Source organism: Castor canadensis, chromosome 1 (assembly GCF_047511655.1).
Source record: "Castor canadensis chromosome 1, mCasCan1.hap1v2, whole genome shotgun sequence".
In the NCBI taxonomy this organism is placed as follows: Eukaryota; Metazoa; Chordata; class Mammalia; order Rodentia; family Castoridae; genus Castor; species Castor canadensis.
The window spans coordinates 142,224,032-142,288,865 of NC_133386.1; the positions used below are offsets into that span (position 1 = coordinate 142,224,032).

General features: G+C 36.5%; 1 protein-coding gene and 2 pseudogenes across 1 annotated transcript; 2 read left to right on the forward strand and 1 right to left on the reverse strand.

The window, feature by feature from the left end:
- Positions 1–12,546: 12,546 nt before the first annotated feature.
- Positions 12,547–13,460, reverse strand: LOC141424983 (olfactory receptor 51B2-like; annotated as a pseudogene).
- Positions 13,461–38,968: 25,508 nt separating this feature from the next.
- On the forward strand, positions 38,969–42,756 carry LOC109675016 (olfactory receptor 51B6-like; annotated as a pseudogene).
- An 8,917-nt stretch (positions 42,757–51,673) lies between these two features.
- LOC109675015 (olfactory receptor 51B6-like) lies at positions 51,674–60,267 on the forward strand. Its single transcript, XM_020151857.2, is given in 3 exon segments — positions 51,674–51,713; positions 59,326–60,022; positions 60,024–60,267. Coding segments are annotated over 3 exon segments (981 nt in total).
- The last annotated feature ends 4,567 nt before the right edge of the window (positions 60,268–64,834 follow it).

Below are 64,834 nucleotides of genomic sequence, written 5' to 3' on the forward strand. Positions count from 1 at the left end.
TGGAGTCTCTCTCACCTAAAGTAAAACTGTAGAAGAGGAATTCTATTCCTAAAATTTAGTTATTTTAGAAGGATATATTCTCAAACTATCTCATAACCTCCACAGGAGCCGTGGATTTCTGAGTGTCTATTCTGCAAATATGACTTGCAAAGTCAGACTTTTCTCAGCACCAGCACCTCTGCACCAAGGGCAGTAAATCAAAGAGTGAATGGTCTGTATTGGAATTTTCTAGTTATATACAAACACTGTGGGTACATAATGAGAAACATAATATGAATTCAGAAGAAAACCAGACTTTAGAATTTTGGCTTAAAGTCAACACCAACAACTTAAGCATTAGCGCTCTATGAAATTTGGAGAGGGGATCATTCAGTTTTAGAATTAAATCAGTCTGGAAGAGTTTTAGTACTTGGGTACACAAAAAATTTCCCCAGACCTTATTCTTCAAGCATTGTGTAGATCAGATTCCATTTCTCTTCATAGCATCCTGTCTCCCTAATATGATGCTTTATATAGAGAAGGTTAGAACAAATATTTATTGCAAAGAAATTATCAGTTGAAATCTTACTCCTTGGAGATGTATGTATAAAAGTTGGATCTTACTTTTTATTTCAGAAATGATTGCTTGTTCATGTGTTTGTTTCCCCATTACATCATCTCTTGTCAATTGAAAATGTATCTACATTATCTGAGCTGAAAATTTTCTTCCTAAAGGAAGCTTGTCTAGTGTTTTGGGTCTTTTTTTAATTCAAAGGGTCATCTTGGGAAACAGATTAGATTATTCATAGTAGCAAGAGGTATAAAAATGTGTTTAAGTAGACTCTTGCCATATAGATGAAAGGCATCAATAATTTGATAACTAATTTAAGAAACCATTTATCTATGAGGGATTTAGGACTTTATTAGAAAAATATGATATGCATACTAGGAGTACAAGGACTCTCCATACTCATACTGGGGAGAAATTTAAAGAACATTTGCACAGACTGGTTTAAAATAATTCAATGAACATTTATTTGTCTAGAGAAGTATGCAAATGACTAAGCATACAAAAAAGTGTTTAACATCCTTAGTTATTAGAAAAAAGTGAATTAAAATCACTATATGATACCACAACATACCTACAAAGAATGACTATAAACAAAAATAACAGAAGAATGTTAAGTGTTGGTGGGAATGTGCCTAAATTAGAGCTACTTAACATAACTGGTAGAAATGCAAGATAGAGCAACTCCTGGGGAAAACAACATGGATGTTTCTCAAAAAAGCTAACATCAAATTACTGTCTGACCAAGAAATTCTATTTCTAAATACATATCCAAGAAATGAAGACACTTCTCTGCCAATATTCATTGAATCATTATTCACAGTAGCCAAAAGATGGAAGCAATCATTGCCTATCAACAGATGAACAGATTAACAAAAAAGTAACAAAAAGCAGAATATTATTCAGCCATCAAAAGAATGAAGTTCTGATATATGCTACTACAAAAGTGAACCTTTAAAACTATCCTGAGATAAGCCAGACACAAAGGAGAGTTCATCTATGAGTTCATCTATATGAAAAATTGTATGATCTACTTTTTAGAGACCAAAAACAGATTAAAAGTTTTCCAGGGTGCCCTGGTGCATTACCTGGTGCACAGTTTGTGCCTGTAATCCTAAGTACACAGGAGACTGAGATCAGGAAGATCACAGTTCAAAAGCAGCCCAGACAAAAGTTAGTGAGACCCTCATCTCAGCTGAAAAGTTGGGCATAATAGTACAAGCTTATGGTTCAAACTATAAGGAAGACTATAGGTAGAAGGATCATGGTATGAGGCCTACCATGGGCCAAAAAAAAAAAAAACAAAAAAAGTATGAACCTACTTAAAAAACACCAAAAGCCAAAAAAGGGATAGGGGCCTGACTCAAGTGATAAAGCACCTGGCTAGTGGATAAGGCCTGAGTTAAACCCAAGTACTGTGGCCCAGGCCTGGGAGGAAGTAGAATAGGGAGCTTTTGATTAATAGATAGCAAAACTCTGTTTGGTGTAATGAAATTAATGGAAAAGTTTTAGAAATGTCACACATTGCAGATGTCATTGAATTACATAGTTTTTAAAAAGTGACATAGTTGCCAGACACTGGTATCTCATGCCTATAATATTAGTTACTTCAGAGGCTGAGATGAAGAGGATCACAGTTTGAGAACATACCAGCCAGAGAGTCTGTGAGACCCCATCACAACCAATAAATAACTAGGAACAATGGAGCCTGTCTTCCCAAGCTACTGGGGAGGCTGAGATCGGGAAAATCATAGTTCAAGCTAACCCTGGCACAATAGTGTGTATGATCCCATCTCAATGGAAAAAAACTGGACATGGTAGTGGACACCTGTCTTTCAAGTCATATCAAAATTAGTTTGACAGACTTATTCTACTCCATTAAACTTATTAATAACCATTAAAGTTTGATATTAAAAATATTTGTAGGGTTAAGTATTGAAAGATTTATCCCACATATGTATATATGCCCTGATAAGTGCATAGTAAATGTGTACATATACAAAGACTCTTAGATCTTAAAGATGATTTACTTATTTTATTTTTACAAATTGAATAAGATGGTGTGCTCAACATGTTGAAAGAAACAATAAAGTAGAGTTTTTCTCAATTCCATGTAATTCTCCCCAAAGATCTGTATACGCTTAATGAATTCAGATCCTAGTTATAGCTCATATCCAAACATTATCTTCTATCTCTACTCTCATGAACTGAGTTACTCTTATCTTTTTCTCACACCCCTTGGATATTCTTTTATGGTTTTTCTGCTTTTCTCTGGCCTCCCTAGATCAATTTTATGCACAACATTGAAGTGATTTTAACACCCCAGTGAAATTGTGTTCATCCCTTCAGTATCTTTTCTTTTTCTCATATTTTATTATTATACTGGAGGTATATTGTGACATTTTCAAAAGTTCTTACAATATATCATAGTTGAATCCACCTTCTCCACCATTCTCCTTTATCCTCCCTCCCCCATACCTGGAATAGTTTCAACAAGTCTCATTTTCTTTTTTAAATACATAGTATTTCCATCATATTCATCCTCTGATGCCCTTTCCTTCTATCCTGCCCCCAACCCTGGGCACGATCTGTTTTACCTTCTTGTTCTCTGTTTTTCAAAAAGGACATTTTTGTTTTTTAAGCTAGCTACACAGAAATGAAAAAAATAAAATGCTATGAGAAAAATAAAAGATAGCTATATAGTGCTTCATTATGACATTTCTTTGTATATTCAGTAACTTTCCGTGGAAATTCCAGAATCTGTCCCTACTGAGGCTTCTACATTCCCTGCCTTCCTCTCAGAATACTCTTGCCCCTGTTTTCACTGGTTAGTTCTTCGTCCATTTGCACATTTCAGTTGAAGGAAGTTTTCCTAAAAGACCTGACCCTTACCTCAAGCCAAAATGTGGTCTCTTTTGAAATCCAGTTTCAAAGCAGTTTGCTATGATAAATCACAATATTTATTTTAAATTTTGATTTAGTTGATGTTTTGACTCCTCAAGTATTTGAAAACTTCCAAAGGGAAAGGCTTTTGTCCATTTTGGCTCTTGTAGGGTTTTTGCTCAACAAAGTACCTGTCTCGGAGGATTCCAAGATGGCAGCTAGAGGTAGGAAGCAGAAAGTGAAACTCCTATAGTGAAATCTTGGAGAGACGCTGGAGACACACTTTGCAGGCATAATCACTGAGAAAAGGCATAACTTTGACCCCTCCACATCTCCAGCCGGTGCAGAGAATCTCCACCTCACGTTAAACGGAGAAACGAGGAGGGCCCCCGGGGCCGCCAGTGGCCGGCGCCCATACGGCTTGGGAAGACGCGGACCAGGTGAGCTTCGCGGTACCACGGTACCCCCACAGACAAGCCTGGGCCAGAGCAGCATAGCCCCCTGGACAGATTGACCTCCACCTGGGGAAAGAAAGAGAAACTGAGTAATAAGCAATAAGAACAGTTAAGACACGCTGAAAAGAGGGTGGGGCGCCCTGAGCGCTGAAGATTGGGGGAAGGGAATCCTTCCCGGGACTGTAAATAAACAAGCTGGGCGGGCAGGAGAGGCTCTGGCGGGAGCAGGGCGCGCACCCAGCAATCAGGAGTGGGGAAGCTTGTGAGAGTGGCTGAGGGAGGAAAACTCCACAGGAGAGGAGGGAAGACCCACTTCCCATGTGAACTGTAAATAAACATGGTGGCCGGCAGGAGCAGCAGCACCGCCCAGTAAGCAGGAGCAGGAAAGCTTCTGAAAGTGGCAGTGGGAGGAAAACTGCACAGGAGAGGGGGGAAGACCCACCTTCCACATGAACTGTAAATAAACATGCAGGCCTGACAACGTGGGGGCAGTGCTTGGAAAGGGGAAAGCCTGTAGCAGAGGCCCCCGCACAGGAGAACTCTGAGCAAACAAAGCCTGTGGGACCAGGTGAGTGCTAGCTCACCCCAGAGATCTGCATAAATAACGCCACCAGCTACAGGCTGACAGCAGCAGGCAGGCAAGCCACAGTTGCAGATACCATTCTCAGAACTGTCTCCAGATGCTTTTTTTTCTTTTTCTCCCTACCTTTGATGAGAGAACAACCGAATTACACCTGCAAGCCAAAAAACTTACTGAAACTGTATTACATTTGAACTTGGGACACTTGGTGGGGCTTTTGTGTGTGTGTGTGTGTGTGTGTGTGTGTGTGTGTGTGTGTGTGTGAAAGTGTGTAGTTTTGTTCCACTTTATGCATCCCCTTTGATGAGACAACTACAGAACAACATCTGAGGCACCAACTCCAGGACTGGAGATTGAGACGGACACCCAAATTATTAAGAATGAAACTGCATTGCATATAAACTTGGAAGTTTTTTGGTTTTTTTTTTTTAATTTTCTATTTTCCATTTTATTTTAATTCATTTTTATATATAGATATCACTTTCATATACTTATTTTTATTTTTTTATCTTTGATTTTCAATCCTCTCTCTGTCTCTCTATTGTCTGTTCAGCTTACTGTCGATTAGTACACTAACACTCCCTGTTTATACCTTTGAAACTCTCTTGTCTGATACCTTGTTCTGCTTTCTCCCTCTTGTCTGTATATTTGTTTTCCCCTTTTCTTTAACTTCTTGCTTTCCATCTCAGCTCACTCTTCCATTCTCAATATTACCATTGTTATTATTACAAGCTAGAAAATACTTAATTACACACAGTACAGGGACAGTAACAACACCAAGGACAATGACAGGAAGACAGAAAAAACAAGGAAACCAGTTTCCCCACAGCAAAAAATTAGTACAGGAACCAGAGGGGAATGAAGAGAACAGAAACTCAGATCCAGACTCCAACAAAATGAAGATAAACTATGCCAAAGGACCCAATGAAGCCCACAAGAATAATTTAAAAGAAGACATACTACAAGTACTCAATGAGAATTTTATAGAGATGATACTGGATAGGGTCAACCAAAATGTACAGGAGACACTCAAGAAATTCCAAGACAATAAAAATAGAGAATTTGAAAAAGCAAAAGAAGAAATAAAGGAAACCATAGAAGCACTGTATAAACACCAAAGTGAAAGAGAGAACACAATGAATAAATGGATAAATGAACTCAGGACAAAAATAGACAACAATAAAGAAGAAAACAGCCAGGATATGCAAAACAAAACGGAAGGCCAATCAAGCAGAATAGAACAAACAGAAGACAGAATCTCAGAACGTGAAGATGAAATGGTAATTAAAGGAAAAACCGAAGAACTATTAATTAAACAACTCAAGACCTGTGAAAAGAAAATGCAAGAACTCACTGACTCCATCAAAAGACCAAACTTGACAATCATGGGCATCGAAGAAGGAGAAGAGGTGCAAGCGAAGGGAATGCGTAATATATTCAACAAAATAATAATGGAAAATTTCCCAAATCTAGAGAAAGATATTCCCATACAAATGCAAGAGGCCTCCAGGACACCAAACAGACCAGATCAAAATAGAACTACTCCACGACATATCATCATTAAAACAACAAGTTCAGAAACTAAAGAAAGAATATTGAAGGATGTAAGAGAGAAAAAACAAGTAACATACAAAGGTAAACCCATCAAAATCACAGCAGACTTCTCAACAGAAACATTAAAAGCAAGAAGAGCGTGGGGTGAGATCTTCCGGGCACTGAATGAAAATAACTTCAACCCCAGGATACTCTACCCAGCAAAGCTATCATTCAAAAAAAAAGTCTTCCATGATAAGCAGAAACTAAAACAATATGTGACCACAAAGCCACCATTACAAAAGATTCTGCAAGGGATCCTGCACACAGAAAGTGACACCCAACTTAACCATGAAAAGGCAGGCAGCACCAAACCACAGGATAAGAAAAAGCAAGACAGTAGAGAGTAACATCAAGTTAGGTACACACAATCAAACCTTCAAACTACTAAGACAACTAAATGGCAGTGTGTGTGTTGACACCATTTGACAAAATGGATTAAAAAAGAAGATCCAACAATTTGTTGCTTACAGGAGACTCATCTCACTGACAGAAATAAGCATATGCTTAGGATGAAAGGCTGGAAGAAGATTTACCAAGCCAATGGCCCCCGAAAACAGGCAGGAGTAGCAATACTTATCTCTGACAAAGTAGACTTCAAACCTACCTTGATCAAACGAGATAAAGAAGGACATTCCATACTAATAAAAGGGGAAATAGACCAAAAGGAAATAATAATCATTAATCTGTACGCACCCAATGTCAACGCACCCAATTTCATCAAACATACCCTGAAAGACCTAAAAGCATATATAAACGCCAACACAGTGGTTCTGGGAGACTTTCACACCCCATTATCATCAATAGATAGGTCATCCAAACAAAAACTCAATAAAGAAATCCAAGATCTAAAATATGCAATAGATCAAATGGACCTAGTAGATGTCTACAGAACATTTCATCCAACCTCTACACAATATACATTCTTCTCAGCAGCCCGTGGAACCTTCTCCAAAATAGATCATATCCTAGGGCACAAAGCAAGCCTCAGCAAATATAAGAAAATAGAAATAATACCGTGCATACTATCTGACCACAATGCAGTAAAAGTAGAACTCAACAACAAAGGTAAAGACAAAAAACATGCAAACAGCTGGAAACTAAATAACTCATTACTTAATGAAGAATGGATCATCGATGCAATAAAAGAGGAAATTAAAAAGTTCCTGGAAGTCAATGAAAATGAAAACACAACCTACCGGAACCTATGAGACACAGCTAAGGCAATCTTGAGTGGAAAGTTTATAGCCATGAGTGCATATATTAAAAAGATTGAAAGATCCCAAATCAATGACCTAATGATACATCTCAAACTCCTAGAAAAACAAGAACAAGCAAATCCCAAAACAAATAGAAGGAGAGAAATAATAAAAATAAGAGCTGAAATAAACGAAATAGAAACCAAAAAAACATATAAAGAATTAATGAAACAAAAAGTTGGTTCTTTGAAAAAATAAACAAGATCGGTAGACCCCTGGCAAACCTGACTAAAATGAGGAGAGAAAAAACCAAAATTAGTAGAATTAGGAATGCAAAATGGGAGATAACAACAAACACCATGGAAGTCCAGGAAATCATCAGAGACTACTTTGAGAACCTATATTCAAATAAATTTGAAAATCTAAAAGAAATGGACAGATTTCTAGATACATGTGATCATCCAAAACTGAACCAAGAGGAAATTAATCACCTGAATAGACCTATAACACAAATTGAAATTGAAGCAGCAATCAAGAGTCTCCCCAAGAAGAAAAGTCCAGGACCTGATGGATTCTCTGCTGAATTCTATCAGACCTTTAAAGAAGAACTGATACCAACCCTCCTTAAACTGTTCCACGAAATAGAAAGGGAAGGAAAACTGCCAAACACATTTTATGAAGCCAGTATTACACTTATCCCAAAACCAGGCAAAGACACCTCCAAAAAGAGAACTATAGGCCAATCTCCTTAATGAACATTGATGCAAAAATCCTCAACAAAATAATGGCAAACCGAATTCAGCAACACATCAAAAAGATTATTCACCACGACCAAGTAGGCTTCATCCCAGGGATGCAGGGGTGGTTCAACATATGTAAATCAATAAACGTAATAAACCACATTAACAGAAGCAAAGACAAAAACCACTTGATCATCTCAATAGATGCAGAAAAAGCCTTTGATAAGATCCAACATCATTTCATGATAAAAGCTCTAAGAAAACTAGGAACAGAAGGAAAGTTCCTCAACATTATAAAAACTATATATGACAAACCTACAGCCAGCATTATACTTAACAGAGATAAAGTAAAACCATTCCCTCTAAAATCAGGAACCAGACAAGGATGCCCACTATCTCCACTCCTATTCAACATAGTACTGGAATTCCTAGCCAGAGCAATTAGGCAAGAAGAACGAATAAAAGGAATACAAATAGGTAAAGAAACTGTTAAAATATCCCTATTTGCAGACGACATGATCCTATACCTTAAAGACCCAAAAAACTCTATTCAGAAGCTTCTAGACATCATCAATAGCTATAGCAAGGTAGCAGGATATAAAATCAACATAAAAAATTCATTAGCATTTCTATACACTAACAATGAGCAAACTGAAAAAGAATGTATGAAAACAATTCCATTTACAATAGCCTCAAACAAAATCAAATACCTAGGTGTAAACCTAACAAAAGATGTGAAAGACCTCTACAAGGAAAACTATACACTTCTGAAGAAAGAGATTGAGGAAGACTATAGAAAGTGGAGAGATCTCCCATGCTTATGGATTGGTAGAATCAACATAGTAAAAATGTCTATACTCCCAAAAGTAATCTACATGTTTAATGCAATTCCCATCAAAATTCCAATGACATTCATTAATGAGATTGAAAAATCTACTGTGAAATTTATATGGAAACACAAGAGGCCACAAATAGCCAAGGCAATACTCAGTCAAAAGAACAATGCAGGAGGTATCACAATACCTGACTTCAAACTATATTACAAAGCAATAACAATAAAAACAGCATGGTACTGGCACAAAAACAGACATGAAGACCAGTGGAACAGAATAGAGGACCCAGATATGAAGCCACACAACTGTAACCAACTTGTCTTTGACAAAGGAGCTAAAAATATACAATGGAGAAATAGCAGCCTCTTCAACAAAAACTGCTGGGAAAAATGGTTAGCAGTCTGCAAAAAACTGAAACTAGATCCATGTATATCACCCTATAACAATATTAACTCAAAATGGATCAAAGATCTTAATATCAGACACAAACTCTGAAGTTGATACAGGAAAGAGCAGGAAATACTCTGGAGTTAGTAGGTATAGGTAAGAACTTTCTCAATGAAACCCCAGCAGCAAAGCAACTAAGAAATAGCATAGATAAATGGGACCTCATAAAACTAAAAAGCTCTGCTCACCAAAAGAAATGGTGTCTAAACTGAAGAGACCACCCACAGAGTGGGAGAAAATATTTGTCAACTATGCATCAGACAAAGGACTGATAACCAGAATATATAGGGAACTTAAAAAACTAAATTCTCCTCAAACCAATGAACCAATAAAGAAATGGGCAAGTGAACTAAACAGAACTTTCTCAAAAGAAGAAATTCAAATGGACAAAAAACACATGAAAAAATGCTCACCATCTCTAGCAATAAAGGAAATGCAAATTAAAATCACACTAAGATTCCACCTCACCCCTGTTAGAATAGCCATCATCAGCAACACCACCACCAACAGGTGTTGGCGAGGATGCGGTAAGAAAGGAACCCTCTTACACTGTTGGTGGGAATGTAAACTAGTACAACCACTCTGGAAAAAAATTTGGAGGCTACTTAAAAAGCTGGACATCGATCTACCATTTGATCCAGCAATACCACTCTTGGGGACATACCCAAAACACTGTGACACAGGTTACTCCAGAGGCACCTGCACATCCATGTTTATTGTGGCACTATTCACAATAGCCAAGTTATGGAAACAGCCAAGATGCCCCAGCACTGACGAATGGATTAAGAAAATGTGGTATCTATACACAATGGAATTCTATGCAGCCATGAAGAAGAACGAAATGTTGTCATCGCTGGTAAATGGATGGAATTGGAGAACATCATTCTGAGTGAGGTTAGCCTGGCCCAAAAGACCAAAAATCGTATGTTCTCCCTCATATGTGGACATGAGATCAAGGGCAAACACAACAATGGGATTGGACTTTGAGCACATGATAAAAGCAAGAGCACACAAGGGAGGTATGAGGATAGGTAAGACACCTAAAAAACTAGCTAGCATTTGTTGCCCTTAATGCAGAGAAACTAAAGCAGATACCTTAAAGCAACTGAGGCCAATAGGAAAAGGGGAACAGGAACTAGAGAAAAGGTGAGATCAAAAAGAATTAACCTAGAAGGTAACACCCACGCACAGGAAATCAATGTGAGTCAATGCCCTGTATAGCTATCCTTATCTCAACCAGCAAAAACCCTTGTTCCTTCCTATTATTGCTTATACTCTCTCTACAACAAAATTAGAAATAAGGGAAAAATAGTTTCTGCTGGGTATTGAGTGGGGGGAGAAGAAGGGGGCGGAGTGGGTGGTAAGGGAGGGCGTGGCGGCAGGGGGAAGAAATGAACTAAGCCTTGTATGCACATATGAATAATAAAAGAAAAATGAAAAAAAAAAGAAAAAAAAAAACAAAGTACCTGTCTCTGATCAGTGCCTTACAAAAAATCAACCAAATAGGTACACAGGCACATGAGGACTGATTGAAGTTTCTTACCCTCCTCCAAATACAAATCTATTTAAACATAGGTATGTAAACATAAATTGTGCAAAATCATAAGGAAAGATCAAAATAAACCTAGAATCAGGAAAGGCCTTATAAACATGGCACTAATACCTCAATGGATAAATGAATAATAAAACAAAATTTTATATGTTTTTAAATTATGCACATGGAAAGATTGAGAATACTTGAAAATATTTACAATGTAAATAAAATTCTATCAATAATACAGAATGAACTCCTACAAAAAATTTGGAATAGAGTGAAATTAGCAAAAGATATGATCAAAAAATGTCTAAAATCAGACTTGCATATTCTTGCAACAAATATAAATTGTGAGAAGGTAGAGAGGAGGGAAATAGAGAGAAGTTGGTGATTGGGTACAAAAAAGCAGGAGAAATAAGTTCTGCTATTCTGTAGCACAGTAGCATGATGATAGTTTATTGCAAATTTCACAATTGCTAGAAGCAAAAATTTTGAATGATCCTGAAATAAGTAAAGGATAAATTGTCAAGATGATGGAGGTACTAATCATCCTGATTTAATCATTACAGATGGATGCATGAATTGAAATATTACACTGTCCTCCACAAATACACACAATTACTACATATCAGGTAAAAATAAATGATGAAGACAAAGTGAATACACAAAACTATAATATCAGACTACATTTCATCTACCATATATAACAAAAGTGCCTCTAATAATAATTTAGAAAGAACATGGTATGACTAGAAACAGACAAGCTTGTAAAATTAATGGCAATTAATGAATTCAGTTATTCCACTGTAAAGATTTTTTCATGGGACTAGGGTTTGAATTCAGGGACTTTTGCTTGCTAGGCAGGTAATCTACCACTAGAACCATAGTCCTAGTCTTTTTGGCTTTAGTTATCTTTCAGATACAGTCTTGTGGTTTTATCCAGGATCAGCCACAGACCACAATTCTCTTACCTCTGCCTCCCAGATAGCTGGAATTATAGATGCATACCATAATGCCTAGTCTTTTGGTTGAGTTGGAGTCTCACTAATTTTTTAAACCATTATTCTCCCAATTTTATCTCTCAAGTAGTTAAATTGCAGACATGTGGCACCAAGCCCAGCCCTATAAATCTTTATAAATGGCATTTGTATCACTTGAAAAGAAAAAGATCCTACCTTGAAATATAGTAATTTTGAAACATAGTAGAGTATCATGTCATTAAATCCAATGGTCTGATTTATCCTTATATGGTCACCAAGTCTGTCAGCATTTGTACATTTTTCCTCATATAGGATGTGATTGACTCAGACTGGTCACTTAACTTGACTTCTGAAATGGTACTTTATTTCTCATGGATACAGGATCTGAATTGCCCTATCTTCTCTATTTCTTGAAGTATTTATCTATAACTTTATCTCCAAATTCAAAGGAGTTTTACTTGGAATTCGTTTTTCCTTTTCTTTGTCTTTCCTTCTCTAGATTGATAGATAGGTAGATAGATAATAGATCAATCCATATATATTTATCTACTTAGCAAAATTTATTTATTGATTAATTGATGTAATAATTAAAGTCTAACTGATAAAAGAGACATTGGGTATAAAATCAAAGTCTCTTCCAATTATGCAAAAGGTCTAGAAAATCCAAACATTAATGTATGTGCATTAAAAAGTAAAAATATAGAACTATTGCAAAAAGACAAAAATAAATTATTTTAAGAAACAAAAGTAATGGCTCAAGCAATGTTGTACACAGAAAGCAAGCGAGGAATGCTTCTCTGAATCTGCTTGGTCTTGATGCTATAGATGATGAGGTTCATGAATGGAGGAAAGAGAAAGTAGACATAGCTCATGGTAATATGCACTACATGTGGGGCATGTTTCCCGAACCTGTGGATGAAGGTCAGGCCAATCACAGTGACATAAAATACCAGGACATAGCTAATGTGGGAGACACAAGTGTTGAGGGCTTTAGATCGCTCCTCTCCAGAGGCAATGCCCAGAACTGTCTTCACAATTAGCACATAAGAAAGAACAATGACCAGAGCATCTAGGAAGAAAGTTAAGGCAACCAGAACTGGGTATAAGTGATTAAATGGAATATTAGCACAGGCAAGTTTCATAACATCTTGGTGGAGGCAAAAGGCATGGGAACAACAATATGGGAACAAATAGAGTGGCAGAATTGGGGGTAGGAGAGATAAAAATCCCCTCAACAGTACCCTTAGTCCTATCTTCATCACCTTGGAATTGATAAGCATGGAATTGTACCTCAGAGGGTTACAGATGGCAATAAAATGGTCATAGGCCATGGCAAGCAAGACACCTGATTCTACAATGGAAAGGGAGTGAATGAAGTAGGCCTGCAGACCCCATGGCTTATCTTCCTGTGATTCACTCATAAGACCCCCATTACTGTAGTCAATGTGGTCACCATCACTGTGAAGTCTGTGCTTGCCAGCATGGCAAGGAAATAGCACATGGGTTCATGGAGCCCTGTGGCCGATCTTGATGACGTGGAGAAGTGTGCAATTGCCCTGAAGTACAGTGATATAGATGGCAAAGAAGGGAATGGAGACTCAGTGATAAACCACCTCCAAACCTGGAAAGCCAGTCAGCAGAAATGGGCATTGCTAACATTGGGCCACATAGTGTGTCCATAAGTGGCGGAAAGATTTGTGGAAACTTTGGGCCTAAGACCCATTTTTTTTCAGCTTGCACTGCCACTGCACAGAAATATTTGATGTCAGACTCAATCGCAATGTTTTTACTTATGCATAATTGCATATTTTCCTACAAAAGAGCAGAGATTTATAGACTGTACTGGGGAAAGGTATGATGATCTTTTTCCAAAGTTATGCATGATGTTCATTTAAAGATTAAAAATTTCTCAATTAAAAACATTACTTTTATAGCACCATGTCATATGGTATGTATGCTGGAATGTTTAAAGCAACAAGTCTTACAAAAAATGATTGCAAATACTTACAAATGAATAATAATTTTACTGCACTGGATTGTGCAATATTTACATATGAATTTAATTTTATATTTCATAATAATAATAGCAATATACTTTTTGTTAGAAAACTTTCCTTATTTTACTTTTGAAATTGAATGCCAATATTTTATTAAATTCCAACCAAAGTCATGAGCCATCCATGCAAAAAACTGGACAAGAACAAATAACATCACATTTAATCTAAAATCATTCACAGTTTTGCTGAAGTCCATCCACGGGTTCTGCATTAGAAACCCCTGATACGTTTGCTGAAATCAAGAAGTCTATGCTATAGGTGTTGGTCGCTACAAATGGAATACATCTCTCTGTGAAGGTCTCCAGAAAATCTTTCTATCTTCTCTTGACTGTGTCTCACATCAGAAACAAAACTCCTTCCTTATTGCTGTCCCTGGCATTCACCTGCTTCATAGACTTGTTGCTGGAATAGGACCTTTTTGCCCCAAGTGCAGATACTTCCTTTTTGGGGCCTGTTCAAGGGGCCAGGTTAAAGAGTTTATAGATTTAGAAATCTCATACCCAGAATTTCATCTTTCCAGATGCTCAGGAAACCCCTCGAAGGTCTTCCCTCTCTCTTCTGGGCCACTCAACCAATGTTGTTGGTTATTTCAGGCTTTTCCCCATGAGTGGGTGAGAAAAACTGAAAACTCAGATGCCAGCTGACATAGGGATTACAGGACTTAGTTATGAGGTCTCCAAGATCCTTATCATCAGAGTTTAGTAAATCCATATATGTGCTTACCATTGTCTTAAACAAAGTCCCAAAAAGTACCAGTTGCTCTTAGGGTCATATGTACTTTTATTGGTTCTGAAATTTATGAGTTCCCTTTGCATTTTTGTCTTTCCTGTTTCTTTGGGAAAATCAGTTATGATCCATAGGAACCTCATTGGATCTATTAAAAAACCATGTACATGTAGAGCATATTATGCTTTTATTAAAATCACTTTGTTTATATTCAGATAATTACCCATTTTGTTCCAGATTTGGGATGATGGACTTGTTCTTTACATTAACAGAACTTAAAATTTTAGTGCCTAATAGAAAGAAAATATTTATCATTAATTTAAGAGAATTAATTCATTTTAAATATCCTTTGTGATAAAGTGATGCTTGTTAGGGAGTTTAGGAATAAGTAAAAGAGCAGGAAAAGAGATTTGAGAATGATCAATAATTAGATTACATTAGATTAGACTAATTTACTGGAATCAGTTTTGAGAGCATGGGCTTTGAGCCAGACTGAGTGTGAATTGTACCTCTCTTTAGGGTTTTGTGTCTTCACACACTCAACACCCATAAAATGAGGATGACAGGTGCTGAAGGGATTGCAGTGAAAATTACATAAATATGTTGATGAAGTATTATAGGGTTTAAGTGAATTAGCTTATGTATGTTATTGAAGAGCAAAAAGACTGGCAGCAGTTTGAAGCTTAATAAATGGTAGGTTTGGTTTTTTTTTTCTATTCCAGAAGAGTGAAAGCCAAGAATGGATTGAAAATAAAGCAATGGAATACAAGATTTTGTCAATAGAGTCTCTGAAAATGCAAAGCATAAACTCCAACTATGATATGTTCCTAAATGAAACTGGGGGGAGAAGGAAACAGAATAGTTAACATACTGGAAGTCCTAATTATATAAAAAAATGTTATTTGGGGAATAACTAATGAAGAAAACTGGAAGGAGTATGATTATTTTCAAAGATTATATAAAACTCTATAATACTATTAACTATATATGTCATCACAGGATGCAACAATAGCTTAGTAAATATCTCACTCCCTGACTGTCTTTCTTCTTAACTCTGAGTAGTAACGCTTATCCACTATTCAGTTGCTCATTTTTGTTAATGATAATAACAATATTATTATTTATAATTGAATAAATGGGTACATTTATATATACAAATGACATACTCAAATCTAATGAGAAATACTCTTTCAGCTACTTTTTTGATTCCTAATTAATAAGTGAGATAACCGAGGCTCAAAAGTTAAATGACGTGTTGAAGATCACAAAGGAAGGACAAGAAGACATAAATGCAGCTGCTACTTCATAAAAATACACGTTCTCTCACTACACTGTGCAGCTTTTTGTAAAGGTAATTGATTTACTGAAGATAAATTGGTAAAATTTAAATTTCTGCATCTCAAGGAATGATGATTATCAAATTTTAGTCTTTTTAATGTACTATACTTTTGTTTCCATCATAGCATCTGCTATCTAGGAAGGCTTGGGAAATAGAATTTTACAGATAATATTCTCTAACAGAATTTTACAGATAATAATGTGATATGATAAGCTGCACTGAGTGGTAACTACAATTGCATTTATATTAATTTTTTCTCATTTCTTAGAAGTTTTGCATTATGCATTTTAATGACATCAAAAGGAAAAAATATCATAGCCACTGGCTTAGTTCTCTTTTTATATTTATACATATGAAATATGTGTTATCTTTTTCTTTTAAATTCATTTGCAGATAATATTATCTGCAAATATATGACTTGTGTGCCTGTTTGATTGTTTTTGCCTTAGCTTTACATATTTTGCCCATCTTGCATTTTTAGTTTTTTAAAGCATAAAACACATACAGAAAAGTGAATACACCATAATTGTATAGTTCAATTAATTTTTATACAGTGAACTTACCGTATGATTAGCACCCAGATCCTGCAGTAGAATGCGAATAACTTTTCCCCCACATCACTGCCACCTCCCAGAGCAACTGTCTGCCTAAATTGTAGGAGCATAGATTAGTTTGCCTATTTTCCTACTTTATATAAGGGACTTGTCATTTTGTTCTTTGCAAATGTTTGTGATTCTTTGATGTTGTAATTTATTGTTATAAAGGTAATTCACACTCATGGATGTATAATATTTATTGTGGAAGTATACCACAATTTATTATCTATTCTTCTATTGGTAGGCACTTGAGATGTTGCACTTGGGAGTCATCAATAATAGTGCTGATTTAACATCAAATACATAATTTTGTTAGTATACCAAGCACTTATTATTATAATTGGTTGTATGGTATGTTATTTAGTAGTATAGTAGATGCTGGCAAACACACACGCACAGAATGTACTTCAGTGAGAAAGGTTTGAAGTTAGCAGAGTCTGGCTCATGAGTTTAAGGAAAGAAACTTTCTCCATAACCTAAAAGCACAAGGTAAAGCACCAAGTGCTGGTGCAGAAAGTGCAGCAAGTTATGCAAAAAATATAGTTAGGCTATTTGATTCAGATGACTACATTAAACACAGGATTTTCAATGTAAGTGGAGCAGACTTGCATTGGAAGAGGGCTTTCATAGCTAGAGAAGAGAAATCAGTCTGCTTGTCTTTTGGGACAGGCTTTCTCTTCTTGGGAACTAATGCAATTTATAACCTTAGTTGACATCAATAATAATTCCAAAAATCCTAGTGTCTTGATGAATTATACTGAATCAACTCTGTCTGAGCCATAAAAATAGAACAACAAAGCCTAGATGATAGCACCTTTGTTTACAATATGGTTTATTGAATATTTTAATTCCATTTTTAAAAATTCATTAGTATATATTAATTGTACAAAAGGGTTTCATTGTGGAATTTGTATACATGCTCATATTGTATCCTGATCAAACTCACCCTATCTTTTACTCTTTTTTATCCCCCTATCCTCTCCTTTTTAATAGTTTTCAGTGGGTTTCATTATGCAATTTTTGTACATAGTTAAATATTACTCATTCTTTCCCTCTTCTCCCTCCCACTGGTTCCCAAACAGTCCTACATCTACATTAATTTTATAAATACATTATATTTTATTGATATGTTATAATAACATACAAATTATAATTAATTAAACATTAATATATATTAGGTCTAGATTTGACATACGAAAGAAAACATAATATTTGTCTTCATAAGCCTGCCTTATTTTTCTTAATTTTACTTTGAGATCCACTACTCATAGTAAAAGGATTCCTTTCAAAATACTACAGTTTATTGGCAATTCATTTGGTCACCCAAGACCTCTGATGAAGATGCAAAACCAGATTTAATTATTTCATGATTGCAAACACAACATCGGTTCTGATTCCATGAATAAAGGAGTAATTTTGACTTTTAATTCTTACTATTTAAGTAATACATTTTATAAGACTATGACTGTCATGAGTAGTGATTCTTCTTATGAACAGGGTAGAGAAAATTGAAAATATTTTGAAAAGTTGTCACCATTCTATTTGTCATTAAAAACATTCATGATTCATGGGAGGAGGTAAAAATATCAGCATAAAGATGACTTGTAAGAGGTTGGTTACAATCTCCCTGGATGGCTTTGATGGGCTTTAAAACTTCAGTGGAAAAAGTAAGTAAAGATGTGGTGGAAATACAAGAGACATAAAATTAGAAATGGAGGTTGCGAATATGACTGAATTGTTGAAATACCATGGTAATACTTTAATTGACAAGGACTTGCTTCCTCTCAATGAGCAAAGAGAATAGTTTCTTGAGATGGAATCTACTCCTGGTGAAGATGTTGTGAACATTGCTCAACTGGAAACAAAAGATACAGAATAGGACATACACTCCCCCTAGTGGCAGAATTTGAGACTTATAAGGGATAAGGAACAGCATGTCATCCAAGAAACCAGTTGATGAAGCTAGGGCCATGGGAAGGTGATGTCAATTTAGGCCACTTTCATCACATCCTGGACAGGTAGAGATGTGAGATAGGAGACCTGGGAGCAGGGGGAGTATTATGGACATAATAAGCATAAATCCACTCTTGTCAACCACCTTAGCATTAGTGAGAGGGGAGATATATCTCAGGAAATTATGAATGGAAAAAAAATTTAGAAACTATGACAAGCAAGACTAGAAACTTTGCAGGAGAGTGAGTGAATAATATATGCCTAAAAGAAAACAGGAGTTGTGGTTTATCATCCTGTGATCCAGTCACAGAGGACTAAGCCTAATATACAGTCATTGTCAAAGTCTCTCCAACATCTGTGGGTGGCAACATAGTCAGTACTTTAATTTCATTACTCACAATATCATGCTGTTTGTATACTTAATGCTTAGCCTAGTTACTAATTTAGTAGATGGCATCAATACCTTTTGTTGAATCAAGGAACATGTGAGATGAATGGCAGATCTAAAACAAATGTACAAAACTCTTATGACATAGAATATGTTCACAGTAGAGAGGAGAGGAAATGAGAAGACAGAAGAAAGATCTGGACAAAGAGTTTCAGGTGAAGCTAAGTCAGACATTTTGGAAGCTATAGCAGAGGATTCTGACTAAGACAATGAGGGAGTTGTATATATTGAATTTACAGATGGAATGAAACATTTTTATGGAATGAAAGGGGGATACAAGTTGACCACAATTCCACACAGAGACTCTGTGATTTCTTATTTTTTAAATGAGGTGACAAAAATGCTCTCTGAGCTGTGTTACCCTCTGGTTTGCTTGAGTCAGTATGATCTGTAAATGTAAACTGCATACCATATTTTTTTCTTGTAGTTTAGCAAGGATTTATTTTAGTATATCAAGATAAAATAAGAGAAGGGGGCAGGGGAGAAAAAGAAACATTTCCTGCTCCCAATGCAAGAAATGAGAGTAAAAGAATTACCATATTTTAAAGAATTTGATTAGCAAAATAAAATATCTCATTTAGAAATCATATTTTGGATATAATACAGTTAGTAAAATATTATTATAAATACTTTAACCTCTTTAATTTTTATTTTTACAGTATATATTAATTGTACAAAGGTGACTCACCATGGTATTTCACACATGCACTTATTGGACTTTGATCAGATTAACCTCCTCTATTGCTCACTCTTTTCTCTGCCTCCTTCCATCCCTATTTTTCAACAGCTTTCAGTGAGTTTCCTTATGCTATCTTCCTGCAAAGAGTCAATGCATTTGTATATTATTCATCTTCCTCTTTCCCTCTCCCATTGCCCCCTTAACTCTCAGTCTTAAATTACAATCATGTTATATATGTGTGATGAATGTATGTATATACACACATATTGCAGGTCTAGAGTCTGCATATGAGAGAAAACAAGCTACTTTGCCCTTCTGAGCCTGCTTTAACATGATGATCCCCAATTTTATCCCGTTTCCTACAAATGACATGATTTCATTATGGATGAGTAATACTCCATTGTGTACACATACCACATTTTCTTTATTCAGTCATCAGTTGAAGATATCTAGGCTGATTCCATAGTTTGGTTATTATAAATAGTGCTACTATAAACATGGGTGTGTAAGTATCCCTATTGTATCCTGACTTACATTCCTTTTATTCCTTTATGCCCAAAACAGTGGTATTGAATCATAAGGTATGTCTGTTTTAGTTTTTTTTAAGAACTTCCATATTGATCTATATTAACTGCATTAATTTACCTTCTCACCAACAGTGTATAAAAGGTCCTTCCCCTCACTCCCATCCTTGCTAGCATTTGTCATTTTTGTTATTGATGATAGTCATTCTGACTGGGGTGAGATGAAATCTCAGTGTAGTTTGGATTTGCATTTCCTTTATGGCCTGGGATGATGTACATTTCTTTATGTATATTTTGACTAATATGCATCGTACTTCTAAGAATTGTCTGCTCAACTCACTTGCCCATTTACTAATGGGGTTATTGATTTTTTTTGGAGCTTAGCTTTTTTAGCTCCTTATTTATTCTGGGTTATTAATCCCTTACCAGACTAGCCAAAGCAATCCTGCCTTCAAACTACATTATAGAGCTATAGTAACAATAACAGCATGATGCACAAAAGCAGTAGTCCCTAAAAGTGGACTAGAAGAACCAGAAATAAGCCTACACAGTGAAAGCCAGCTGATTTTTGGTAAAGGTGCTAAAAACATACATTGGAGAAAAAACAGACTCTTCAACAAAAGATGTCAGAAAACTGGTAGAAGACTGAAAGTAAATCCCCATCCTTCTACCTATAATAAAATCAATTCAAAATGGATCAAAGACCTTAAAGTAATACCTGAACTTTGAAACTACTTCAAGAAAACAGAAAACTACTGGAAGATATAGGTATCAGCAACAACTTCCTGAGTAGGAAGGATTCTGATAGTTCAGAAAATAATAACAAGGATTTACAAAATATATTGAATCAACTTGAAAAGCACCAGTGGGAGGTAGAGGGTAACTGGAGAGGGTGGAGGGCCAATATGGCCAAAGTACTTTATACATGTATGAAAATAGAACAATGAAACATGTTGAAATTGTTCTGAGTGAATGAGGGAGAATGATGGAAGGAGATGAATCTAACTAAGAGAAATTGTAAGCACATATGCAAATGTCAGAATGAACCCCCCAAAACCAATAATATATGCTAGTAAAATGCAAAAAAATAAAAAACAAAAACTTCTGTATAGAAAAGGAACTGTCACTAGAATGGAGAGGATCTATGAAATGGGAGAAAAATCTTTGCAGGTTTTACTTTTATTTTTAATGTAGCTACTAGAACACACTAAGAACTTAAAAAAAAAAGTAAAACAAAATTTTAAAACTTTAAATCACATACGAAGTTTGGATTATATTCCCACCAGACAGCACTGGTCTGGAGAGAGCCTGTTTTGTTTCTTCTTGGGAATTTCCCTGTGGTCTAACAGTGCTGCTTGCATGGCTGGAAATATTTCATCTCTGAGTTTCCATCTTCTTTACCATCTAAGTCACCATATTCTCTGGCAATAGTGCCTTTTCCTTCCTTATCAGAAACTCCTCATAAGTCCAGACAGATCTAAGATTTGAGAAGGACTTGAATTGCTAGTTTGAAACGCATGGGACATGTAAGAAAATGTGAAGTGACCTCCTGGAGCAGAGAGGGAGACCTCGGTGATAGCCCACTAACAAGCAAAGATCTCAGATGCACAGCCAGAGGACCTGAATCCCAACAACAACCACGAAGAGCCTGGAAGCAAAGTGGATTCTTTCCCAGAGCCTTCAAATAAGATCCTAGCACACAACAAATGACAAACCTACAGCTAGCATTATACTTAAGGGAGAAAAACTGAAACCATTCCCTCTAAAATCAGGAACTAGACAAGGATGCCCACTACCTCCACTCCTATTCAACATAGTACTGGAATTCCTAGCCAGAGCAATTAGGCAAGAAGAAGGAATAAAAGGAATACAAATAGGTAAAGAAACTTAAAATATCCCTATTTGCAGAAGACATGATCCTATACCTTAAAGACCCAATAAACTCTACTAGAAGCTTCTAGACATCATCAATAGCTACAGCAAAGTAGCAGGATATAAAATCAACATAGAAAAATCATTAGCATTTCTATACACTAATAATGAACAAACTGAAAAAGAATATATGAAAACAATTCCATTTACAATAGCCTCAAAAAAAATCAAATACCTAGGTGTAAACCTAAGAAAAGATGTGAAAGACCTCTACAAGGAAAACTATACACTTCTGAAGAAAGAGATTGAGGAAGACTATAGAAAGTGGAGAGATCTCCCATGCTCATGGATTGGTAGAATCAACATAGTAAAACTGTCTATACTCCCAAAAGTAATCTACATGTTTAATGCAATTCCCATCAAAATTCCAATGACATTCATTAATGAGATTGAAAAATCTACCGTGAAATTTATATGGAAACACAAGAGGCCACAAATAGCCAAGGCAATACTCAGTCAAAAGAACAATGCAGGAGGTATCACAATACCTGATTTCAAACTATATTACAAAGCAATAACAATAAAAACAGCATGGTACTGGCACAAAAACAGACATGAAGACCAGTGGAACAGAATAGAAGACCCAGATATGAAGCCACACAACTGTAACCAACTTGTCTTTGACAAAGGAGCTAAAAATATACAATGGAGAAATAGCAGCCTCTTCAACAAAAACTGCTGGGAAAAATGGTTAGCAGTCTGCAAAAAACTGAAACTAGATCCATGTATATCACCCTATAACAATATTAACTCAAAATGGATCAAAGATCTTAATATCAGACCACAAACTCTGAAGTTGATACAGGAAAGAGCAGGAAATACTCTGGAGTTAGTAGGTATAGGTAAGAACTTTCTCAATGAAACCCCAGCAGCAAAGCAACTAAGAAATAGCATAGATAAATGGGACCTCATAAAACTAAAAAGCTCTGCTCACCAAAAGAAATGGTGTCTAAACTGAAGAGACCACCCACAGAGTGGGAGAAAATATTTGTCAACTATGCATCAGACAAAGGACTGATAACCAGAATATATAGGGAACTTAAAAAACTAAATTCTCCCCAAACCAATGAACCAATAAAGAAATGGGCAAGTGAACTAAACAGAACTTTCTCAAAAGAAGAAATTCAAATGGACAAAAAACACATGAAAAAATGCTCACCATCTCTAGCAATAAAGGAAATGCAAATTAAAACCACACTAAGATTCCACCTCACCCCTGTTAGAATAGCCATCATCAGCAACACCACCAACAACAGGTGTTGGTGAGGATGCAGGGAAAAAGGAACCCTCTTACACTGTTGGTGGGAATGTAAACTAGTACAACCACTCTGGAAAAAAATTTGGAGGCTACTTAAAAAGCTAAATATTGATCTACCATTTTATCCAGCAATACCACTCTTGTGGATATACCCAAAAGACTGTGACACAGGTTACTTCAGAAGCACCTGCACACCCATGTTTATTGCGGCACTATTCACAATAGCCAAGTTATGGAAACAGCCAAGATGCCCCACTACTGACAAATGGATCAAGAAAATGTGGTATCTATACACAATGAAATTTTATGCAGCCACAAAGGAGAACGAGATGTTATCATTTGCTGGTAAATGGATGGAATTGGAGAACATCATTCTGAGTGAGGTTAGCCTGGCCCATATGCAGACATTAGATCAAGGGCAAACACAACAAAGGGATTGGACTTTGAGCACATGATAAAGCGAGAGCACGCAAGAGTAGTATGAGGATAGGTAAGACACCTAAAAAATTAGCTAGCATCTGTTGCCCTCAACGCAGAGAAACTAAAGCAGATACCTTAAAAACAACTGAGGCCAATAGGAGAAGGGGACCAGGAACTAGAGAAAAGGTGAGATCAAAAAGAATTAACCTAGAAGGTAACATGCATGCACAGGAAATTAATGTGATTCAACTCCCTGTATAGCTATCTTTATCTCATCCAGCAAAAACCCTTGTTCCTTCCTATTATTGCTTATACTCTCTCTTCAACAAAATTAGAGATAAGGGCAAAATAGTTTCTGCGGGGTATCAAGGGGGTGGGCGGGGGGAGAGAGGGGTTGGAGTAAGTGGTAAGGGAGGGGGTGGGGACGGGGGGAGAAATGACCCAAGCATTCTGTGCACATGTGAATAATTAAAAAGTAAAAATTTAAAAAAAGATCTTAGCACACAGATATCTTGATTTTGGCCTTATGATACCTTGCACAAAGAATCCAGTCAAGACCTATAGAATTAATGACATAACAAATGAGTGATGTATTAACCAGCATAGCTTGTTGTAATGCATTATATGGCAACAGAAAACTAATGCATTGGGGACTGTGATTATCTACATTTTTCTACTAACCTATGGTCTTTAGAGAACTCACATATGTTGTTTATTGTTTCAATTATCCACTACCACAGAATTTCCAATTTCAAATCCCTGCACAGCTTCAGTGAGTTTGCAACTGCATTGTTAATATTTATTTTTCACTCATATGCAAGTAATTTAAGCTTACCTGGGCAGTTCTGATGACTTCTGCCCTACTTACTCATAAAGCTGGAAGTTAACTACATCTGATCATTTTCTTGTGCCTTCCTTCTCATATACCTCACAGTTTTGGAGGGTTCAGTACAATAATATCTTTTATTCTATCTTCTTCCTCTAGCAAAAGTCTAGACATATTTTCTGCATCACTCAGGTTTTCAACACAAAACTGAAAATACAGTTTACAATCTATAACCAGTCTCTCAGATCTAGTAGCTTTTATTAACTTATTCTAATTAATATATAGATGTCCTCCCTGTCTAGTGCTAACACTGCTCACTTCCCTGACAGCAGTATTAACACCTTAGTTCCCTAAAAGCAATCTCATATTTTGACAGGTTAATTGTCAGACCATTTATGAAAATTTAATTATTTTATTATTAATATTGATGCACTAGCTGCTGGTATGCTGATTATTAAACTGATTTATGTAAGAGCACTGAATTCCAAACAATACTTACTAATATCTTAGTCAGCTAATATTCGAGGTGACCGATTATAATCTAATTGACTAATGTCCAAGCTGACAAATACGTAAGTGAAAAAGAAAAGAGCCAATAGAAAGGTAACAAAAGTAGATGTGAGAGAAAGAAAACTGGACCAGAGAACATCATCAAGAAAAGAACATGCACTAGAGAGACCTACAGGTGTTATCATGACCCCAGCCTGCACATTGACTTTCAAAGTCAAATCTTTCCTCTCTGCCCTCCTCCTAAGAATACTGCTGTTGTAGGAAAAAATATCCTTCTTCTGTTTTTTTTTCTGGTGGGACTAGGGTTGAAACTCAAGGCTTCACACTTGCTAAGCAGACACTCTCTACTTAAGCCATTATATAGAGCAGAACAAATATTCTTGGAAAAACAATTTCAGGTAACAGTATAGCAGAGAGTCTAGGTAGTAACCTAGATCTCTCAATTATTCAGACAAGCACCCATGAGATAAAACCGCTGTGAACTTTGGAGTTGGCTTTTTCTAGGGAGTTTTTTAGAGAAGCCCACAGCATCTTTGTAAAAAGGAGACTGAAATGTAGCTTCATCTTGTAGAGAAAAATCATGCTATCAGGGCTAATGGAGTGGCTTAAGTGATAGAACACCTGCCTAGCAAGCATGAGGCCCTGAGTTCAAACCACAGTGCTGACAAAACAGAACAATCATTCTGTTAACTCACTTTTGCTCTTTCTGATTCCTTGATTTTGTCATCTCTGAATTCTGGAGCAGGTAAAGCTCACCTAACTTAGATAAAGCTTGATATTTCCCTGACCCTTCTCTTCTTTTGGTTTCAAATGAGGTGAATTTGGCCATTATAGTACTTGGCACATTCTTTTTTATTTGTTTGAAGTACTGTGGTTTTGAATTCAGGTCCTAATGCTTGCTTTAGTTATTTTTCATATAGTGTGTTGTGCCTTTTGCCTCAACTAGTCACAAACTGAGAACTTCAATCCTCCTGATGTCTGCATTCAAGTAGCTGGAGTGACATACATATGACACCAACCATGACATGAAAATTTTATGGGGTTCATCATTGTTTTTGCTTCTTTTACAGTTCTGGGCTTCCTACATATTGGGCAAGGACACTATCACTGAGCTACATTTCCAGTCCTTGATACATGCATTTTTTCCCTTTATTCTTGTGATGGGTGGGGGTAACTTGTGGCATTTACAAAGGTTTTTATAATGTATCAAATATATCATACTTGAATCCACCCCCTTTACCACCCCCAACTCCTGGTTCCTGGAGTAGTTTCAATAGGTATCATTTTTGCATTTACATACATGTGTACAGTTTTTGCACCGCATTCATCCTCCTACCCCCTTTCCTCGCCATCTCCCCCAGAGATGATCTCCCCAGCTACCAGCACTCCTCCCAGAGAAGGCCCTGTTCCTCCCTCCTGTTCTCTGATTTTATAGAACAAAAAAGAGAAAAGAGAAAGAGAAAAACGTCATTTTTGCTTGTTTGAGATAAAGGTAACTACACAAGGAGTTTTCTTGTGATATTTCCATGTGTATATGTATTACAAACCCAATGGGTTTATCTCGTCTAATTTTCTTCATTCTACTTTAGTCCCTTTCTTATGGTGGTTTCAGCTAGTTTAAGATTTCTATATCCATTTCTCATATAGAGATTATATCAACCATATTCAAACTCTTGAAGTGACATTTTCTTACAAACAAGTGCAATAGATGGTACATTTTTTTGGAATAGTAGCTTTTGAGCTGCTGCCTATTGGTGTGATTCAGGAGTCACATTTCTTTCTTCTGCAATGAATAAGTCAGGTAAGAAACCCTCCATTTACTTTAGTTACCCAGCAGTGAGGTGAAGAAATGGGCATGGAAGAAGTATTCCTTTCTCCCATGGCTTTCTCTGATAATTTGCACTCAGTAGGGATGACAATATTTATATTCTGACAGAGATATAGGATTAAATGAATTCTCTCACCTTATTCTAAACCTATCCTGGAACCTAGTACAACCATAAGATTTTAACATGAGCATGAGTTCAATGTGGTCAACAACATTTTGCTTTCAACATTACAAATTAAGCTTACTTCCTCCTAAACTGCATGAGTCTTTGTGAAAATCGGTAGGATTGGGGAAGTCATGATTTGGACTCAGGGGCTGAGAATGACTTACAACACATTGCCTTTGTATTTTCTTTATACTAAGTGCAAATTTAGGGGTGACTTGATTTGGGAGAGTCACATTTGGGACTCAAAATGAGAAGGAGGTAGTTAGTGCTGGAGACACCTAATTTTAGTCTGCTTCCCTCTTTACTGGCACCATCACAGTTCTCCTAACACTTAAAAATAACCCCATGCTGAACAACAACAACAAAAAACTTCTAGGACAACTACAATGTAATTTTCTGGAGAATATTCCAGGTTGCAGAAACCTATTATGTAAAGTGAGGGGGACAAGCTCCAATGAATGTGAGCTGCTATCAGTCAATACACAAGGCAGTCAGGGATAGGGGAACTGAGAAGGAGGGAGAGAACCAACACCAATTTCTACTCTTATGAATAGCCATTTATGTCTCTATCATGCATGCATTTTAGAAAATCTTCTTAAACCCCATTGTGATTTCTGCTATATTGCCTGTATAGTATAGAATCACAAAAACATAATTTCAGATTTGGAAGAATCCCCTACCTCTGGTAATGAAAGAACTGGAATTAAATGGAATTAAGACAAAGATTCTGATCAGCCATAAACAAAGTTAAAAAATAAATTTTAGATAAATGTAAGCACAACTTTAAAATAAGGTAACACTCTTTAATGGAGATTGATTAGGATACAAGTTAGAATAGTAGTTGGAGTGATCTGGGACTATACTTATAAAGTGGTGACATTTGAGCTGAGACCTGAATAACGAAAAATAATTGACTATATTAAGATATAGAGAAAGACTGTTGCATTGAGAGGGGAAAATCAGTATGACTGGTTTTGGGGAGCAAACAGGAAAGGGACCAGAGAGATCTAGGCAGTGATGGGTCTCATGAAGCCTCATAGATCACAAAAGGATTTTGTTTTTTATTACAGATTTGATGAGAAGTCATTGGAGAGCTTCAAAAGTCACAATAGAGGAGAGGACACATTCTGATTTGTATTTTTTAATTATTCACTTGGCTATTGTGTGAAGAAACAAAAGAGAAGAAAGTAGGTTAGTTAGAAAACTATTGAAATAATACAGATGAAGAAGATGGCAACTACATCTAAGAGAGATGTAGCAGAAAGAACAGCAAGAACAATAATAAGAGGTGATGACAAAGTGGCTCAAGTGGTAAAAGCACCTGTGTAGTAAGTGCAAGGCCCTGAGTTCAAACCCCAGTGCCATCACAATAATAATAATAACTTAAACAAGGATACATTTTTGAGGTTTTACTGAGACTTGTCAATATATAGGATATCAGAATAAGGAAAAAGTGAAAGGAGATTGATCCTAGATTATAGGCTCAAACAAACAGAAGAGTGAGGTCATTTATTACAAAGAGGAAGCCTGAGAGTGTCCTGTTTGTTTGTGAGGAAATTACAAATGATTAGTAAGTATGGCTAAATTACAGCACAACCATGTGCACTTTTTTTTTCTTGTCACACACCAGAAAAATTTCTTCAACCTTTCTTTAATCTCAAACTAAAAATGGTTTCATTCAAATACGCCTTTTTGTGGTATTTTAACAGTGTGAACCACAACCTTTACAGTGCCCCCAAAGAAAAACACCTGCTTTTTTTTTTTTCATTTTTCTTTTATTATTCATATGTGCATACAAGGCTTGGTTCATTTCTCCCCCCTGCCCCCACCCCCTCCCTTACCACCCACTCCGCCCCCTCCCTCTCCCCCCCCCTCAATACCCAGCAGAAACTATTTTGCCCTTATTTCTAATTTTGTTGAAGAGAGAGTATAAGCAATAATAGGAAGCAACAAGGGTTTTTGCTGGTTGAGATAAGGATAGCTATACAGGGCATTGACTCACATTGATTTCCTGTGCGTGGGTGTTACCTTCTAGGTTAATTCTTTTTGATCTAACCTTTACTCTAGTACCTGTTCCCCTTTTCCTATTGGCCTCAGTTGCTTTAAGGTATCTGCTTTAGTTTCTCTGCATTAAGGGCAACAAATGCTAGCTAGTTTTTTAGGTGTCTTACCTATCCTCACCCCTCCCTTGTGTGCTCTCGCTTTTATCATGTGCTCAAAGTCCAATCCCATTGTTGTGTTTGCCCTTGATCTAATGTCCACATATGAGGGAGAACATACAATTTTTGGTCTTTTGGGCCAGGGTAACCTCACTCAGAATGATGTTCTCCAATTCCATCCATTTACCAGTGAATGATAACATTTCGTTCTTCTTCATGGCTGCATAAAATTCCATTGTGTATAGATACCACATTTTCTTAATCCATTCGTCAGTGGTGGGGCATCTTGGCTGTTTCCATAACTTGGCTATTGTGAATAGTGCCGCAATAAACATGGATGTGCAGGTGCCTCTGGAGTAACAGTCTTTTGGGTATATCTCCAAGAGTGGTATTGCTGGATCAAATGGTAGATCGATGTCCAGCTTTTTAAGTAGCCTCCAAATTTTTTTCCAGAGAAAACACCTGCTTACTTTGCACTTGTCCAGGTGAGATCTGGCTATAATGGTTTCTCGCAGTGAGGAGATATAGATTACTGGGTATAAAGCAATGAGTCAGCACTTTGGGCTTGATAGTAAGGAATAGAAATGAACAGAATCACAACTTAGCCTCCATATTCTGTCCCAAGGAGTGAAATGTGAATGCCTTATTCCTGCTGGGTGCAGAGACAATCCCACATAGCCCAGCCTCTTCCTCGGGGTCCTTAGCATGATTTCATTCCCCTGTCCTTACTCTCACTTCTCTGACCCTTCATCAGTGATAATCTTCAAACCAATCTCTTGCCATGCCACAATTTTGTGAGTAGTTCCCTCTTGTAGATTAATATGTACCTCAAGTAATGAGTCACTGTAGTGAAAGAAATCCGAAGTGGGAGGTGCTCATTGTATTTGCAGTAGCTATCAGCTCAGAAGTTTTGCAATTGCTATTTCTGACACTTCTATGCAGGCATGGTTTGTCATGCAGCTATAATAAAGATCTGTAGAATTTCACTCTTTATGCTGTGGGAATGCACATGTCCTCAGCCACGTGCTGCTCTTGGTTTCTGAGGACTGCCAGAGACAAAGAGCATATGGAAGGAAATAAGTCACAAAATTAATAATAGAAACAAGAGGAAGTGTATATAATTGAATTTATGTAAACTCAGATAAACTTCTGACATTTATAGCTAAAATTCTTCTCTTCATTAAAAAAATAATGTCATTTAGGCCAGGCATGGTGACAGTTAGTCAAGAGGTGGACATTGGAAGGGTTGCAGTTTGAGATAATCCAGGGTAAAAAGTTAGCAAGACCACATCTCAACAAACTAGGCATAACAGATCATGCCTCAAATCTCAGTTAGGTGGGAGACATAGGTAGGATGATGGAAGCAGCCAGAATAAAAATCATGAGATACTAAGTGTAAAATACCTAAAACAAAAAGGGCTGGTAAATGGCTCAAGTGGCAGAGCTCCTGCCTAGCAAGAAAGTGCAATGCCATGAATTGAAACTCAAGTACCAACAACAAAAAAAGTCTGAGAGAATAAATAGAACCTTTCTATTTCATCTCCTAGAGAAGGTAGGAGACACATGGAAGTATCAACCATATTTAATTCACTTATCATGAAAGGTCTTAAATACTCATTCCCAAATCTCTTCCCAAGTGCTAACAACTTCAGGCTGACACCTGTACACATCCAAAGTTAGCTTTCCCTTCTTCTCACTGTCTCTTGTTCTAGACAGCTAATAGAGAGGTTCTATTGCCTTTCTTTTGCATATGCTGAAGACTTCCCCATACTCATTTGTAACAAGGCAAGGTTGTTGTTGAAGAGGAGCTGAGTTACTGTGTCCAGTCTGGGACTCAGACCGCATAGCTTCTTCTCACAGTCTGCTAAGAGACACAGTCCTGAGGTACTAATGAAGGAAGTGCCTCCTGAGATATCTCCTTTTTGTAGCCAATTGGGAACTAAGAAAATCTATTTTAGCTCCTCCCTTGAAGGAGATAGAGCAGTAAATTAATCTCCCCAAGCCCTGAAATCTTATTCTTCAAATAAGGTATGGGACAAAATGAGCCACACGTGTAGAAGCTTTAAATTTGAGCAGTCAGAGAATTTGTGGTTATTCTCTCAGAGGAACCTTATAACACCTTTGGAAGGCTGTTTATCCTCTTCATATGCTTCACAAGCTAAATATTTCCCAGTTGCTCTCAGAAGAAACTTATACAACTTCTTGGCCTATGTCTTTTGAATTCCAATTATATTTTGTGCTTGATTTATTTCAGAACTAGGTTCAGGGTATAACACTAGGTGGAGTAGCATTGATATGCTAAAATCTAGGCAGCCTTGCCTAGGACACAGCATGAAATCACAAATGTGCAGGCATAATTATACCCTTCATGAGTTTACCTTGCCAGAATGTTTGTCCCTTTCCTAGAGATGCAGAAAACTTACTTATAACACAGTGCTCCAGCCAACCATACCGCATCACTTTAGTCTAAGACACTAATTTTTTATTTCCTTTTTACTTCTTTTAGGAATCACATTGCCTGCTATTGGTTTTAGGGGACAAGAATATTTATTATAAAAAGAATGTATTTTTTGATGGAAACATGCTTCAGTTGTTACTGTGCTTGTATGAGAAAAAAAATGTTGAATGTAAATCATGTGCCCAGAAAATTTTCTCTGGAGTTATCAACTGTCACTAGCCCCTTATGGGCCCCACCCCGACTATAATTAAGACAGGACTTTTAAAGAGTTGCTTAAAGTAAAATAAGAATTGGGGGGATGGGTCTTAAATAAATGGCTGTGTCCCTATAAGGTGAGAAAATTTGCAAAATGACAGGTAAAGAGGGAAGACTGAAGGCACAGAGAGAAGCCCATCTGCAAGCTTAGGTGAGAGGCCTCAGAAGGAACCAATGTGACAGTCCCTTGACCCTGGACTTACGCCTCCAGAACTGTGAGAAAATAAGAATTTTTTTCTGTGGTGCTGGGGTTTGAACTCAGGGCATACATCTTGAGCCATTCCATCAGTCCTTTATTGTGAAAGGTTTTTCTGAGATTAAAAAAACCCTTTTTTCTCATGGACTATTTGCTCAGGTTGGCTTCAAACTGCGATTCTCCTGATTTCTGCCTCCTGAGTGGCTAGGATTATAGGCATGAGCCACTGGCGCCTGGCTAGTTTTTAGATTTTTTAAGCCACATGGTCTATGCTACTTTGTTATGCTAGCTATAAAAATTATCAAAATAGCAACACAAACATGGATGACTTAGTTGTCTCAATAATAATGAATGTATACTTAGGTATGAACTTCATTTAAAATGTATAGAATTACATGATAATTATTACAAAATGTTAATAAAAAGTATCAAAAAGGTACAAGACCTGAATTAAAAAGACGTGTAGTGCAAAAAAAGACACAAAAATACTAGATATCTAAATATTGGAGAGCAATTATAGATTGAAAGAATAAATATATTAAAGATGTCACATTTCCCAAATTCATGCATAGGTTTCATGCAATTCCTCTCAAGATGCACACTTTTCTCACAGATATATATATATATAGGCTTGTTCTAAAACTTATGTAGAAAGACAAAGTAGGTAGAATAACAAATAATTTTATTTTGAAACAATTAATTGGGCTATAGCTCTGTTCCATATTGTTTTATTATACAACGTTTGCCATGAGGATTTTGTGGTAATAATGGTAATAATAGATATATAGATCAATGGAATAGAAAAAAAAAGCCCTAGAAATGGATCTACTTAAATATATCCAACTGAGTTTTGACAAAGGGTCAAAAGTAACTTGGTAAATGAAGGAAACCCCTTCTATAAATAGTGCTAAGGACTAATTCTCCTGTGGAGGATGTGGAGTAGGGGGAGAAACTCAAGTAAAACCTCACACTTTGTACAGTTAATTCAAAATCGATATGTAAGTCAAACTTAAATGTAAAACTCTAAAACTGCTAGAAAATAAAATGGAGCATCTTGGAGACCTAGATCTAAGTGAAGGTCTATAGATTGATAGAAAAGATTATGGTAAAAGCATTTAAAGATAAACTACAAACTGGGAAAAGATATTTGCAAATAGCATATCTAACAATAATGAGCATCTCATATATTTATAGAGTTCTTAACAGTTGACAGTAAAAATAACAATTAAATTGGAAAAGTGGACAAAACCCAAGAATAAACATTTGACTGAAGAGTATCCACAGATGGCAAAAAGTACATGAAAATATGTCAACATCTTTAATCCTTAGGAAGATGCAAATTAGATTCACAGTGAGATTTTACTCTAATCTTTTAGAATGACAAAAATGAAAAATGTCAGGACTAATGATGACAAAGATACAGAACATATGGACCACTGAATATTGCTAGAAAGAAGGGAAATTACTACAAATACTCAGAAAAAATAGTTGATAGTTTCAAATTAAATATGCATTTGTCATATGGCCTAATAATTTCAATCTTGGGCATCTATCTCAGAGAAACTAACACTTATGTTTAAACAAAACTGTGTACATGGATGTTTGTAGAATCTTTTTATTGGTAATTGTTGAAAACTTGAAACAACCTAAATGTTTTTAATGATTAAGTAGGTAACCAAAATATCATACATAATATAATGGAGTTTTCAGCAATAAAAAGGAACAAACTATCAATACATACAAGTAGATGCATCTCAAAATTCTGCTGAGTTAAAGTCAATGATTCTATTTATGCAACTTTCATTAAATGATAAGATAAGAGATATGGAGATAGAATTAAATGTTGCTAGGTGTTAAAGATGAGAGAAGGCGAAAGGAAGAAGGGCAGGTATATCCATAAAAGCATAGGATGTCACCTTGTGATGGGCTCCATATCTTGAGAGTGGTGGTATTTACATGAATGTACACATACAGTGAAATTTCTTAGACATCAAATGCACATAAATGAGAGCAGGTAAAACTAGTAAAGTTTAAATAATCGCTGTGGACCATATCAATATCAGTGTATTGGTTTTGATATTTTACTATGCGGGCATCAGGTGTTACCATTGGGGAAAACTGAATAAACAGTTCACACAATCTCCATGTATATTTTTGCAACTCCATGTGATTCTATATTATTTCAAAATAAAAGGTTGGGAATAAATAATGGGTTGTGTGTGCTCTACAACTTCTGCTCTCACTGCAACCACAACTCTGAACTTGACTTCTCTAGTATGGCACCAAGATGGGGCCATAGATGGTGGTGTCTTTGTGTTTGGCTCATTTCACTTAGCACAATGTGTCCACAATTCAAACACTTTATGACATGTGTCAGAATGTCATTCCTTTTTAAGAACTGAAGATATCCCACTGAATATATACATCACATTTTGTTCACCATTCTTCATTCATTCCTGGCCAGTTGGGTTATTTCTCTCTTTGGCCATAGTCACAATGCTGCCATGAACACAGGATATAAATACCTGTGAGTTCTTGCTTTAATTTCTTGTCTTTTTTGTTAATATAAGATTTTGAACACAGGACCTTGCATTCACCAGGCAACACACTATTGCTTAAGTCACACTGCCAGTTGTTTTTTCTTTAGCTGTATTTCAGAGAGATTCTCATGCTTTTTGCTCTGGCTGATCTTGCACTATGATCCTCCCATGTATCTTGGATTATAGACACATACCACCATTATTGGTTTGTTCTTTGACATAGGGTCTCACTAACATTTTTGCCCAAGCTGACCTTGAACTTTAGTTCTCCCAATCTCTGCCTACTGAACAGCAGTGATAACAGGAATAGATTCCATTTCTACTTCGTTTTCTAGTTTAATAAATTTTCAAGAACATATAGCATAAATAAAATGATTTACATGTAATAAAAATAATAGATGGCTTTATAGGTTAATTCACACTACTTACCAAACATTGTACTTGATACCAGAGGTGTAAAAAGACTTGGTTTAATTTCACTTCATTTTATTCAGTTCAAAGAGAATTTGATTATAACATATTCTATAATGTTATGAAGGTGGTTGCTTTGATTACATAAAAATAGCTTGAAAATAATTTACCTCGGCAAGGCACTAGTGTGGGGAAAAATATAAGCCCAATGTTTCAATTCAATCTTTTTTTGCTATGCTATTGATTGAACCCATGGTTTTGTGCATGAGAAGGAAGTGCTCTACTGTGAGGTACACCTGCCCAGGCACCACTATCTTTGCCTGGGAAAGCCTTGAGCCAGTTCCTCCTGCCTCTTGAAATGCTGGTATTATAGGCATGCACCCCCATGTTGGGCTTTAATCATCTTCAATTTTTAATATTTTACATTTTTATCATCATATTATTGCTGTACTGTGGTTGCTGAAGCAAGCTTTCTCTCTCTCCAGTTACTACTGAACCTAACTGAGGGCAATGAGAGATGCAGAAAGGACAAAAGATAGACAAATATGCATAAAGTTGGGGCCAGGTGTGTTGGATGCTCAGATGGAGACACAATGGCTTCGTTGCTTCTTTTCTCTATTATTCTCTTCTCTATTCTTTTTTTTTATTTTTTTATTATTCATATGTGCATACAATGTTTGGGTCATTTCTCCCCCCAGTACCCCCCTCCCTTACCACCCACTCCGCCCCTTCCCTCTCCCTCCCACCCCCTCAATACCCAGCAGAAACTATTTTGCCCTTAGCTCTAATTTTGTTGTCTCTTCTCTATTCTTTAAGGCCTTACTCCTTTACAATTCTTTAAAACCTTGCTTCTTTTCTATTGTTTAAAGTTTCTTTCCTTAGACTTGCTCTGTCCCATGTTTTCTTTAACTTTTCTTTAACATAATCTTAGCGTCTTTGCCCTCAGACTTGCACTGTCCCATCAGACTTGCACTGTCCCATATTCTTTCTTTAGTTTTCTGAAAGTCTTGGTGCTCAGACTTGCAAACAACAGCAGACGTGTCTAAAAACTACATTAGCATAACTCTTAAAGTCTCAGTCCTTAGACTTGCACTGTCCCATGTTCTCTTTTTAGCTTTTCTTTATCTAAGCTTTTCTAAAGCCTATGTATAAAGTTGTTGGTGAAGAAAGGTCCTCTGGTGGAGACATACAGCAGCCAGCAACAGTGTCAGCGGCAGCCAATCAAAATCCCCCATCAAAAAGCCTCCTGGCCTCCTTCAGAGAATCTTTTATATGCAGTGGTAAACAAGGAGGTGGAGCAACAGTTCTCTGGGAGGGGTGTAACATTGTAAAAAGAGAAACCTGTGTTCCTACTTCTCAGAATGTAAACAACTTAGGAGAAGCAACTAAGCTGCATTTTTCCTTCTCACTCTCTTCTGTGGCTGGGGGTGCCGTGCCAAACTCAGCCTGCTGCTTATTGGGTACAACCATGCTTATGTGAAATTCTCATAGGCTTCTTATATTCCATTCCCCATAGGAACATTCACAAAAGTTCTTATGATATTCCATAGTTGAATTCACCCCCTTCAGTTCAATATTCAATGCAAAATGCATTAAAAAAATCTTTTCTATTCCTGAAAAAAATAAAATAATGGGTTGCATTTGTTTAACATAGAAACCATAATGACACTCTGTCCGCATAAGGTCCTGTAAAGCTTGGGGTCACATATATTGCAGGAAACCAGTGACACCTTACAGATATTATTTCAATGTCTGCATAATATGGTGTAGTTCTGTACTAGTAATAAGAGATTAGCACTAAAATTGGGTCTCCAAATACAGTGTATCAACAGGTCACCGTTGTAGACAAAAAGATTCACTGTCCATGTATCCCTTCAAGAAAGAACTCCTGCCCATCTCTGGGAGTGTGGAGCACAGCTCTTGACTGTCATTGGCTGCAGTCGTACTTATTAAGCCTAGGAGAAAGAGGGCATAGTGGAAGAAAGCCTTCAAAACTGACTGTCCTCTAGTTTCACATATTCCTCACTTTAAGGTCAAGGATTTGTGTGTCGCTGTGTGTGTGTCTGTGTGTCTGTGTGGTACTAGTGTTTCAACTCAGGGCCTTTCATTTGTACAAACTCTTGAGCAATTCCCAGCCCTTTGTTGCTTTAGTTATTTTTCACATAAGTTCTCTCATTTTACCCTTGCCTAATTTATGACTGAAATACTCCTATCTGTGACCTTCCAAGTATCTGGGAATATGGCATGTGTCAAAATTCCTTATTGGCTATGGTAGGGTCTCACTAACTTTTGCCTAGACTAGCTTGCACCTCTATCTTCCTGATGTATGCCTCCAAAATAGCTAGAATTAAAGGCATGAGCTCACCCACCAAGTAGGATTAGTATTCCTTAAAAGGAGCTGGAGAAAGTACATCCCCAAGAACTCTTTTTGTAGTCCAAATATGTAACTGGCCTACTTTTTTTTTTTTTTTGGTGGTGGTGGTACTAAGGCTTGAACCCAAAGCTTTGAACATGCTCGGTGAGCACTTTACCACTTGAGCTTTGCCCACAGTACTTACGATCTACACATCTTGACACATATAAATCACCCTGCAGGGCTCAAGCCAAAGCTAGAGCACAGACAAATGTCTTGGAGACTATTGTTAAAAACCTAAAATCCCCGACATCTAGGATGCAAATCAAACAGGAAGTAGTAGCAAGAGGAAGGTGAATAGAGAGAAAGGGAGGGAGGAAGGACTAGGAGGGGAAGTTAATGGTCTAAATTGGGAATTGTCCCTGAAGACACGTTTCTAAAATAAATGTTCCTTCCAGCCATGGTTTTGTGCATATTTTAAAAGAAGTGTCATGGCAACTCTGAAATTCATGACAATAACACTGAAGAATGGGCAAGAAAAAAGCTTCAGGTTAGTGGGATCTGAAGTGAATTTTCTCTCTGATCTGACACTGCAGGGACCAAGGTAGAGGAAGACAAGGAATAGGTAGCTGGTTTCCCAGGGAGGGAAAAGTAATATTATAATCTGCTGGAAGATATGGGTAGACATGGGTTCTAAAAACTTTGACATTTCTAAAATGTGGCTTCTTTAGGGGTTACCTCTTCAGATGTGTAAAGTAAAGCAAAGGATAGATTCTGGAACACAAGGGGCAAAGAAAAGTGTGTGAACAAACTGGTGGATAGATGGGGTGTATTATGTGTTTCTATTTCCTTCTCTCCTTCTGTCTGAAATTTTAACTTTTCTGACCTCCATTCTAATGCTATGATTTCTTCTGTGGAAACCACTTCTCTTGAATGCCAGGTAGGTTCCAAAGATAAAATTTTTTCCATATCCTTGAGAATGTCTAGATCTCCAGATATTCAAACATTTTCTGGAGAAAAGTCACTAATTGATCATGAGACCAAAATGCCAAGTGAAAATTAAGGTTGAATGGAGCTTGGGTTATGTGTGTGTATGCCTCTAAGAATAAAAGTCAGTGGTTAAATATACAATGTAAGTCTATTCAGAATTGACACAATGAATCACCCCTGTACAATAAATATGTCCTAATACAATTTTTTTTTAAAAAGTCAAAGGTTATAAAATAAAAAATAATAATAATGGACATATACTTAGTACTTTTGACAAACGAGTCAAGAAAAAAGAACCCAAAAAGGTGAGAGAATATGTAAGCAGTAAAAATCTAAGTGAGATCTCTTGTACCTGCATAAAACCCTCATTTATGAGACAGAGTTTGAGACTTTGAGAATTACCTTCTGATTAATGAAAACCTGTACTCTAAGCAGAGACCCAGAGGATGAGTGGTTACAGGAATGAGGTAAATGTCTCAGAATTTTGACCTTTCCAGAATTCACAGGTAAGCTCATATTCCACAGATTCAGCTCTGAGTAAAGCCAAGACAAAATGTTTTTCAGTATAAAATCAGAAGAGAAGCAGCAAGGTACGTTACAATCCTATAGATTTCACCCATGCCTGGTGTATTCCTAATCCACAGTGGATAAAAAGGACTCTGACATTTGATTAATGTATCATCTTTATTGAGAACCAGTATCAATCAATAAAATGGCATAAATAGGCTATTTAAGGATTTTCCTAAATAAAGTGAGTATATGTAATACTCCATTATATTGATATATTATGAAAAATAATGGTTACTTACCCTTTTCTTTTACTTCTCAACATTACCTTCCATTTGTGGACCTGCCTCTCCTATTTATTTTTGCTTTTATTTTTCTTTTTATGCATCTGCTGTATGTTTATTTAGTATTAATATAAAAAACTAGATTAATGTTTTTTTGTAATCCCCCCAGTTTTACGAGGGCATACTTGACATTTGCTGAGAGATCTTACATATTCTTTACAAAAAGAAGTAATCATGTAAAGTGATTGATATATTAATTGCCTTTATTGTGGTGATCATGTCATAAGGTATACTTGCATCAAAATATGACATTGTACCCTCAGAATACAGAATTTGTGTTTGCCACTCATGCTTGTTTATCCCTGTCTACTTTGAATATTTTCTGAGACTTCATCTGACAGGAAGATGAAATGACTTTCCCAAATGCACCATTGTTAGAAGGTATCAGAGCTTGAACTTTGACCAAATTTTTCTGAAGATTAAAGTCCCGCAATCTCGGAGAAAGACACTTCTTTTTCATGAGCAAGAGAGGTCTAGTGAGTCATGTATAAATTTACACCAAGATATCCTTTTCATGGTTTATGAGATGTGCCACCCATACCAACCATACAAGAAACTGGTCACATTTTCTGTGATTAATGCCAGCAGTGCATACTGCATTTATTCCTGAAGACGATAGCCTGAACCAGATAACACCTTAGAATTCTGAGTCATGGAGCTTCTCAAATGTGATTAATCCCATTAGACTCCATGGCTTTTAAAAAATATTCCCTATGACTAGGGGGAGGAGGGAACGGAAAAGAGAATGATAATAAATAATATTGAAATACATTGCATCTGTGTAGGAAGAAGATGTAACAAAAGACACTGAAAGCTAGTGAATAATAGGGATAGATGGGAAAAGGTATGGAGTAATAAAGAGTAAAGAGTAATAGAGGAGATTAATCTGATTAAAATACATTATATTCACAGGTAAAATACCATGGTGAAAACCCTTTGAACAATGAATATACACTTAAATAATGAAGGACAGGAATGTAAAACAGGTCCCATTAGGGGGCAGATACTTTTGAGAGAGAAGGAGAATGGAGAGGTTAAAGAGGTAAATATAGTTGGTCTATTTTATATACTTCTATAAAAATAGAACAATGAAATCTGCCAAAATAATTTTAAGTATAAGGAATGGGGATGGGGAAAGGGAGAATGACAGTGGGGATGAACCTAAACAAGGTACCTTGTAAGCATTTATGAAAATGTCACAATGAAAACCCTGTGTAAGTAATATATGCTAATAAATCTTTTAAAAACATTTTGAAAAATATTCCCTGTGAGTTTGCCTAAATAATCACTTTCTACTTTTGATTCTTCAAGTAGGTGGTAGTCAAGAGTACATTACCTGTGCTGTTATCAAATACTAAATTCAAGAAGGTATTGAGGGGGGGGAGCGGGAGGGGGTGGAGTGGGTGGTAAGGGAGGGGGTGGGGGCAGGGGGGAGAAATGAACCAAGCCTTGTATGCACATATGAATAATAAAAGAAAGATGAAAAAAAAAAACAAAACAAATAGTGAAAACAAAGGAGTGATTTCCTCTAAAAGGGCTCTAAGAGTATTTTTGTTCTAATAAAATGCTCTATCCTATTAAAAGAAAAAAAAAAAAAGAAAGTATTGTAAACCCTGCTTTTCATTGCTTAACTTAATAACTATAATATGGAATTTTGAATTTCTTTAAATAGTGCATCAATAACTAGGGAATTACAATGCTAGAAAATAAAGAATTTTATTTGTTTTGCAGTACACACATGTAAGCAAATTTTATGCTATGGTGTAGCCTCCTCCAAATCACCAGATTTGTCAATGAACATTCCTTATACACAAATTAGGTATAAAACAATCCCTAAATTAACTGGTCATTTGTTTATGTATTTATTATTTTTCTTCAATATTATTGTGCCATAGAATGTTCATACCTGTTCTTCCAAAAATGATTGGAATCTTTTTGATTTCTTAGGTATCATATACTCTGAAAAACTTGTATGTTCATCTTCAATATGAGCACACAAGACAAGAAGTACCATGAAACACACACTGTAAGTTCCAGCAATATCATAGCATCACTAATTATAGTGGTTTCTTCTTTCTTTTTGTCTCCATTATAAAATTTACAAGATCTGTTTTGCACACATTCTACAGCTCCAGTGTATTTGTCAACAATCTCAAATATAGTAAGCCTGAATAATACGTACAGCTGTTCTTTTATTGTTTTGTTGCACTGGGGGCACATTGAGACATTTACAAAAGTTCTTACAATCTATCATAGTTGAATTGACCCCCTCTTTCATTCTCTTTTATGCACCCTTCCCCATTCCTGGAATAGTTTCAACAGGTCTCAATTTTCATTTGCATACAGACACATAATATTTCCACCAGAGTTGTTCTTTGTGTATCCTATTCTCTAATACATAGGAATATCCAAGGAATGACTAAATTACCTTCTGTTCTGTTGCTGGAAGTCAGGACTTCTGAATATTTCAGGACATGTAATGTTCTCAGTGGGCAACTTCTAAAGAACTAGTTTCTGTTGCCTTACCTAAAAGGATCCCTTTCTTCCTTGCAGTATCCACAGTGTGTCTCAATACCACCACCTCTGCCTTCCTGCTTACGGGTTTCCCAGGTATGGAGAAGTCACATCACTGGATCTCCATCCCATTATTGGTAGCCTACATCTCTATACTTCCCTTCTCTTTCTCATTAGAGATGACCATAACCTCCATGAGCCCATGTACTATTTCTTGGCTATGTTGGCAGCAACAGATCTTGGAGTAACATTGACCACAATGCCCACAGTGCTTGGTGTTCTGTGGTTGAATCACAGGGAGATTGGCCATGGGGTCTGCTTCTCTCAGGCCTACTTCATCCATACTCTTTCTATTGTGGAATCAGGTGTCCTGCTCGCCATGGCCTATGACCGTTTCATTGCCATCCGCAGCCCCTTAAGATACACCTCCATCCTTACTGACACCCAGGTAATGAAGATTGGGATAGGAGTACTGACAAGGGCTGGTCTGTCAATTATGCCAATAATTGTTCGCCTGCACTGGTTTCCCTACTGTTGATCTCGTGTGCTCTCCCATGCATTTTGTCTGCACCAAGATGTCATCAAGCTAGCCTGTGGTGACACCACTTTCAACCGTCTCTATCCAGTTGTGGTTGCATTTGCGATGGGCCTATTGGACTGTCTCATGATTTTTTCTCCTACATTTTGATTCTCAAGACTGTCATGGGCATTGCTTCTAGAGAAAGGGCCAAGGCCCTCAAATACACGTGTCTCCCATATCTGTTGCATCTTGGTCTTCTATATCACTGTGGTTGGTCTGACATTTATTCATAGGTTTGGACAGCATGCTCCTCATGTGGTCCATATCACAATAAGCTACATCTACTTCCTTTTTCCACCTCTCATGAACCCTGTTATCTATAGCATTAAAACCAAACAGATTCAGAGTGGTATCCTTCGTTTGTTCTCTCTGCCTTGTTTTAGGGCAACACTTTGACTCACTGCTCACCAATGAACAATTCTTGCAACCTGAATCAGCTGACAACATGGTAGATAAGTTGCACCTATGAAAAGGCATTTCAATGAAAAACAATCAGTTTCTCTGCTACTTGGAACATCATCCTACATTTGCATGATTGTTGATAATATGTCATAATACTATACAATACTAAGCACATTTCTCAAGTGCCCTAGTCTAATGTAACCTCTTTTCTCTAGATAACTCACAATATTTAGTGAGCCTGTGGCACCTGATTCATACACACATGAAGACTACCCTCCCAACCCCAATGTGATGCCTGTTGACCAGGCTAAAACCCAAATCATAGTGTATAAAAAACGTTTGGGACTACTATTTCAAAGCTTCAAATTCCAATGTTGTATAGATAAATAAGGTCGGAAGAAAGAGTTAGACCCTAAGAAATACATTCTGGGGAAAAAAGTGTTCCCTGTAGCTTGGTTTCTGATCATGAGAAAAAGAGATGGTGTTTTAATCCAAACCTTCCACTGTCATATCTACTAGCAAGTCACTAAGTGGCTTCAGTGAATGTTGCATGGAAGCTTAGTGTAGACAACTGAATATTATATAGCAGAGTAGGGAACAGAGACCTGTGAATAGCAGTAATATGTCAGTCAAGACATGATGGGGCATCTCAAGTTTCTTAAATCCTTTAGAACTAGATTTTGGATATCTTCTTTCAGATATTAGCAGGGACAACAATTTGAATCTACTTTCCTTTCCTAGTTGGACATATGGTATTTCAGTTCTTTGAGCAGAATAGATCATGTGTAAAATAGACAAGAAGGATAAATAGATCAGTTCCTCTACATCTTAGAGGTAAGAAAATAATGTTCTCAGACGATGTGGAGACAACTGCTCTGAAAATTTTCTAGGCTCTCTGGGCTCACATAGATGCAGGTGTACAGGGAGGCAGGCGGAAAGACAAAATGAATTCTAGCATGAACTCTCCATTTTGAAAGGTCCACATTAACCCCACACCACAAAATGCAGCTCATTAGACCTGGGCCTTGGAATAAGGAGAGAGTGAGTTGATTTTGTAGCTATTTGCCATGACAGATAGCCCAAAGTGAGGCTGGGTCTGTAGACAGTTGAGGACCCTGAGTAGGTCTGCTTGTGGGTGATCAGAATGAGGATTCATTGATTAGTAAATGGGACTAAAAGCCACTCAGAGATATTGGTGTCCCATGAAATAATTACTTTTAAAATCTGAAAAAGTAAAGTATAATTTTGTCTACAAATTCAGGATTTAATGTGGATTTGTAGGGGAGGCTATGTCTGTTTTGTGTGTGCATGAGTGACAGGGAGATCACTCTCAAAGGAAGAATGAATGGGTTGGCAGTTATTACAGTGCTGTATCAGGTACAGACAACCTGTATGGTGGTTTTGGAGGAAGACTGAGTAGTGTATGGGGTCTTTGTGCTAGCCTGAATTTAATTCATCCTTGGGCTAAATATTCCTCCCCTCAACCCTGTGGCTATGTTGGAAAACTAAAACATGTATATTGACCAGGTAGTTTCATTTCTGAAGTACCTTACACATTGCCCAGTTTGGTTCAGTGGGCTAAATAGCAGGGTACATTAAATGTAATGTATATGGAACCTCCAAAAGCTTTTAGGTGACTTTTCTGTCTCTATGTCTCTCCATGTCTGTGTCTCTCTCTTTCTCAGTAACACACATGTACATAAACACAAACATACACATGAAGGCATGTTTTCAAACAACATATCATGTGCTGACAACCACTAGTACATTTACAAATAGACAAATTTTTGCACTGATGTTTTTAGAAATGAATATCAATACTTTAGTAGGGAATCTAATATATTCAGAGTGAAGAGCAAAACGACTCATCTGAACACACTAATATTCCAAGACCCAACCATCCACCCATATTCATTGCAGTTCTAGATCCAAGTATTACTCAATGCTAAGGAAGGGGTTAAAGACCCTTCCTCATTGTCCCCATCACTTCCCTATTTCTCACCAGTCTTCAGAAACCACCTGTATTTTTCTAGCTGGGCTAATCACACTGTTTCATAAATTCTATTTAACAATATATCTTCTGTGCTAAATGTGACCTTCATAAAGCCAAGACAATCTCAGGCTTATCTGTGCATCTGCAAAGCTCTGCTCAGGATTTCTCATAGTAGACACTTAATAGTTGCATATGAATAAAAATTGGTAAGAATGTTTGATGCAATTTTCCTCATTATTTGAAGTAATTATTTTGTGATATGTTAAAAATAAATCTAAAGTCACTTAAGAGAACAATGAAGCAGAAATCCTAAATGTTTTTGCTTGATTGATTGGTGTGTTGGCTTGGCTTTTAAATGACTATTGCTCAGTCATTTTAATTCAGAGAAGAAAAGTATAAAGCTATTAAATAGATCTATTTTTAAACACTGTAAGGAAACATTGTAAGTCCCTAGATAAATGGCAGATTATCCATCAAGCAGTGTGGTTTATTTATCTAAAACTTATCAAGTACAAATCCTCACCTAGCTCCAAATACCAAAATAACACTCACCTCCAGGAAAGACTGTAAATTCTTCCTAAACATTGTTTTTTTTTTTTTTAAAGAAGGATTTTTTTTTTTACAGTTTTCATTTTTTTTTTCATTTTTCTTTTATTATTCATATGTACATACAAGGCTTGGTTCATTTCTCCCCCCTGCCCCCACCCCCTCCCTTACCACCCACTCCACCCCCTCCCGCTCCCCCCACCTCAATACCCAGCAGAAACTATTTTGCCCTTATCTCTAATTTTGTTGTAGAGAGAGTATAAGCAATAATAGGAAGGAACAAGGGGTTTTGCTGGTTGAGATAAGGATAGCTATACAGGGCATTGACTCACATTGATTTCCTGTGCGTGGGTGTTACCTTCTAGGTTAATTTAAAGAAGGATATTTTTAACAAAGATAGAGCTAATTACTCATTGGATACTGAAACTCTGTCTTTGAAATTTCTTCATTGGATCTCACAGTATCTCCTCTGCTGTGAATGTTGTTCCTATTATGTAATGAGATTGACTAAGTGCTGAAGAGTGGATGCTGTTTCTCAACAGAAACAGAAAAATGCCTGCTGCTCTCACATCCTGAACAACTGAAACTCCCTATAGCTTCTTTTCCAAGAGGAATAATCTCACCAAGTCATGGATTCAGCAGAGTTTTTTCTTCTACCAGATTCCTCTCCCTGCTCATCCTGTTACCCTGATGTTAGTGAAAACAGAGCTGAGCACAGGCTTCCAGCACAGCCATTTAGAACAAGAGATGGGCATTCTACCCATTCACTTACTCATTTAGTTTTTCAGGCAAAGAACATGTGTGCTGCCGACAAAGTAACAGACACTTTCCTGAACTCCAGAGTCTAAGAGTATTCAAGTCTAGTTGGTTTAAAAACGGTGGGCTAAAAAAATCCTACAATAAATATTTTTATGGATATCTGTAAACATATATGAAAATACTGTATAATAGTATAAAAATAATATATTTTGTACAAAGTATATAAAAGTATAAATATATGTATGAATATATAATTACAACTCATGATTAAGCAGCAGAATATGCATTAGCTAAATAGAGGTATAGAAATTTGCTTTACAATTCTTACTCTAAGACAGTAACATAAAAAAAGTAGTGAGCTAATAATTGTTAGAATAAAATGACATTTTGTAGATATAAATAAAATAATTTATCTAACTCTACACAAGAAAATCAAGAGAAATTTGTAAGAAAGGATAGTTGTACTATGTATTAAATAATCAGCAAGTATTTATTAGTTGCTAAGAAAATGCATAAGAATAAAATAAGAAAACTATGCATGGGGAAATAAAGAATGATGTTGGGTATGTTTGCTTGAGTAGAAAAATGGTGGTTTTTTTAAGCTGGCAAAAGAGAAATGCTGGGCTAGATATAGCATATTGTAGACTACTATATTTAACTAGTGCCAAATACTTGGAATGAGAAAGACATGTGCTTAAATGCTATCTCTGACCTCAACATGAGACCTTTGGAGGTTATTGACCTTTCTGTAGTTTCCTACTCTGTGAAGTGGGAATTTCTGAGAATTATACATGATTATGTAAAATTTTATACAGTGAGTCTGAATCATATATGGCCTCAGTAAATTGGAACTGTTATCATAGCTTTTTACTGTGGTAAAAGGGAAGCCCTTAAAGGACTAAAATAATGCAGTAATTCATAGAGTTAGCAATTTCCAGATATCCCCATATTGCAGTGGGGGATGGAGGGCCAGGCTGTGAAACTTAAGTGGCAGAGGATTAAGTAAGAATGCTATGAATAAACTATGAATTAGTACAATGAGCACAGATATGATGACAAAGGATTAGGTAAAAGGATATTTAAAATTTTGTAAAGGAAAAAAATTGACTCAATTAAAAATTAGATAGAAAAAGAGAGAAAGGATTGAGTAAGGCAGAATTTCAAAAAATGTGGTCTTAGATATTTGGAAATGGTGACCAAAACAGAACCTCTCTGTGACATATTATGGTTAAAACACTAAGTACAGCAAACAAGGAATGAATATTGAAATCTGCAAAGGAGTAATGTCTGATTACCTATAAAAGTAAATTCATCATAATAACAGCAGATTTCTCAACAGAAAACTTAAAAGCATAAAGGATGTGGAATGAGTTATTTCAAGTATTGAAAGAAAATATTTTCAAGCCTAGATAACTCTACCCAGTAAAGCTATCATTCATAATCAAAGGGGAAATAAAAACTTCCCATGATAAACAGAAACTTAAACAATTAATGACCACTAAACCAGCACTCCAGAAGATACAAAAGAACCTTTTTTTTTTTTTTTGTGGTACTGGGGTTTGAACTCAGGGCCTACACCTTGAGCCACTCCATCAGCCCTTTTTTGTGTTAGGTATTTTTGAGATAGGGTCTTGAGGAATTAATTTCCAGGGACTGGCTTCCGCAATCCTCCTGATCTCTGCCTTCTGAGTAGCTAGGGTTATAGGCATAAACCACCAGCGCCCGGATCAAAAGAATCTTATACACAGAAGATGAAGATGAACATAGCCATGAAAGGATAGGAATAAATAAATCTCAGGAGATGATAAGACAACCAATTGTAGAGTAGCAAGATATCAGTCACATATACACTCACACACACTCACTCAGCAACAAAATGGCAGGAATTACCATATACATCTCAATGTTAACAGTGAATGTTAATGGCCTCAACTTCCTCATCAAAAGATATACATTGTCAAGCTGGATTTAAAAGCAAGACTTGACAATTTGTTGCCTAGAAGAAGTGCATTTCACTAACAAAAGTATTTGGCTTAGGTTGAAAGGGTGGAGTAAGATTTTTCAACAAATGGACCCCCACAAAAGAACATCGTTTTAGCTAAATGTATGTATGTGTGTTTTTAAAAAAGTGATAGGGTGATTGGTTGAGTAGTGAAGTGAGGAGTGAAGATGCAGAGAGGATAAATGTGAACAATTCTTTTACCCTTTTACTTAAGGATTTAAGGCTGTCCTGGTCCTCCTGACATATTCCTTCTTACCATCTCCTCCCATGTTATTTTAACACATGATCTCATACATTATAGCCACTATCCCTCCTTGCTGTGTCCACCATCAACCTTCCCACTCATGTCACTTTGCTCACTGAAAGTTTTAGCATTGATTTGCTTTTCTCTTTCTGATACTGAGTCAGATATAATTCTTAGTGATTTCAGTATTCTTTTATTAATCCAGTCTCTCAAGGATTTTGTCATTTACTTAAAATCATGAGCTCAATTCCATTCTATAATCTAGAACTCTAATCCCTTTTCACTATCCCTTACTATCCTGTTTTTTTTCTCTTTAATTTCATTATATTTCATAGTATATCATCATAAGCAGTTCTTTGCATGTGCCCTAAACATAATTCCTGTTAACCTATCCAAATTTTATCCTTCTTGAACTCATGTATCTTCATAGTTCTGTTCTGTGCTTGAGTAGCTAAATGTAGAGATGTTCACTAGCATTTAGGTGTATTAAACTTTGAGTATGTAAGCTGAGAAAGGGCTTGGTCACATTTTGATTACATGAACCATGACATGGCCTTCTGCATTACATGGAATACTACTAAATTGCTCTTGTCCATCTGTTTTCTCACTCTACACCTTGACCCTAGAGCACACTAGAATCAGATTTTATTCCAACTGCTACTCTGGATCTATTTTTGTTATGATTAGGAAAGTCTTCCACATTGTTTAATCTTTGGTTCTTTCTCATACTCTATTACATAGAGCTCTTTGCAAAATTAGAGATAACTTATTGGTCCTTCCTAAATACACCCTCTTATTTTCTTTCCTGTAAAACTGACATTCTCCTGACCAGGCTTTTTCTGGGCCCTCTTCTCCTTGATTTCAAAATATTGATTTTTTTCTGGTCCACTTACAGAGAGGTCTCCTAGTGCCCTCATTCTGCATATGCTGAGGACTTCCTCATAATCACATGTACCATAGCATGTTTCATAGTGGTGGGAGCAGGATTGCTGTGTCCAGCCTGAAGAATGAACCCATATGGATCCTTCTCTAAAAGGCCCAGCCCTGAGGAAGTAATGAAGGCAGGATCTCCCAAGATATCTCCCTTTTATAGAATTGGGAGCTAAAGAAATATTCTTTTTAACTCCCCCCTTAAAAGAGATAGAACAATAAATTAATCTCCATAAGCTCTGAAATCAAATTCTTCAAATAAGGTATGAGGCTAACTGAACCACATGTAGAGGCTTTAGGTATGAGGAGTCAGAGAACTTATGTTTGTTTTCCCAGGGGAAACTTGTACCACCTGTGGGAGGCCATTTACCCTTCTCATATACTTCACAGGCTAAAAACTTCCCAGTTGCTCTCAGGAGAAACTTATACACCTTCTTTGGCTAAGTCTTTTGAATTCTAATTACATTTTCTGCTGAATTTATCTCAGAACCAGCTTCAGGGTTCACCTAAAACTAGGTGGGGCAGAATAGATACAATAAAATCTGTACAGACTTCCCTGCTACATAGCATGAGGTCTCAGCATACAGGCATTATTATATCCTTCATAAGTTCAGCTTGCCAGAAGCTTCCTTTTTCCTAAGGATGCAGCAAACCATGCTTTACCCAACAAACGTTAGTTTAAGAGATGATTTTTTTATTTCTTCTACATTCCTCACAGGAACTACCCTGCCTGGTAAAAATAAAACTTTTCTCACCAGTAAAACAAATTTATCTAAAGAATGCTTCACTTGTTACTATGCTAGTTTTGATAAAGGCAATGCCAAATATAAATAAGTGACCCAGACAATTCTCTCTGGAACCATCACCTGGTCACTAACTCTTATGGGCTGAGTTGCGTATATACACAAAATTTATACATTGACATCTTAACTCTAACTCCTTCAAAACATGACTATAATTAGACTTAGGACTTTAAAGTGGTTATTTAGTTTAAACGATCATTTGAGGGTGAGCCCTAATGAATTATGGTTGGTATACTCATAGATAGAGGAAATTTGGAAAGAGATAGATAAAGAAGCGATATTGTACAGAAACATAAGGAATAGATGCAAGTTTAGATGAGAGGCTCAGAAGGAGCTAACTCTGACAACCTGTTGACCCTTGTCTTCCAGCCTCCAGAAGTATAAGAAAATAAATGTTGTTCAAGTCACACAGTGTATGCTACTTTTGCTATGTTAGCTGTAAAAACTAACACAATAGCAGTGTAAGCATGGACACAGTAATACTGAATGCATAGGTAGATATGAACTTAATTAAAATATGTACAATTAAAACATAGTTATTACAAAATGCTTATGAAAATATCAAAGAAAAGCATGTTTCTGAATTCAAAACCCCAATACTATCTCCCAATATATAAATACCAGTCTCTAAATAGTAGAGGCAAATGCGATTTTATAAAATGAAGGACTCAAAATAGGAAAGATTTCAATTTTCCTCAAAATGGCCTATAGGATTTTTGCAATTACTGCCAAAATACCAGCAAACTTTTCTCACAGACCTATAAAGGTTTATTCTAAAACTTACATAAACACAAAGGCGCTAAAATAGTTTAAAATTGTCTGAAAAAATTAATTGGAGAATATATTGCTTTATTCTATAACTACAACAATCAAGATTGTGTGGTATTATTGAAGAGGTAGGTACAAATATCAATGTAACAGAAAAAGTCCCTAGAAATCGATCCACAGAAATATGTCTAGATGAGTTTTGAAAGGTTCAAAAGCAACTCAGTAGATGAAGGAAGACCTTTACACAAATAGTGCTGCAGTATGCACTCCCCTGTGAGGAATGTGGAGTATTCCTCAACTAAAAGATGCTCAACTGAAACCTCACACCTTACACACAGTTAACTGAAAATCAATGTGTATCTTCAACTTTAAAATGTAAAACTCTAAAACTTCTAGAAAAATATAAAGGTACATCTTCAAGACCTAGATCTAAGTGAAGAGTTTTAGATTGACATCAAATCCACAAAATGGGTGCATGTAAAACTGTTGAAATTTAAATAAACTCCAGGAGCCATATCAATGTCAATTTACTGTTTTGACATTTTACTATACTTATTTCAGTTGTTAACAATGGGGAAACCTGGGTAAACAGTGCAGAAGTACCAATGTATATTTTTGCACCTACTTATAAATCTATAATTATTTCAAAATAAAGGATTAAGAATACAAATACCTTTTAAAATAATGGATTGTGTTTGTTTACTATAGAAACTGTCGTGACCTTCTATAGGCATAAGTTCCTCAAAAAATTAGGGATCACACAGGTTGTAGAAAAGCAGGGCAACTTTACAGATATTATTTCAATATCTGATGTTTTAATCATTTATTGGTCTGTGAGAGGTGGGAAGTGAAATTCGATTAGGGATATGAATACAAATGGCCTTAGCCAAGAGCCTCCAAATGCAGGTATAAACAGGATGCTACTGTAAACATCAAGATATGTTGTCCAGATTTCCTTCAAGGAAAGACATTTTCTCATCTCTGAAAGTGTGGTCAGCAGATAGTCTTAAGCACTCAGCTCATACAGGATCTCCCTCAGCTACAGATAGCCATTTAGCCCAATGCTGTGACTTCCCTGAGGCAGCTCACCTCTAAGTGAGAAGTGTCTTAATGTTCTGGCCATTTCAACCCAATATGAGGTAAAACAGTTGGATAGGTAGTACTTGCTCCAGAGCTTCTGGTCAAATTGGCCAAGACTTTCCCAGCCTTTATCTCTGTTTCATTTCTTCCTGTGATCAGATCTGTTATCCTCTCTTTCAAAGGTGTTGACCTCTAATAAACATATTTTACCTCAAACGCTGTCTCAGCATCTGTTTCTATAGAACTCTACCTGTGGCAGGGACACAGATATCAGATGTCTTAGTCCTCTGTCAATGTATAAATTTAGTTGCTTAGCAAGAATTCAAATGTTCTGGATAGGGTGTGACAAGGGATAAAATATGTTATTCCACAAGTGTTATCATGACTGTTTGTGTTGACTGTATGAAAGGGTGCTACACCCAAATAGTTTATAATCTCCAGGGTTCCTCTGGAATCAGAAGAGGATGCACATTAATCTAAGCACAAAATTAATCTGGAAATGAAAATGATTGTTTATCCCAGTTCTACACCATAGGCAAAATCCAATTTGTGGTACAAGATAAATACAAAATGAATATTAATCTCTTAAAGATAATGAATCTATAAGACAACAGAGGTATTTTTATTCATTGATATTGTATTTAATATTTTAACTAGTATGCAAAATGAGAAACAAATTAATCTGAATTAAGTTTAAAAACATTTTTTTGGGGATAATTATTATTAAGAAAATAAAGTCAGGTATAAGTAGTAAATGTAATTGTTACACCTATATCTGAAATAAGAGTGACTTCAATAATTTATAAGCAATGAGAATTTATTCAATGAGACTGTAATAACCTACATTTTAATAGACTAAAGGCTGTAAGAGGTATGTCACAAAAGAGGTTAATAAATGTGGGGAACATAATTAGTAATCTGGAAAGAGAAAATTAAAACTGTAATAAAATACCATAATGTGCCCATCAGAATGGCTTTTCAAATACGTGAAATCACTTATTGTTGTTTAGGAGGTGAAGCAACTGAGATTCTCATGAGCTAGGCAGTGATATAGATGATGATATAATCACTGTAAAAAATCATTTGCTATTATTTACCTGAGATGAATTTATGTTTACCCAAGGTGTTACAGTCCTATAATTAGGTCCAACAGAAATCTTATCTATGTGTACAGAAACAATCAAACAAACATATATTGAAAATTTCAAAGTGAAACCATTTATAAAATCCCCAGTGGTAACTGTTACCTACAAGAGAATAAATGTGGGTTACAGACATTCATTGTGAATACTGTGTAGGGATGGAAATAAACATACTACTGTTACAAGAGAACACATGGATGTCTTTCACAAATTTAGTAATGATTTTGATCTGAACACACACACATGATTTTTGTTTCACTGTAAAAAATCAGATCTGGCTAAAACTCATCTGAAAGGTGGACCTGGTATTAGTCAAATGGGATTTTCAGGTACTAGTAAAGTCCTATTTCTTATTTGAATGGCAATTATTTGTGCAAAAAATATGTTATGTAAACATGTTGTGCCACAAACTTATTGAGCTAGGCATCCATGAATTGTTCATATTTCTTTATGAAAATCAGCTTCCATATTTAAAAAATGCTTATTGATGACCTTCCTATAATATACCTTCACAATACTGTTATTCCTCAGTGTATTCATATATAAATAGTTAAATTCATTTAATTAATGACTAGAGTAAATTAAGTCTAATTTGCTTAACAAGAAAAGGAATGTGTGTTTTCATCTGCATATGTTTTAGCAGATATATACAGATGTCTACAACAAAGAGCCAATGTAAATCAAAAACCTCTTTGTGAGTAGGGGTTAATTTGAACCAAATGTGATATACATATGTGTGAAATACCAAAAACTAAAATACTAAGTACTAAAAATACTAAAATACTAAATACTAAAACTCCCATGAACTATCAATATGTACATAGAAAATGAAGGACAGGAAGGTAAAACAGGTATTCTCTGGGAAATGGTGTCAGTGGGATGGCACGGTAAACAGAGAGGTAGAAGGGGGGTGAATATGGTCAATGTACCTTGTAGTATTGACCATTGAACAATGAAAGCTGTTGAAATTTTTCTCAGTAATGGGTACGGGGATAAAAGAGAATGATAGACTGGATAAATCTAATTAAGATACACTGAAAGCATATAAGTAAGTGTCATAATAAAACCCCCTTATTCAACTAATATAGAAGATCATTCATGAGAAAGAAGCAAGTGAAAATTGCTGGCCATCAATCAGTCCGTGAAAGCATTTCTCTCCAGTAACAGAAATTGGGAAACATGACATTGCTTCCATGATTTCATATTTGGTTATCTGTGGCTATAAAACTATGGAAAATGAAGTCTTTCTCAAATAGGTCACTGTGCTATATGGAAATATAGTGTAAAATTCAAATCATTAAAATAAAGTTGACAGATTGTAACAAAGGTAATGATAGCTGACATTCATTAAGTGCCTATTATACACTGAGTGGGATTCTAACTTCACTAGATTAGTTATGACAGCTTCATTTGAGGGCAATTGCTGCATATATTTTGGAGATAAAAAAAAACATGAAGAACAAATGCAGTCAAATAACTTCCCTAAAGTGGAAAAGCAAGAGTCAGAGCCACAATGAGAACAAAGTACTCAAGTTCTTACATTGATGCTCTTGATCATATGTATGTTGCCTGGTCAGTAACCTACAGGGAAACACAAGAGTAAGACCCCTGGTCTTAGACACTTGGTATGATTCCTGTCTTTCACAGCTTATTCATGACTTGATTAAAAAACATTACTCCTAATCTTGCTCTACATCCTAGGAATGGAGGATGTAGAGAAGGGATAAGGAGAAACCAAGGACTAAAAAAGGTAGTCCTTTTTCTGGAATTGAATGAGGCAGAGCTCATTAATTAATGCTCACGTTAGATGCAGTATTTAGAGGAGAGAGAGTGGATTGGAGGGAATTGTTCAATAAACAAACAGTTTAAAAAATTAGAGAAGTCCCATTTTCCTCTAATTTTCACATATTCTTCATTTTAAAAACAGGGCTTACTATTTTGGTGAGGGGGGAGGGAGTACTGGTTTTTTTTACAAGACTTAATCCACATTAATTTGTTCAATGAGCAAGGGAGACGGCATTAACCTATATACCAACAGAGTAATGCAAGACAATTGGGGTAAAGAGTATTTAATTTAGGGACTTGAAAGGGCAAAAAGTCTCTCTGCACTTGAGTCACAATCTCAAGTCTTTTTTTGCTTTACATATTTAGGTATTTCCCAGATAGAGTCTCATAGTTTTTGCAGGGGATTGACCTTGAACATGAATCTTTCTGATCTCTCCCTCTTCAGTAGCTGGGATTACAGGCATGAGCTATCACTCCCGGCCAGATTAGTATTTCCTAAAGAGAGCTTGAAAACGTACTCGCCCAAGAACTCAGTTGCCGTTCAAATCTCTAACTTCTAAGGTTTTTTTTTGTTCTGCAGGAAGTGGGATGGAACCCAAGGCCTCATGCATGTTGGCAAGCACTGTAGCACTTGAGCCACACCCACAAACCTAAATTGTTCTACTTTTATTTCCATGTCTTGAGAGAAATAAATCACCTTCTGGGCAACAGGGTTCAAGTCAAAGGCAGGGCACCGACAGAAGTCTTGGGGAATGTTGCTAAAAGCTCGAAATCCTCAAGGCTTAGAGTATTTAGTAGTCTCAGGAGGGAAGCAGACAGAAAGAAATGGAAGGAGGACAGAGAAGGAGGGGCAGTTAGTGGTCTAAACTGAGAATTGTCTATGAGGAGATGGTTCTAAAATAAAAGTTCCTAACAGCCAGTATCTATGCTCAGATTTTGTTATGACCAAAGCTAATGCTGTGAAATTCACGACAGTGGCACTGAAGAATGAGCAAGGACAAAATTTCAGGTCAGTAGGGTATGTAATGAATTTTTTCTCCAAGGTCTCACTGCAGACACCAAGGCAGAGCAAGTCAAAGAATAGGCTTTTCAGCAAACATAAAGTAATAGTATTATCTGTCAAGAAGAGATGGGTAGTAGTCATGGGCTGACATGGGCTGACACTCTAAGAACTCGCTTCTTTAGGCATTATCTCTTCAGATGTGCAAAGTAAGGCCCAGGGTAGATTCTGAAACACAAGGCGCAAACAAGAGTGCGGGAGTAAACCAGAGGATCGATGGATGGATTGTATGTTTCTACTTCCTTCTCTCCTCCTGTCTGAAATTTTAACTTTTCTGAACTCCATTGCAATGCTGTGATTTCCTCTATAAAAATCACTTCCCTAGAATTTCAGATTAGTTTCTAGGATAGAATGTTTTCTAAATACTTCAGGACGCCCAGTTCTGTAATCACATTGAGTTGAAACACTTTCTGGGGAAAGTCACTACCTGCTCATGAGACTAATAAACCAAGTTATGATTAACACTGGAGTCTGGGAGGTATGTGCCTCTAGATCAGGAATAGTGGGTCAAATAGATATGCATCTTCAGTACCTGGAAAAATTCGGAGTGTGAAATAAGCATTCAATAACTTCTGAACTGACAATAAGATACAGATTTTATTCCATATTCTTAAAAAAGACCCTCAGAGCATTTCCAGGTTCTGGGGATTCATAACTCTATGTTTAGAGTGAGTCTATTAATGTGCTTCAATGATTGGAAAACCTGCTTGACACTAGGGTCCTAAGATGGTCAGAGGATCAGTTTGTATGTACAGGAAAGCCAATCAGTTAATGAATCTGAAATACAATACAAATCATATGCTGGGTACTGTGACAATAATGAAGTATTGAAAATGGAGCCACGGGAATTTATATAGATAAAATAAGCTAAGTGTAGATCACAGGCTTGGCTTTCCAGATTTAGTGCTTGTGATAAATGAGATAATGTTAGGATGAAGTGAAGGAAAACAGTCCAATGGAAGGCAAGAAAATATGCCAGAAGTCAAAGTCTAAGAGGGTTCCCTTGTACCTGTGTGGAGAACTCATTTATATGGCAAGGTTGGAGACTTTTGGAATTAGCTTCTCATTAATGAAAAAAGCCCACTTTAATTAGAGGCCATGGGATGAGGCAAATGTCTTGGAATTTAATCTTTCCCAACTTCACAGATAAGCTCATATGCCATAGAGACAGCTCTCATTAAAGCAAAGTAAAAATACTGTATTTCTGTACCAAGCAGAAGAGAGAGAGCAAGTAGGTCATATTCCTACCAGTTCCATTCATGTTTGAAGTCTTCCTACTCCACTTTGGATTTTAAAAAGTACTCTGACATTTGATGTCTGTATCTCCTTCATTCATAACCAGTGTGAATACATAAAATAGCAGAAATAGATTATCTTAAGGGTTTTCTGAAATAAAATGAGAGTATGTAATGCTTCAGTGCATTGATATATGTTGAACACTCAACAGTTATTTATTACATAAATTTGTTTCTCAATATCATCTTCTCTTTCTAGTTTCCCCTTTCTTATTTATTTTGTTTTCTTTTTATTTGTCTGTTACATGTATATTTGTTTTTAATGCAAAATAATTACCTAGATTAATGTTTTGTATAATCCCCCCAGTTTTAGTAAGGTGTACTTGAAGATTTTATATATTTTCACTACAAAAAAGGAATAACCATGTGAGGTAGTAGATATATTAATCAGCTTTATTGTGACTCACGTCGCAGTATATAATTTTATTAAAACATGACATTGTGCACCTGAGAAATATACAATTTCTATTTGCCACTCATGTATCTTTAACTCTACATAAATTGAGGATTTTCTTAGTATTTCACTGATAGGTAGGAGGTAGTTTCCCTCCTTTTCTCATCCCTTGAAAACAGTTGCTTTTCCCCAATGTTCCTAAGTTTACATGTTACAGGGTCAGTGTAGTGTCCTGTGTGGCTAAGTCAGAAGTTCCCATAGCAGCGGTCTCCTTTTCTTTTGCCTGCAGACACATCATCTGCTTCTCAGATGAAATCCAATTTAATACTTCCATTACAATCAAAATCCCCTCATTATTTTATATCTATTTCATAAGCATCCAAAGAAAATGAGATAACTTGATATATCTCAGAGTAACGAGTCCAGATATGTGCCCACTGCAATTTCTTTTAACAACAAGAAAAACTCAGAAGCAAAGAAAAAATTGCCCATTAGCAATTCTATTTAATCCTCATGCCTGTGTCAAATATATGACTATGTAAGATAGAAATCACTATTACCCTTTAAGCTGATGGCATCAAATATCAAGATGATTGGGCTATCCCAAGTTTGCTATTGTTAAAAAGTAGCAGAGCTGGAACTTTGACCAATTTTTATGAAGATTAAAGCCCAGTTATCTTGAATCCATTTTTTTTCTGAGCAAAAGGGTGCTAAGTGAGGCATACATGAATCTGTAGAGATCTTCTTTTCATCATGTGTGAGACATACTGTCCACACCAACCATAAAAGAAAGTGGTCACATTTTCTAGGGTTGATGCCACATATATACTATTTCCAGAAGATGACAGCCTGTGCCAGATGAAACTTTAAAATTCTGAGTCACAGAGTATCTCAGTTTTGCTAAATCCCATCAGACACCATAACTTTAAAAAATACTCCCTCTTGCTTGCCTTTCTATTTTTCCTTGTCCAAATAGGTACTTTGACTAATGCTGGTACTAAATAGTGCCTTCAAGTGATTATCATAAAATCTCCATTAATTAATCATTTTTATATGTATGTTGTTGAATTTTGAAATTTTTTAAATAGTACATTAATAACTACAGTATTACAATATTAGACAATGAAAGAGTTAGTTTTGGAGCTATAAACACATGATCAGTGTATGTCATTATGTAGTCTTCCCAAAATCTTTAGACCTTTAATAGTCCATAAAACTAACTGTTTTACTTATTTGTTTATATATTTATTTTTTTCTTTAATATTATTTTATCACAGGATGTTCATGCCTGCTTTTCCAGCACTATTGGCATGTTTTTAGTATTCTAGGTCTCATATACTCTGGTAAACCTTCACACCCATCATCAAAACCAACAGACAAGATAGGATGCACCATGAAAAATATCCTTCAAGTTCCAACAATATTATAGCATCACTGAATTATAGTGCTTTTTCTTTCATTTTTTTTGGATTATTTGATTTATAAGGCTATGACCAAGATCTATTCTGCACACGTATCTGTATCCTCAGTGTATTCTCCACATATAGTGGGTCCTGAATAACAGGTAGAGTTGTTCTTTACATATTCTATGCTCCCATACCTTGCAATCTGCAAGGAATGACTAAATTACTTTCCTTGCTGTTGCTAGAAGTCAGGACATGTGAGTATATTAAGAACAGGTAATGTTCTCAATGGGCAACTTTTAAGAACTAGTTTCTGTTACTTTACTAAAAGGACCACTCTCTCTTTGCAATATTAACAGTGTGTCTCAATACCACCACCTCTGCCTTCCTGCTTACGGGTTTCCCAGGTATGGAGAAGTCACATCACTGGATCTCCATCCCATTATTGGTAGCCTACATCTCTATACTTCTTGGCAATGGCTCCCTTCTCTTTCTCATTAGAGATGACCATAACCTCCATGAGCCCATGTACTATTTCTTGGCTATGTTGGCAGCAACAGATCCTGGAATAACATTGACCACAATGCCCACAGTGCTTGGTGTTCTGTGGTTGAATCACAGGGAGATTGGCCATGGGGTCTGCTTCTCTCAGGCCTACTTCATCCATACTCTTTCTATTGTGGAATCAGGTGTCCTGCTCGCCATGGCCTATGACCGTTTCATTGCCATCTGCAGCCCCTTAAGATACACCTCCATCCTTACTGACACCCAGGTAATGAAGATTGGGATAGGAGTACTGACAAGGGCTGGTCTGTCAATTATGCCAATAATTGTTCGCCTGCACTGGTTTCCCTACTGTTGATCTCGTGTGCTCTCCCATGCATTTTGTCTGCACCAAGATGTCATCAAGCTAGCCTGTGGTGACACCACTTTCAACCGTCTCTATCCAGTTGTGGTTGTATTTGCGATGGGCCTATTGGACTGTCTCATGATTTTTTTCTCCTGCATTTTGATTCTCAAGACTGTCATGGGCATTGCTTCTAGAGAAAGTGCCAAGGCCCTCAAATACACGTGTCTCCCATATCTGTTGCATCTTGGTCTTCTATATCACTGTGGTTGGTCTGACATTTATTCATAGGTTTGGACAGCATGCTCCTCATGTGGTCCATATCACAATGAGCTACATCTACTTCCTTTTTCCACCTCTCATGAACCCTGTTATCTATAGCATTAAAACCAAACATATTCAGAGTGGTATCCTTCGTTTGTTCTCTCTGCCTTGTTTTAGGGCAACACTTTGACTCACTGCTCCCTGAGAAATAGTTCTAGCAACCTTGATAAGCTGAAAGCTATTATGCAGGAGCAAATAAGGAAAGGGATTTCAATGGAAACCACTAATCTCTCTGGTCCTTGGAACTTCTTACTGTGACTACTTGTTATTGATTCTATATGTCATAATGTATGCATGAGCTAAACACATATCTCAATTATCCTCTTCAGATGGAAACTTCTTTGCCTATATAACTCATGCTGTTCTGTGAATCTATGACATCTAATACCAACATGCATATATGGTTTCCAAGTCTACAGTACAGCTCACAAATATTTGAGGAAAGGCCAACATTTTCCTGAGGTCTTGCATGTATCAACCAGGAAAATGACATTTTTAATTTCATACATGCATCAAATTTTCTTGCATATGGTGCCTCATTTCACCAAATGAGAGAAATTTTCAGGCTAACAAATAATTTTGTAGAAAATACACTAAGTGAAGAAATGAGCCTTTTCCTGCTCTCCATTGAAGACAGTGACTCTAGGGAAAACATATCTATGAAAATCTGTTCACTTAAATATTTGATCCACGTTTGTCAAATAATAATGATGAAAATAATAATTTTAAAATGGAGATATCATTCATAAACCAGATAATCACTCTCTTGATGAGTATGGTCATAGATACTACTTTATGGAGTTAAGTATTTTCAAGTAGTAAATGGTACTAAAAGACTAGCTGCAAGTGCATCAAAGATAACACTAGTTGAATGTTCCTGGTATGCAGTACCAGAGGTAGTATACAGCTGTCCTTTAGTCAGGATGGGATGGATGGGAGATATGAAATGTTTGTGAGTAGAAGAGAAAGAATCTTTTCTGACCCCAAATATCATTTAAAGTTGATGCCATTCACTAAGCACAGGGGAATTGTTTTTGGTTCTATGGCTCCCCAAAAGCTAGTATTCATGTCTAAAGTTAAATTGAATCAAAAAATATTCCTATGAACACAACATAGGGTATGAAATGCTAGGATTTCACAGGATGCACTCAGTGACTAGTTACTTACCTTTATATAGATATATACAATTTTTATTGACATTCAGAGTGTTGTATTGCTGTCACATCTACTTTTTGTTATAAAAAAAGGCAAATTTTCCAGAACTTCTGTAATATATGTGTAAGTTGGAGTAAACAATAATGAAATCTTATCTTCATAGCAATTTCCAGGCTACTAAAGTATTTTTATCTGATAAGCCTAAAGGATTATTTTTTTAATGTTTTGTTTTATTCTGCTTGGCTCTGTAATTTGTGGAAAATGTTTGCTTTTCTTTTCATAGTTTCTACAGTGTGTTCTTCAGGAAAATAAGGATACCATAAGTCTCACCTGCTACTGTATTACAGAACCTACCACATGGACTATTTTTAATAAAATGTGATTTTGATTAATGGATTAAATTTTGTGACTCACATCTCTCCATGTGTCTATTAATTGTACTATCTGTGTCTCTTTTATTGTTCCTTATAATGTCTTCCAAGATATGGACAATATCAATAGTAGTATCATCTAATAACCTTGAAATATAATATCACAACTCCTTAAGTTAGAGTTTTTTCTTTCTCTTGTGTTCTTGAGCATGAACTAAGGGGGGATCCAAGACACATCAAATGAAATCTCTATTTCCCCATAGGTCTGGTGAACTTAGGGTCCACTCGTGTCAGACTAACATAAATGATATTAGGTCCACAATATTTTTATTAAGTCTGTAAATGGATACACATGATTCAACCCCCAAAGTTTCTCCTTTCCCTTTCTATTTTTCCTTACATCGAAGAGGTGGGATACAGAGTTCAGAGAGCATGCCCAAATGAACTAGTTGACCAGGAATTTCCATTTATCATTGTGGAGTTGACTCCTATTAAACAGCACAGAGTTCTGAGTCCATGATGGTTCCAAGAGAACCTCTCAGTGTGGGTTCAAATGGATATCATAGGGAAATTTCACTGATGGATCATTTCAATCTCTGTTGTGCTCACTATATCCACATAGGTTTCATGATGGAAGGTCTACAGTTCCTGGGAGTTCTCCAAAACAGGTGGGCACAAAAAATATTCTCCATCTGTCCTCTTCCTGTCCTTATGGGAAAGCTAATATTCATCATCTTCCTGGTGACCAGGCTAAATCTTAAATCAAGATGTAAGAAGAGGTCTTTGGTATAATTATTCCAAAGCTCCAAATCCCAAAGCTGTAAAGATAAAGGAGAGAGGAGGCAGAAATTGGCCTTAGGAAGGAACTTCTGAAAAACATGTTTCTTGAATCTTAGTTTCTAGTAGAGTGAGGAGTATATAGACAGGGAAAATCAGTAATATGGCAGTCGGAATATGATAGGGCATAGGAAGTAATCTCTAAAAGCTTTAGAGTTGGGTTTCTGAATAACTTCTTTAAGAAGCTTAGAAGGAACAAAAACTTAAACCTAGTTTCCCAATACTTAGTAAAGAGACATATGATGTTAGAATTCAATAAACCATGAATAAAACAGAATAAGGGTAAAATATTGGTTCCCCTACATCCTAGGTCAGTAGCATATAAGAAAAGAAACATTTTCATAAAGGATTTCTCTCAAAGATGGAGAGACTACTGTTCTGAAACTATTCCATACTCTCAGTGCTTACATAGATGCAGGTGCACAGAGGGAGGGGGGAAAAACAAAACATACTCCCTCACAAAGTTTCCATCCCCGAAGACCTATATTAATTGCACAGCACAAAATGAAGTTTATCATATCTGGGTCTAGGATCAGGGGAAAAGTGAGTTGAATTTATAGACATTTTCATACGTGAGAGGCCAGAACAGAGGCTGGGTCTGGATACAGCGAGGACCCTGAGTAAGGACCACATATAAGTCTGTTTGTATTTGTGTCTGGTCAGAATGGAGATCCAATGTGACTAAGATTAATGCCACAGAGAGATATTTTTGTCTTTTGAAATAATTGCTTTAAATAATCTAAAAAAGTAGAGAATGATTTTGTTTCTATCAATGTCAGGATTTTATTTGGCTTTGCGTGGTTGCAGATATACCTCTTATATATGCATGAGAGAAAAGGAGGTTATTTTCAAAGGAAGAATGAATGGGTTGCTAGATAACAATAGAGGATCCCTTAATTCTAATTTATAGTTCACCCCCCATATAGCATAGTAGCAGATCTCTCTGTCTCTCCATCTCTGTCTCTGTTATCCCTCACTCTCTCAAGAAGTCACATAAAGGCACACTTACAAACAAAATTATACCACTAGCATGTTCACAAATGAGCAAACTATTGGACTGATTGAAGTGGATTTGGACACTTAAGTAATAGAAACTAATGTATTCAGAGTGAAGACCCAAATGACTTGTCTCAACACACTGATGTTTCACAATCCAATCATGAGAAGCATCCACATCTGAAACCACATCAATCCAAGTTCAGTAACATATGTGAGATGAAGTGAAATTGTATTTTTTTCTAAACGATGATGGTTCTTGCTGTCAAAAAGTAAAGAAAGCAAAAAGTTTTGGGAAAAAAAATAATTGTTGAGGTTCATATGGAAGAAATACCCTGTGCATTTGATGTTGAGTCCAGCCTTAGAAAAGCCTGAAACACTGGCCCAGCCATCTATTTGAGGTTGTATTATGTAGACATGTATTTATTTGAGTTTGATTACACTGGAAAAGATTTAATTTGACTGTCCTCTTTGCTCAAAGATAGAGTGGCCGGCAGAGACAAAAGGCAAATACATTTCCTAGCAAAGGGAAATGTAGAAATAGAGCAAAAATGAGTGCAGGAATGAGTGGAACTTAGGGTAATTGTGATAATGCTGTTTCCAAGTTGGTGAACAATTTAGAAACCAATATATTATATGGATAATCTTCAAGCATCATATCCAGTCCCTCTGGCAAAGGGTGGGTCTGTTGTAGTGGACTAAAGGAAGGAGGAAATGAAGTAAGTTACAGGAATTGGCTTCTTCATAAAACAGGGAAAAAGTGGATTCAGGAAAGACCACTTTTGCTGCTACAGATATGAACCTTGCCCTATAAAATCAGGGCTCTTTAGTTTCATGTGAACCTGTGGAAGGAGGGGCAGGTGAAGATAATGAATGACTCCTGCCCACAGGTATACCAGCCCTGGGGACTCTGTTTCTCCTCAGGTTCTCCCAGCTGGAGCGTGCTATTGCACGTGCACAGAGGAACAAAGAAGATAAATCCTTCCTGAAAGCACCCAGCCTGGTGCTGCTCCCTGACCTGGAGCCATCCTTCCCTCCAGTACAGACTGCTCAGTCTGTGCTAAAAAAGTACTTCATGTTTTTAAAATTAGCAGGTACTGGTGAGTTTCCACAACTGTCCCTTTCCAGGTTCCAGGAGGTATTTTAGGGAGACTTATGAAAGAGAACGAAGAATATGGAAGAGTGGGATGCATAGGTATCCTAAAAGAGTGGTGAGCCTAGAAGGAGTTGATCTCAGTTCTAATTCTGACTCTTCCCTTACATGTTTGTATGATTTTATGTAAATGTGTTCTCCACATTCCCAACAATGGATTTTAGGTTCCGCCACCCCTTGCAAAA